Source organism: Haemaphysalis longicornis, unplaced genomic scaffold (assembly GCF_048455015.1).
Source record: "Haemaphysalis longicornis isolate Haplotype H1 unplaced genomic scaffold, Haemaphysalis longicornis Haplotype H1 scaffold_9, whole genome shotgun sequence".
In the NCBI taxonomy this organism is placed as follows: Eukaryota; Metazoa; Arthropoda; class Arachnida; order Ixodida; family Ixodidae; genus Haemaphysalis; species Haemaphysalis longicornis.
In genome coordinates, this window is record NW_027526460.1 from 90,690,703 (window position 1) to 90,762,547 (window position 71,845).

The window sequence follows — 71,845 nt, forward strand, 5'->3', positions numbered from 1 at the left end:
TGAAAAGAGCTACGCGGTGGCTTTGCGCAAGCGAATTTTTAAGTGTCGCTTAATAATTTGCAGTTGATCGCATCCTTGAGCTCCAGGAAAAAACAAGCAGTCGAGGCGCTATAGCAAACCAGAGAAAATACGTCTAAAGTACTTGTTGAAAATCCCTAAAACGATTTAAGGGCATCGCTGTATTGTTTATTAGGAATGGTAGTTGCACGAGAGAGAGAGAGAGAGAGAGAGAGAGAGAGAGAGAGAGAGAGAGAGAGAGAGAGAGAGAGAGAGAGAGAGAGAGAGAGAGAGAGAGAGAGAGAAAACATGTTACTGCACTCAAAAGTGGGAGTGGCCATCCATCCATCTGTTGCCCTAGCCGTTGTAGCCCGTGTCACCAGAAGGGTTTCTTTACGGGCACCAAGGACATGCGTGTTAAAAAAAAGAGTTCTTTCTAGGGAGCGGGAGCGTGGGTGATCTTAAAGTTGCATCATGGAAGACTCAGAGTTGCGGCAAATCTGTCCCAGTCGTTCACATGACCGGCACAAACCGAAATTAAAGTGACCACAGCGAGAATAAAAACCTAAAATCCTGCAACACTTTTTTCAATGTTTTTTGAAATCTTAAATGCTTGCAGAACGTAGTCACTCAACACAACCAGTACATAGATTAGGGGGTGGCAAAGTACCTCAGCCAGAAATTACTGCTCTATGCCCACCAGATAACTTAAAAACTCGTTGAAAATAGTTTTCTTTCTTTCCCAGTCTTGACGTTCTTTTAAGGCCCGAATAACGTGACTAAGCCATGTAGCGGCTATTGCCCGGTTTTTCTTTTTTTTCAGTTGCAGCAATGAACGCATTTCGATACCAACTTAAAAAAAACCACAAAAACAGAGCAGAAATGGAAGGCCTATCGTGCGCGATGAGCAGATCACGCAGTGCTGCTCCGTGCTGGCGATAATTATAGCGCTTTGCAGTGGTTCCAGACGCGAAGGAAAGAGTGAAAGCGCTTATCGAAAGGGTTTTATGCGGCTCTTTAGGAGCTGGCGTTCAGATCAGTGTTATTGAATTTTGTGACGAAACACATTGTAATACACAAAAATGGTATTTTTTGCTCATGGTTTTTTGAACCAGTGTTTGGTTGGGAATTTAAGCGAGCGCATTGGCCTCGTTCTTGCCTCGCTATGAGAGCGGAAATGACATCGAAAGCCAGTTCATGACTTACTGATCCACGCTCCAAAAGACATTGCAGCAACACAACAACTACTGATAGTTATAAGTGTCGAGAAGCTGAAAGCGTTTACAACTGCCGAAGCATCAAAGCGACGAAGAATTTTCTGGCCAGCTTCTCACTTTGCGGATCGCAAAAAGTGATAGTTGTCCCCTTCAGGTGTTGAAAGTGCAAGGCAGTTTAATCAGTAGCGAGCAGTGAAAGCGAGAGGCGGGAATCAGCCCAGTCTCTTCCAGGGGAACCGGATAGGGGATCGCTGCTCTTAGCACACGGACGCATAGAGATGATCCTAGCTCGATGCTTCCGACGCATACCCGAGTAGGGATTGAACGACCGAGGTCCGTTAATGTCCGAAGCTCTGCCAGCATGGGAGCGTTGGGACCATTTCTTTGAAGCAACAACAAAGTAACTAGGAACGAGACTTCGGCTTTTCGGAACGCAAGTCCTGGCTACAGAGTACTGCTCTTGCAGCTATGGATGAGAGCTGCGACTATGATGATGCCGATGCCAGCGGCAATGTGGGACCGATGATGAAACGCACTGCTTTGTATATTGTTTGCGGCATCCTTGATAGAGATGCAATAACAACCCATTTTTACCTTTTGATGGGCCATTACAATGCCGTATGGTACAGCTCTATCATAGTGCATTCGTCTCCGGGAATAGGTTATTTATTTCTTTGAGTTAGGTCAGCAAAGACGACCCTTCTTAAAGGCCAAATGCTACTACGAATATTTTGCAACGTATCGGTGAAATTATTACTGATAAATTCAAGAAGATGTCCAGCCCATATCTGAGAGTATGGGAACTCGGCAAAAGAATAAAGGGTTGTAAAATCGCAATCATATATGTAACCATACCTTTTTCAAGGGTTAGATATAATGATTATATAATACGTCTTTTAACAGGACAGCAAATGTACGGGCCACCAGGAGAGCGCATGGTCGATTTCGACCGAAGGTCAAGCGGCCGCAAACGAAGTCAATCAACAGGTTTTCAAAGGCCGCCTTTGCCTGGAATGCCTATACCGTATGGTAACATGCAGCCTGGAATGATACCCGGAATAATGCCCGGAATGATGCCAGGAGTGATGCCTGGTATGCCCATGATGCCTGGGATGTTTCCAGGTTGGTATGATTTGAAAATGAATCCAGAGATCTTGCTACCTGAGACAAAGGTTTATTCCTTCCGTTTTTCAAACACGTCATGTCAACGTCTCCTTTTCATGTGCAACTTTTTCGGAAGTAGCACGTATGAATTCGTTCACAGCCTCACTTGTGTATGCCGAAACGTTTCCCCGTCTACGTGCTCATGCATTATACGTCCGCGATTCGCTTGTGAGCATGAATATGTAAAAGTGCCTGGTAATGCTAGACTGTTTGCAGTTGCGGATTTGATAAAGCACTAAAGAAGGCATTTTTTCTACGCTATTATTCACAGCCAACCGGAATAAATTGAAGGACAGTCGAACCTCTTGGTGACGAACACTGATACAGCGAATTGTAGGATATCGCGAACTAAATTCTAACTTTAGTTGGTAGCGCTTTATTTCAGTGGCACCTATTCTTTTCATAACGTGACGAAAACCGCCAGAGCCGCGTGTGGTAACCCGCTATAACAAAGAAAAATTTCTTCACGCGAGGCTTTAAACTCTTTAGGTCGTTTTAAAAAGCACATGAAATATAGACGATAACAGTTTGTAAAACTTCAAAAGTAGAAAAGGCCCCTTCGTGTGTGGACACTGTGGAAAACTTTATACAGCAGTGTTGCGAACTGCCGCCAGGCGAAGACAACATCCTTTTTCAAATAAATTAGAACGCAGGCCTGTCAAACGTACTTCGGTCGGTTGCAATTTCGCGTTGCCATGTTCCTGTCCATTTAATTTGAAATGCCAAAAGGAAACAGCTAAGGATTACGTAGTGTATCGTGGTTTCGAAGCCTACAATAATGTGTTTATTATCTAGGATATTTGTTTGTGAATGATTGTGGATTTGTTCGAGCCGATTTGTACCTATACTGTTACAACGAATATCGGATATAACGAACTAATTTACTGCCCCAATAAACTTCGTTATAACTAGGTTTGACTGTATCTGCTTCTATTTGCAGAAACGTCAATCAATTTATTCTGTTACGCCTTGGCCTGTATGCACGCATGCACGAGTATACTGGTATAATCATGTGGCACAAATTGAGTCAAAACCAGGCTTTTTTGAGTATCCAAACACGATTAATTGCAAATATCTGCTTGTATTCGCAGACGCGTCATACAATTTTCTATATGTTACGTCTTGGCCTGTATGCACGCATGCAAGGACTATTACAATAATGTTTCACAAAGATTAAAAACCAAGCTTTTGGTTTTTATCTGATGATTGCTTCGGATGTAAGATCACACAGCTTTTAAAAGGGCACGTTTTACAGTGTCCACTTATATCAAATACATCTGCCTGCGTTTGAAATTATCAAAGAGTAGCATTTCCCAGGCATTTCAGAGTCACAATTTCGAACGTCGTTACAACGTGCGAGAAATTTGTGTGAGAGTGCTAGTACTTGTGCCAGACAAAAATTGATATGCTAGCTTATTAAAGACCTATGTCTGTTTATGGGGACCGAGCAAGAAAATCTGTAAATACTAAGCAGCTCCGCAAATAATGTCCCGCCATCTAACAAACACAAACTGACAAGCCATAGCCACCGGATGTTTCCGGTCATGTAAAAGAGGAACACCATTTCCCGCAGGTCCTCCTTTCGTTCATCCGATGATGGCTCCAGGGCCTTGTCAGCTCCCGTCACTGACAATGGTGCCGCCGACGAACTCTCAGACGTGCGTAGTGACGCTGCCTGGTGGTGGCGGATCACAGCCCGGCGTCGTTCCGATGATGCCGTTCCCAATGCCAACACCAGCTTTCATGCCGCCTCAAGTCTCTGGTAGCCAGGCACCCATCATTGTGGCTGGAACTGCTCAGCCTCAGCAAACGTATCCACCCTACCCGCCGTACGCCTATCCTCCGCAGCCGCAGCAGCCGGCTCAGAGCAACCCTTTAGTCGAGACTGCCGCCATGACAATGATGATGCAGATGATTCGCGCCATGCTCGGCACTCGGACCGGAGGCATCCGGAGGAGGAGGCCACGACCCTTGATGCCCATGTATCCTGGGGACTCCCCATCGCTGCACGTGGCCATATCCGAAGGGAGGCGGAGAAGCTCGGCCCTTAACCGAAGAAAAAGCAGTGCAGCGACGAAGGGAAGCGAAGACGCTGAAGGTAGCAAGGAAGAGGCCGATAAGAAGTCCGCCAAAGGTGGCGAGGAAAAGGATGCGCAAGGCAAAAAGGCGGAGATGAAGGGGGGTGGGCTAAAGGAACCTGATGGTGGCGCAGTGAGGTCGGGTTCGGGAGGTTCGGGTTCGGGAAACGCAGTGAGGTCGGGTTCGGGAGGAACGAGCGCGGGAAAAGGTCCGGACACAAATGCGCCCTCCCTCAGCCTCAACTTTCCCAGGTGAGTCGAGCATCCGAAGTGCGCAGACTTTGTTCAATCATTTACGATGGTCAGCGCAGAGGGAAAACGGGACAAGAAGAGTAAGGACGACACAAGCGCTGTCCTTACTCGTCTTGTCCGGTTTGTGGTCGGCGCTGACCATAATTAACGCGCTCCAAATCACCCAATTTGCCATCTTTTTTTTTGTTCAATCAAATCAACCGGAGGTGCCTTGCGAACTTTGGCATTCGATTACTCACAGGCAGATATACCTCCGTAATGTAAGTCAGACATGTACGAAATAATTGTAGTGAAGGCTATGCGCGTTCAGAAATTACTGGTATAAAGCACGTGTCGTTCGTAAACCCTTATTATACGTTTATGGGAGCAACGATCACGTAAGTGTGAGCAATTTTTATCTCAGCAGACCTAATAAAAGAGCCGTACATAAGCTGCTTACCCTATTAAAATGCGCGTGCGTTTTTGCCTTCGTCTGGAGGTCTAAACAAAGAGGCACGTAAATTGATGCAGTGTAGTAGGGAATCATAAGAAAAAGGTAGTTTATATCTAGGCCTTTCTAGCAGTTTGCTTCAGCGGCACTGAAAGTTGGTACTGCTGAACTTTCACTGCAAGTTATTTTCATTCAGACCTAGCTCTTCTAGTTATAGTTGCCGCTACCTAGTCCCCCTTCCGCCGGACTCAAAAAACCACCATATTTCCCCCCGCGCCTTCGACGTCTACACCACACTTGGCGAGAAGAATCAAGGGTACTATATTTCCACTCATCCGTACTTACAGGACCTCCCTTACATTTATACTCCAGTTTATTGTGACTGTTTATGCTCCCAAGTAGCAACGTGGTCACGAATGATGCGGCTGTGGAGTTAGAAAGGAGTTTAGCGCCCGAAATACCGTTACCACTAATGGAGCTTTGAGATGGGGAAAGCAAAGAAATGGGGAGGGCCACCTAGGGGTGCCTAACATTGGTTGAGAAGGGATAAGTATTTAGGACCTTTAGGCGAGTGCAAAGGCAGCGGCACTAACAGCTATTATTAGAAAACCGTCTGAAATAACGAAAGTAATCGCCACAATCAATGTAAAAAAATTACGTTTATAAGTTTTGTTAGAGTCACTTTCTAAAAATGTGGCCCTGCTAAAATTTTGAAACTCTCTCTGCCAGATTAAAATTGATTTCTCTGTCTTGTTACAAATACTTCACGTATGCTCGACTACATAAAATGGCGCCGAATATCCGCGCTAGTTAGGTTATGCTCGAGACATTTTATTTGGCAGTATGGGCCATGAAGACAAAAAACAACTTTTTTAAATTTAAAATAACTGGCATACTCTTCCTGAGTCAGCTGAATTTTAGCTCTGAAAGACGTATTTTTGATTATATTTCGCGCTACAATGACTTTAAAATGGGGAGGAGTGACATAATCTGAACAGCAATAAAATCGGGCCTGTCAATGTGTTTCCTGCATGTAAGCATTCGAGTTATAGAGTCAAACGGAAATGGAGACTCTATTAAAATGCTCAAGTCATATTTTGTGGTGGTGCTTTACGCCATCGGTCGCGAATCACACAAAAAAGATTTTTTGACGTCATAAGAAAATCCCCATAAGGTTACCTGGAGATTCGCCAAATGCTTCATATACTTTCCTTAATGTCTCTATCATGTGTTCGAAGTTTGCGATCAAACGTTTGTCACTGTTAGCGGGACAATGTAGCCTTTTTTAACGAACCAAACTTCTATTTTGTCGTCCCGGCTCCATTATCGGGCTGTGGCAGTTGTAGTCCTACATTGCTTAGTGCTATGTCGCATGGCGTCAATAGGGCTGTCAGTTTTCGGTATGCCACTCTCAGTATGTGCCAGATGAATGTGAGAACGTCTCTGCCTTTGTGAAGAGAGAATAGCGGCGCGTAGAGGTGATCCACCCTTTCCAGGGGCCAGAGAAGTGATATGCGTCTGCGGGAACGCCGTTCCCGTTATATTGATAACGAAATAACTTCGAAAATGATACATTGTTATGACGGGAGTTATTTATGGCTGGCAGATGCGGCGGTCCGAATGGGGCCGTTCTTCAGGAATGCATCGCTCATACCTCTTTCTTATTGCTGATAAATCGGATCATTGCCACTGGATCTGAATTGTGTTCGAGGTAGCAGGATCCGGAAATTTCGCTCAGAAGCAAGCTTATTCGGAACATCATGGATATTACCGTGATCCGGCTTTAGTCTGGTAGAACTGCTAAAAAAAAATGAAGAGCAGATAAAGAAGTGACTGCAAAACAAGAAAAGCCTTTCAAAAGTAGGAAAAGCAGGCAAAAGTATTAGCACAATAAAGGTCGCCAGGTTGAAAACAAAGCGATAAGTTTGGACTTACGGTACTCCGTAAGAAACAATAAAGTCAAGAAAAACAAGCATCGAGAGCCGTAAAGAGGTAATGCCAGCTAATGTTTATCCCTCAGTCACGCAAGTTTGAAGGCATTAGTTTAAGCTGCTCGTCTTCTTTGGCAAACATAACTACTTTATTACAATACCGCGTCGATTAGGTCTACCGATGAAATTCCTACTTTGTCAATTTATGATTTTGCAAAGATAGCTGGTTTAGCTTGTTGAACAAGCATTTATTCGTAAGAATTGCAGTAGACCTCTTTATTTACGGCCTTGATGCTCCCGACGCGGTTGCAAGGATATTTTTTGTGTTTGTCTGCCAAAGCGCGGGCGCCGGTTTTCTTCAGCCTGAATTTATTCTAGGGATCCACTGGTAGTTTAAGCTCAATAATGATTAAATAATAATGCAGCCAAGTGTTGACCTTCAGCTACGATTTTGATATGCCAGTATCAAAAACTCTCCTTTGAGTCAGAGGTTAGCGTATGTAAGGGGGCTAATATGTCCTAATATGTCCACTTCCTGGACATATTAGCTCGTCCAGAATAAGAAAAAAATTGTGGTTGATTCCTCTGTCATAGGAATCGGTAAAACATGAAAGTAGAATGGGCAGCGAATTCTGCAGCTGAGCATGCTTTTAAGGTCGTCGGCTGTCTTGTGGGTGTGCTTCGCGAGCGATGTCGTGCTGGCGGGTAGGTTGGGCAAAGTTGTACTGGCGCATTTCCGTGACGGATATGACATCAGTGAAATCTTGGTGTATCCCGTCGTAAAACACTTTCGTGTTAAAATATAAAACCACAAAACGAACACACCCAACTATAACGTACTCTTTGGTTCTAAAGGTTGCTTCCCCGCAAGAAGACCTGTGTGCAGGGAGGCACCCTTTGCAGGCCGCTTGCTTCGTTGTACTGGCGTCACGTCCGTGACGGATATGACGTCACTCAAATGTTTGTGTATCCCAGAATAAAACACTTTCGCGTTAAAAATTTGGAACACGAGCAGGTTGTTATTTGGAGCAAGTTTGTGCTCTTCGTAACCCTAAAGCTGGTTCTCGACATTGTTGTGGTGCTTCCTGCCGCCGTTTCCAGCACGACAGCTCTGGGCCGTCACATGCCGTCTTCTAGTGACTCCGACGACACGGAGTACCACTTCCCGTTCCGCTGCTGCTGCTGCTTCGTGCTGCTGGCAGCAGCCGCCTTGGCCTGCGTTATCCTCCTGGCAGTATACCCAAAACTGCTCAGTAGATTGCTCGGTACGCCTTTCAGATTTCTCCTTCCAGAGTGCACACACCTTTATGCTGTGCTAGCAGTATTACCCCGCTTTGCCACTGTAATAATGACATTAATAAGCACAACACGCGTAGCGGTATTTCTTATTTTCCATGTTAGGTCCCAATAGAGTTGCGCAGAATTCGAAACTCCCGCCTGCTGCCCACATTTGTGCTGCTGACAAAGAACTGGAACTGGGGCTTTATTTTATTGGAACTATACTGACACGAATGGCCAGAGGTAGTGGGGTCGAACGACTGCGTGCCCATGCCGCTGCGGTGAAAGGGCCACGATCCAACGCCAAATGCGCAAAATACCCATTCCTTCCGATTAGTGCGCTGAGCAGCGGTTGGACTCGTTGGGACGCTCGGTCCTTAGCTGGAGTAGAAGTTACTCTATCGGCAGAAGTCGTCGCGACCATACATTGGCAACCCTAGGCGCCCAAATCCTTCATGTCAATAAAAGCTATTTCTATCTCTCTATCCATGAAAATGGTAATTTCAAAAGGCGTAAAGGATGGTCATCAATCACAGCTTTATAGTAAATAGCTTACGGAAAGTCCACAAACAGGGCGCGCACTATTTAAACGCGTGGAAGTTCAACTCAATTCGATTTCCTTAGGGGTGCAGTTTTAACAGTTTTGCTCGCCTGTTTATATGCTTCTTGGGACGGCATCGTGAAATTTGTGTTTGCAGATTTATGCGGGCAGCATTTTGTAAGTAAAGCCGAAATAAATTTATCAAAAGGTTGAATAGTTGAGAATTACGTCCAAAGATGTACTTTGCCAAACACTGTTTCCTCTATAAGGTAACTGTTATGAAATAATATTGTGAAACAGTTTTCTGACATTTGTATGCATCACATATCACACCGAAAACCGGATAGATATCTCACAGGGGCTGCGGTAACAAGAAGGAATTGTGAAAAAAATTTGTTACCGCTTCTCACTCCCTCAAGGGCGTAATTTTTAAAATTTCAGCCCCATTGTGTTCCTACACCACAATAGGAATGTACTCCTGAAATTTAAATCCTATGGGTTCCGTCAGAGTTCACAAGGAAGTCAAAACTCTCAGAGGTGGTAGCATGTACGCAATCGGAAGGCAGTGAATTCCGTTTCGTCCAAAGTTTGTGCAAAAAAGAGTAATTAGATGAGTTATTTTTAAGGTCAAGAAGCGTAACAGTTTATGAATGATTAACCTTGATTAACCTTGCTGAGTAGGTGGCCCGATATAGCACTGTTTATTGATGAGTTACATATGCGGGCAATGACCAATTGAATGTATGAATCAGTGAAAACTAAATTGTAAAATCTTTAAAACACCCACATTCCTCCTACATGCGCATTCTCACCCTTTGTGTTCGTTAGGGCAAACCCGTAAAGCACTTTTTAGAGATTCTCACGGGCTACTTATATCAGAAGAAAACCTTTCGCTATGTGAATGGGCAAGCGACATAATCATGAAATTCAGAAAACACACTTTCCCCCATTTTCTCAGCCAGGGTCATAATTCCCGAAAATCCCGCTCAATCAATCAATCAATCAATCAATCAATCAATCAATCAATCAATCAATCAATCAATCAATCAATCAATCAATCAATCAATCAATCAATCAATCAATCAATCAATCAATCAATCAATCCCTTGATCCATCAGTTGTTCAGTAGAACAGTCGGTCGGTCGGTCAGTCGAGCACTTTATTCCATAGCTATAGAGGAACACGTGGGCACGCAGGCGCGTAAAAAGACAGAGTGGAGTGAAACTAAAGGATTTGATTATAGAATGGATGGATGGATGGATGGATGGATGGATGGATGGACGGATGAATGAATGAATGAATGAATGAATGAATGAATGAATGAATGAATGAATGAATGGATGGATGGATGGACGGATGAATGAATGAATGAATGAATGAATGAATGAATGAATGAATGAATGAATGAATGAATGAATGAATGAATGAATGGACGGACGGACGGATGGATGGATTAATGGATGGGATTAAGGTCTATTCCAAAAGCCTCTCGCATCTTCGCTGTCTGCGCGAGGAGGAATATCCGTAGCTGAAGTCAAGCACTTAAAAATTGACATTTATAACTGCGGGAGTAATTGTTAGGCAAGGTTGACGAAATATTCGCGTCACTCCGCAAAGTCTGAACAGCAAAGGTGCAGAGAACGACACTGCGGGGATAGGGTACGCAGAGCCTTCGGAACGCTGGCTACGTTTTCTTAGAGAGACACAAATGCGAAGCACTAGCTGGCGCTGCGTTAACGGCTCTTGCGAGTCATTCGATCACTTGGTCGCGTTTTAAATTATGTATGCACCAAAGGGCAGCAAAGAAAAAGGAAAGGGGAGGACGGCGACAAAATGCCCATACAAGTAGGAAGTGACCCAACGTTACCACTGAGACGGTTAGAGCACTGTTGGCACAGTGCACGAAGGATGAACAAAAAACTAAAGCACATCAACTCAACGTGAAAGCTGTCCGAAGTACACAGTGGTCAATCACCAGAGGGGCTGTGGCGCCGTTCTCCGCTCTTTGCTACCCTCCCCAACACGCTCTTTCCCTCGCTGTTTCCCTCCTCTCTTTATGAATCGAACCGATTTTTGTACAATTCAATTCAATTTTCCCGCCTTCGCAATGCTCGCGTGCCTTCTCCTGGGACAGCTCCATCCTTTTCTTTACCTCTTTTTATCTTGTTTTGCCTGGAACAGCACGAGAGGGAGTTCTGTTTTTTTTTGTGCATGCTTTCATGTCGCACGTGCTCGAGCAGGCCTGCGCCGTTATGAAAGCGTCGTTTTTTTCTTCGGCAGCCACTTTTCTCGCTTACTATCGTAAAAACCATCCGAATGAGCATTCCTAACTAAATTGACGCGAGTACTGTAGGATAATTAGTATACTTTGCCTCACATTTCCCTGCAGTTTTATTTCGCTAAATAATAGGAACATCTTTTGCCAGTATCAGCGGTTCGAGGAGTTTCCAATAGTTGTGGCTATATAAATACTGAAGCCACAGCAAGGGTGCGCGACGGGCCTATGCTGAAGTTGCGAGGAACACGGACTATTTGCTGGCGCATTCTTAAAGATCTCCAAACAGATATCGGAATTATATATTTTTTTATTTTGCACCACACACGGCGCTCAGGCGTTCTAATTTCGGTGTGCTTTATGTCAGAGAAAAAATTAAAAAAATGGGCCATCTCCACTAACGTGAATGCTGGGGAAGGGCGAAGCATGCAGGGTAAAAGTGTATTCTTGGTGCCTTGGGGTTTTTAGCAGCGGTAGAGTTATACAGCTCAGCTTTGCTGTAAAGGTGTGGTGTCTTTGAAGCACAAGGGGTTCTTGTGCGAGGCGTTGGAAAACGAGTGTGCCGGTGTTTTAGTGCCGTGACTACATAAACGCCGACGACGGCCAGAGACGCCGACAGCCCGAGCTCCTAAGGAACTGCGCCCATAAAGCGATATCACGCTTTATTTTGTTTGTATTTATTCTCGCATCAACAGCTAATGCTTTGGCTTGCGTACTCCTATACCTATTGAGAACTTCAGTACTTCGGGCTATTTTGTCATGTTTTCATTTTGCAGAACTGCTCGGCATTGCTAAGGCCGATGACAAGAAGGGGTCAGACGACGATCAAGGGAACAGCTCAAGCTTATTAAAAGATATTCACGGTCCCTTTGACTCCGATTTAGACATCGATCATGCTCCAACCTTCGGCCCTAAACTGGACATGGCGGAGACGTTCGCAGAAGTTGGTGTAGACGAGCTTTTACAGGACAGCCAATTATTGGGCCTGGTAACACCACCGCCGACCGCTGGCTTGGCTATGGATTGGCTGATCGGCGTCGGATTAGCACCCAAGGCCCAGCCGAAGATTGAGAAACGGCGTCCCGGTAGGCCACTTCGTTATTTTAACGAACGTCTGCTTATCAAACCTAACCGAACTGGCAGCCAAAATACCACACAGCACAACAAAACCTTCAAGAACGCGGATAACCAAGCTTTCGAGTTTCCCCTTCCGCTTCCGCCGGAGAAGTCGCTACGTGAAGAGACTGACAGCACTGAAGGCGTTCGTGCCAGAACTGGGCTCAAACCCGAACTCAATGTTCACGACTATAGTACAAACGCAATGCCAAGCTCAACTTCACCAAGTACAATGGGGACAGGGACGAGCTCGACAAATCGGTCACCGAGTCTGACGGAAGGGAATGTCTGGACAGCGGAACCAGTCAGCACCAAGTCGGCGATCCGGGAACTGATCGACAGCTTGCAGCTGAGGCGGCCCAAGCAAACAACGGCGCCGCCTACTGCGTGGCCCTTGCAGAATAAGCTTCCGCTATTTCCCGGGACCGTATATTTCGAGTGGTTTCCAACGGAGTACCCACCATCCACGACGGCCCGCCCGCGCAGGACCCGGAGGCACGGCAACCTCATCACTCTAAACTTTCAGTTGCCCGATGTTCCGACGCCCGACATCGGGAGGATGATCTTCTTCAAGGTGTTTAACGATATTGGTGGAGACAGTAGAAAGCGAAAATAGGAGTTTAAAAAACAAAAGGCTAAAAGTATTCCTCTTGAAACCACCTTCGTTTGGGGGGGGGGGGGGGGGATTCACGACGGCCAGTTCAAGAGTACTCGCTTGTCAGGGACATTGCCTAGTTTTTATACAACAATTTATTTGGCATAACTTGATGCAAACCCACCTGTTTTTGCTTTATTTTGCAAATAATACAGGTCGTATGCACGCTGCAGATTCGCAAGCATATTTTTTTTTATTCAAATCATTGGTGAAGTTCGAAAGAGGACTACTTGCGGGTTAACAATGCGGACGTTTAGGGTCTTCGCGAAACTCTATATTTTTTTCATATCCGGTTCGCATAAAGTGGCATTAGATGCAAGGGTTTGCCCAACTCGTCGTCATGCGGTATTGTTATAGAGCACCGTTAACTCTTCCTTAATTCCGCGCTTTTTGCGGTCCTACGCTCTGGCACTGCTAATGGCTCGAATGAGCCTCTTGTACGTTATTATTCGGCCGCACGGTGTACTGAAGGTGGGTTATCTTCGTGGTGATGCATGTTGGGGCCTCTTTCCGTTTTCTGCGGTCGAGGACGCTCTTTATAGGCCGTCAACGCGGCACGTGGTGGACAGGAGAGTGAAGATGGAGGTAACGAGGAAGCCAGCGCTCCGTAGAGGTGACGAACCATAGCCTCCTGCAAAAAAGAAGAAAAATCAAAAGCCAATTCTTCAATAAGGCATTGCATTGAAAAAATTAATAGCACTGATGTTCTCCAGTCTGTTGGCTTTTAACCATACCAATAGTATCCACGCAATAAACTCGTAGGTTAAAGGAGCCATGAAGAGAAAATACAACTTCGTTTAATTTCAAAGAACTGGGATTCAGTATCTCACTCAGCTCCATTACAGCCACAAAAGATTTTTTTTTCACGAAAAACAAAGCAAGAAGTATTTAAAAACTTTCAAATTTTGCGCCACAGTGACGTGTTATGAGCAAGAATGACGTCATACAAGCCAACCATAAAACAATTTCCAGTGCTTAAACTGCACATTAGCATTCAAGTGATGCGGTCAAATGGAACTAGAGGCACCATTACAGACGTCCAGTCATGTGTCGTCGCGACAGGTCAGTTAGGCGGCCGCCAATCGCACAAACAAGGTTCCGTGACGTCATAGAAAAGTTGCGGGAAATTGGCTAGGGGGTCACTACTGCTTCACACGTTTTCTTTATATCTCCGTTATTTGTTCGAAGATTGCGGTGATATTGGTATCATTGTTATCCGGACTAAGCAGTCTTTCTAATAAACCCAACTTGTATTTTGTCTTCGTGGCTCCTTTAAAAACACAACAGGCCGTATCGGTTTCGCGCTGAGATGTCTTACCTCGGTTCGAGAGGGGTTGTATTAAAACTTGTGCTGCTTACCTACAGGGAAATAGCCACTTATTACAGGCACGACAGGAGGACGCTACCAGCACCCCACGCAGCACTCACCAAGGAGCAGCAAACTATATACCGGCAAATCCAGACAGAGTCCTTCCCGCACCCCCGTCTACTCAACCGCATGTTCCCAAACCAATTCGAAGAAGCTTGCCCAATCTGTAAAAAACTAGGCACTCTCCAGCACATGATAGGAGAGTGTAAGTTTAGCCCGGAGCACCCGCCCCCCTTACCCGAGTCTCGCCCCACTAACCCCACTCTACCTTTTAACGAGAGATGGAGGATCTTGCTGACCAGCCCCGCCCTGGAGGATCAGCTACTACTGGTCACCAGGGGCCAGGCGGCGAGAGCAGCATATGGATTCCCGTGAACAGGGAACCACCTCCGTCCAGTGTGGAGTTCGCAACGAACGACTCTTAAATAAAGTTTCTTCTCTCTCTCTCTCCGTAGTTCCTTGGAGTACTACCGTACCAACACCAAAATACAGTTAAATAAAAACCACCCTTTCTCCTGGGATTTTCGCTGTGTTTCATGTTGTTGGAACTTGGTTGTTGGAGGAAAAAGAAGTGACATTGAATGGTGGCGCTGGGCCTGCACTGCATGCTTGGGGTATGAGCCCGGCTCGTGCACTCTGTCTTCGCTTCTTCATGTTCGGTCATGGACGCGGACTGAGGGTGGTCTGGGAGACGCTCAATAAATCCGCCTGTGTCTTTGAAGGGCGCCGTCTTCTTGTCACATGTGTTTCATTTTCATTCACTACTTGGTAAAATGCCTTGTATATTGCCGACGCTGCAAATACTGGTACGTGTGCCCGAAATAAGCACCATACCGGTATATGTACGAACTACGGCCAGCATACCGTACGACTGAGCCCGGTCTTTCTTTAAATGAGCACTGAAAAGTTTGCGAGACCGGCTTCGCGAAACAGTCACGAGAAGTTCTGCATTATACTTTTGCTATAAGGTTTGCTCCTGTTACTGATTTAGGGATACCGCTGCAGTACGCGATGCCGGGATACCGTTGAAGTAGAATACCGTTGCAGGCACCTTTCAAGAACGACATGCATATCGGTCCTTACGTCACAGGGTGGTATACGCAATAACACGCATGCCCCAGTATAGTCGGTAATGATGGTCCCTAGTTTACTAGAGCAGTATACGTCACGGGTCTGCTCGCAGTCCATAGGGCTCACTCAGGCACGTACGTTTTAGGGGTTTCGGACAGATCTAAATTCTGTACATGAGGACTGTACTTAGTGTGTTTGTTAGGGATACCATGTGCCACCTGGACAGAGAAGGGTGTCAGTATTACTGTACAAGCTGTCTTCATAATAGGAAACTACATTAGGCAAGAACAGATGTCATCAGGGATGCTCGAACACGTGGCCCACTTCAAGTTCTCAATCTGGCTCACCCAGTCATGTCTTCCCAGTGCTGTTGCGGGAGGTAAGGACAGAAAGGCCACAACGACCGCGAAATAACGAAACTGCTGACGTACCAAATGACCGACTGGAAGCCCCTGCGACCATTAGCTGAGCCAAGAGAACTATCACGACGGGATAAATGCAAAGTTCGTTTCGTCCGATATGTAAAGGCGACTCGTAAGGTGGATAAGGCGGAATAACGCTTGCGCATTGGGCAGATCCTCAAGTTCACAAGGGCCACGAATGACACGCTAGCGTATTCCTAAGGATCCACGAATAGATCGCCTATTCACATTTCCACAAGCTATACGCACCGCTTTGTTTATTGTGTGTTTCTCTGTCAGCGCAAGGTAGCTCCCAGCTGCCTTATCTAAGTTAGAACTCAACAGCCCGTTTCTGTCTCCGTCTTTTGTAACCACAAGTTCGCTTCAAAAAATGCATTCCTTGAAGGAACCTGGCGTCGTCTTTGGTTACGTGACAATATACTGATCACATATGACGTGAAGGTCCGATACATCACGCAGTAACAGCCTACGAGTGCGCTTCCACGCCTTCTCTTGCCCACTTCTTCCCTCTCATTCTCTCTTCCACTGTCTCACTTTTGGCTTTCCGACCTCCTACGTACACGAGGAAGGAACGTTTTAACTTGTTGGCCAGTCTCTCACTGACGCAGATGAACGGGATTGGTGAGGTAAATTGAGGATTTTAGGGCAACGGGGAGGTTCATAGCCTGATGGCAACAATATAAGCAGAGAAAAACCTGAGAAAAACTGCGCACGCGCAGTAGGCAAAAAATTGGACGCGTATCTGCTCCTTTTGTTGCAAACGTCGTGAAAAGACGATAGCCTTTGTAGACATTTGCCAACGAAATGCCCCCCTTTGTTTTCCCGCTCACCTCTCATGCTGTTCCTGTTCCATCGCACTCATCCCAAGGTAAACACGCTAATGGTTTGGTCAAGGCGATTTGAATTTACCGCGTTTCCCTGCTACAGGCAGGGTTCCTCGATATCAGCGCTGCAGTACGGCGGACACGCGCGTGAATCGAGTCAGCCGACTTCAAGGTTTATAGAACCGCGTTGCCGTGCTCCACGAGCGTTCCAAGCACAACGTCGAAATTAGCTAGGGGAACCTTTTATTGCTGTTTCCGCGTGATTTCTCATATGCTGCCAGGAGGTGGCGCGGGCACCAGCAGGCGGCGGTTTTCTGCAGTAGATGTAGAATATCATTTGCTATCGAAAAACCATGCATCCATGCATTTTTTAATAAAGGAGCACTGTAAATACCCCTTGTGTATTAATTTTCGGTCTTATCTTTGCGTAACGTCTTTTTGAAGTTCAACAAAGTTGGCAAGTATGAATATATAAACCGGGCGTAGACGCTCACATTTGGCTGTGAGTATATATGACTTTTGCGCCGTGTACATTTTACTTTGGATGGGTGGCTGAATCGTGTCACAGATAGACAGATGGACAGACAGACAGACATAAAGAGAGACCAAAATTTCTGGGTTTAAGTAGCCCAAGAAAGACTATCGTATTTAAAAAACAATGTGCGGGCCTCATTGGCGCTCCTCGACGTGTAGAGTTGTGGTCGGGAATGTGTACCTGCTACAGTCACGGATACCATGTTGCTCCCAGATGATCCGCAGCTGTTCCATGCCCTGCACTGGTATGCACCAGCATCATCTCCGTTCAGGTGGGCCCTGGTTAGAGGAACCACGCCGTTTTCGAGTTCGAACACCTGGCTCAGCCGTATGAGCCTCCCCTTCAAATGCCAGCTGACCTCCCGCGCCGGAGGGTTGGCGTCCACTTCGCACTCCAGAGAGAGGCCGTCTTGGTGATCGACTATGCTTGCATTAGCCGTGAGCCGAAGCACAGGTTTATCTGGAACGTGACAGACATAGCTTTGACGAGATGCTGCAATTGCTAAAGGTGCAAAAAGAAATACTTCCTACGTTTGTTTGAGATGGAAAGGATTTAGAATATGAACGGGTTGTGATAAATGAACATTATGTCTATGAGGTAGTCAAAAAAATTCGTACATTTGTCAATTACCTGTGGTTTTCTAATAAAAAGAACTGTGTGCAAAGGCTATGGGGAAATTCACTGCTATTAACGTAGAGGTTGAAGTTATAAATGAGAAGGGCCGTTTATGATGAGTTACGACTTGCCTTTTCGAAAAGCACTTCGGCTGCAACATTGCACACGATTTTGCTTAACATGTCTTCGGTGTATTCCCATTATTAATGTTCAGTAGGCCAATGCGCTTAGTCCTTTTGCACTCGAAACCTCTTGCGCGCCAAATCAAGCAGTCATTGTTTTATGTGTCCTAAAGTTACACACATCCATTGCTCGGCTTGTGTTCTTTGGGATGAAAGTAGGGAGAAAAGCATTAATTCCCTTTCAGACAAGTGGGGAACAAAAGGTGAAACTGGCTGATTTCACGAGAGGTCTAGCACGAACACCCAGGCATTCTTTTGTTTTTCTGGTGTCTCTGGAAGTCAGGTGGGTGATAGTGACTAGTGCGAAAGTTGACTCAGCTTTCGCAGAACGCGCGGACGTTGGGAGAACGCAACTCTTAAATGTCCGGTGTATGGCGTCCTGTTTCCGATATCTGCAGTTTTTGTGCAACATAACGGCTTTTTCAGGGCAAGATCTGAATTTTCCGTATAAACCTTCACTGGAAAGTACCACGAATATTTTGGGCCCTCCAAAAAATTATGAACATTAAAATTATAAAAATTCTGAAATACGTCCTGACCCTAAATTGCGGCGCTCATGTACACTGATTGTTGTGCCGATATTTATATGTGCGACAGTGACCAAAGACTAATTATTACGTATGGTCGCCATGTGTACTAAATACACAGGTGACGTATGTTACCTCTTCCACGGACTGACTAGTATGAAAAAAGAGGTCTGTTCAAAAAATTCAAGTAGAGAACAGAAACAGCACGCTCGTCTCGAGTTTTTTACAAGGATGCTGTTAGGAGTACATTGGTTCGAATTATTGATGTCGTCGCTTGCGTACCCAGTATAGGTTTTGCGGACGGGCCAGCTGCTGCACGGTTTCAATACAAAGTACAGACCTTGAATAATGTTACGCTGAGATTGCCAGCTAAGGCGACGAGATCATTGCCATGGTTTTTTTACTTACTTGTCATAACTAGTCAGTTTTCAGTGGAGCCGTATACGTTGCGGAATTCCCGTTATGCTGTCACAACAAGCGTTGTGACAGAGAATCCGTGACAGCAGCGTAGCACATAGCACAGAGATGTCGCGACGCAGCAGTTGAGCCACTAATATTAAACTTGAAAACAATTTATATAACATAACTTCGCACTAAAACGTCTTACTGGCCGAATTTTACCCCAAAGTGATGCACTTTTTTGTTTCCCCTATTTTATTTACGCTGTTTGTTTAAAAACATCAGGTTCATTTTTGAGCATTTTAATTTCTGTTGGAGGAATAATTTGAGGAATACTTTTGGAATACTTGTTTCGAAATACTGTTTCAACTTCACGTTTCACTAACAAGTTCGTTACTCTCGGTTGAAGATATTTGTGTAAATGGCGCCCAAGGGAGCAGCAGCCTAACTAAAACGTTCATGGTTTATACCAATTTGGGACTTTTTTCACAATTCTTTTGTTTGTTTTGTAGGAACCAAAATTTTGCTTGATGCTTAATAACGTTCTTTGACAGTTTTAAATTTCAAACAATTGTTGCACGCGGCATTCAACAACCTGTCTTGCACAAAGCCATCAAGTTGTAAAAAACTTTCCCGTGTAAGAATAGCCTTGTTCGCGCTTCATTAAAACTGTACACGCTTGGCGGGAAAGCCAGGTTCACTTTCGTGCTAACATTTTGCTTGGTAATACTACTCACAAAAGTACTGGTAAGATTCTAAAAACACCGCCAAAAGAAACTCCACCAGAAAAAAGTTTAACAGCAAATGCTTTTGTTATATTTAGGGAAATTCATTTGCCCAAGTTTTTTTTACTTCGAGAAAGGTTATTAAGTGCCCTGAATCCTCGTTATAAATGACGAAGGGAAATCGACGTCGTTATAAAAGAGACTTTGTTAAAAGCAGGGACAATTTGTTCTCCCGGCACTGCAGTTAAAACCGTAAAAGCGTCAAATCAGGCGAGAATTCGAAAACAGCTGTTTTCGTTATAACGGTGCTATCCTGTATTGCCAAGAACTACAAGTGTGGAGGATGCTCACCTAAAATTATTCTTCAAGAACATTGATAAACACACGATAAAAAACATGCACGCTAGTTTCCGACGTGCTGTCACGCGCATGCAGACACATTCCCACGGGCATGCGGAAACATACACCGGTGACTGTCTGCGTGCATTGAAAGAGTAGTCCGGGAACAGTTATCCGGCAGTCAGGTACCAAAATAGCCGGTTGGTGGTGCTGGTACTGCTAGAGTGGCAGAAACATCGTAAACGGTGTGGTTGTGCTCACAGTGAACGTCAATGACGAAGCTAGCGTTCAGCCGGACATCGGCCAGAGGGTGGGCTACGACGCAGGTGATCGCTTTGCCACGGTCTTTGCTGTGGACCGTAAGCGTCAGGACACTGGTGGCGACGTCGGCGTGCGCTTGCACGTGGGTAAATGTCGCATCCAGGGGACCCGCATCGCCCACGTACCACGTGACGAGGGGGGCGGGCCTCGATCCCACTACTTCGCACTCAACGCTGGCTGGAACGCCGTCCTTGAATGGTCGAGCACCGATCCGAACAGATGAGGCTGGCGCTGGCGAGAAAAATGAATTCCCGATCTGTGTTACCTACGACACCACCGCAACCCCCATCATCCCCTCACCAGACCCTCAACCGCTGCTACCCAGACCTTTACTCAAACCTTTGCACTATGTGCAACAGCAGAGCCAACCAACACCACATGATATGGTCCTGCATGCACTCCAAAAAAATAGGACCGCCTATAACAGCAAATCCGATGTACGTACACTTAAAACAAAACTAAGACTATTGAACAATGGGAGACTGTTCTGCTCAGCTCCACACCAGAGGCACAACTCACCACAGTCCGGATGGCCAAAGCCGCCGCAACGATCCAAGGAATCCTGGCTGTCGGCTGAGGGAGGGAGACCGTCCATGCTGCCTACCCTTCAGAACCCACCTCGGGCATCAAATAAGGTGATCTCTCTCTCTCTCTCTCTCTCTCTCTCTCTCTCTCTCTCTCTCTCTCTCTCTCTCTCTCTCTCTCTCTCTCTCTCTCTCTCTCTCTCTCTCTCTCTCTCTCTCTCTCTATCTATCTATCTATCTCTCTCTCTCTCTCTCTCTATCTATCTATCTATCTATCTATCTATCTATCTATCTATCTATCTATCTATCTATCTATCTATCTATCTATCTATCTATCTATCTATCTATCTATCTATCTATCTATCTATCTATCTATCTATCTATCTATCTATCTATCTATCTATCTATCTATCTATCTATCTATCTATCTGTCTGTCTGTCTGTCTGTCTGTCTGTCTGTCTGTCTGTCTGTCTCTCTCTCCTTCTCTCTCTCTCTCTCTCTCTCTCTCTCTCTCGCTCTCTGTGGAATTATTGCAATCTTTGCAATCATTATTAGGCAGTGAACAAATGCCGTCTTGCTACATTCACTCCACCAAAACGCTGTTAAAATTCCTAGAGTGATTACAGACGCGGCCTGTGGCTGCTCCAAAATCGCATACCTGCTGTCAGAATAGAAAATAATATATGCTGCCTACTCCTTGAATCCCTCTCATAAGCTAGCCACAACGCATTCGCGCACACATCCGTGATATCAACTAGCACTACGGAGGACGGAGCATTTTCTTCTGCTTTACAAAACCTCCACTGAGGAAAACAAGGCTGGACCGTTGACGTCATATAAATGTTTCTTTGTGGTAACACCGGCTGACAGTCCGGCTGAAACCGATCCAAGCACCCGGCTCTACAAGCACAGGTAAGCGGCACATGCGGTGACCAAGCCTGGCCAACCACAGACAAGCCTGGCCAGCGGACGGGCGCGCACGCGCCGTGCATTCGGTAACACCAATTACAAGCTCGCGCTCATAGCCCTACAAGCCTTTCTGACATTATATTACAAGATGCTAATAGTAGAAGTCCTAGCACTTTTAATATGAAATGTAAGGACCCATCGTCCGATTAGGGGTAATAGGGGAACAATAACAAAATATTGCCTCATAATTGCTCACGGTAAAAAAAATCCTGGCTTTGTCGCAGGGTCAACTAAAGATCAAGTTGTCGCAACTAAAGATCACAAACCCCCTTCCATTAAGCCTAAGTCGAAAATAAGTGCCAAACCTTCTAAATAACTTTTTAATTGCGCAGGAAAAAAAAAGAGATCCGACAACATTGATGATTTTTTCCAGATTCCGCAATATTTGGGCTTAGGTTTATTTACCTGTAGTTCGCTATCGCCACATCTTTAAGCATAGGTCGAAAATAAGTACCAACCCTTCTAAATAGCTTTTTAACTGCTCAAGCAGTCTGACAACGTTAATAATTTTTTTCCAGATTCCGGAATATTTAAGCTTAGGTTTATGTACCTGTAGTTCGCTATCGCCCTCAGTTTCGCGAATTACATCAAGTGCTGTTTGATAAACTTCGTTACGTTTACTCAGGACACTCAGTGTTGCTTTGCTTTTCTTATAGGACGTTAATCAAACAGCCAAAAATCCAGAATAACGAAAATAACTTATTGGAACTTCAGTTTCGCTGAACGAGATATATTAGCATTGGTTAGTTATCCTTGGACAGCACTAGAACCAGACACTGACGAGCAAAGCGATTCGTTACGTTTCTTCAAAGCGCATAAATTAAATTTAAGTTTCCGTTTGAACTTAAGTGTTGGATCTTCTGCAATGTTCTCTAGGCTCGCTGGATGGTTAAAGCTATTAATTTTGGTTTTGTTGAGGACTTAGCAAACAAAGCTGGAAGTCGTTCGGAACATTGATCACCGGATTCGCGGCGCCACAGTTCCAATAAAGACGCGAACGTTACCTTAAAGATGAGAGCAACCGTCCTCCAATGATATGGCGTATTTTCTTTTAGGTTTGCGGAGGATAGTACATATAATTTTGGTCTCGAGCTGTCTAGAACCTCTCCAGACCAACTGCTCGAATTCCTGCAAACATGCTAATAATCGACAAGAAAACTGACAGAAGTGGAAAATAAGGTCGCCACCCTTCCAATAATTTTGTGACTTGTAATAAAGCAGCTTCGCAAGGAACTGCTTCATGTTTCATTAAACTGGCCATATTCGCATAACATTACGACGTAAATTGCGGGTTAAGCTTAAGTCAGCAGCAACTATGACGAAAATTACTGTCATTAAATGTAAGCACGTGTATTTCAGCGACAAGACCTAAACAAAACAATGTCAGTTTGACAAAATAAATTTGACAAAATGTAAGCTAATTGTGGCAGAGGTTGTAATTGGTGATGCTTGGTCGGCATGTGTATCGGGAAACAGACGTTAAGTTGAATTGACACATAAAAAAAGAAGGAACATAAGTTCAGAAATGTTAAGGGTTCTCGATGAGTGCTTTGAAGTAAAGGTTTGGATGGCTACGTGAAAGAAAAATCCGCCGGCCAATTGTACGCAGAAAACTGCTCCGGCGAAACCCGATAACCATTCAGAGAAAAAAACACGTTGAAAAGAAGATAGAGGTAAGGGGAGAGAGATTGGCTGGATATATCTCCCTCACGGCGTAGCGCCCGCGCACTAAGCTACTGTGTGAAGCAACATATCAAGCGGTAACGGTAGGCAGGAGCGGTTGGCGTGGCGGGACGAGCAGCGCCAAAGAGCCTGTGGCAAACACCGGCAGCACTTTACTTCAAAAGGAGAAGGCCACATGCTATACGTACGTTACTTTTGAGGAGCACGCAGCTTAGAAAAAGCGACGGCGCGAGTAGAACCAGGAACGAAAGAAAATATGACCACGTAACATATAATGAAAGAGACTTTAGTGAATCATAAGGTATGATACACGAGTAAACACCGGCCATAGGTTAGAGCTTCGCTAGTGAACCATTTGTACGGAGTGCCTGGGTGCGTGTTTAGTGTGAAATCATTGCCACATCACTACATGTTTTACAGAAAATCGATGAAGCTTGTTACGCAACTTTTTAGGTGACAATCCTGCCTTTTCTCCTAAAGGTGTCTTTAATTTTGTATTAGATGTTAAATTTCTACACCTCATTTCGTAGCTGACTTGATCGAAGCCGGGCCCTTTACACCATCCATCCTCATTGTCTTTATTGACGTTACTTCTACTTTTGATGACCAACTTTAGTCGTCACCTATTCACCTCAGTTGTCTAAACACTTTCCTGACGCTCTTTTCCCTAGTTGGCTTTGCGCCATAAACACCAAAACATCATCATCAAGCCTGTTACGTGAAGATCTGTTCATGAAGACTCATTTGTTAGGGTCACTTGCGGGAAGATTGATACGCTAGAGAGCAAATAAATGACGAGGGTAGGCGACGACCAGCAACTATTCATAACATCACGCTTTGAGTTATAACGCCTCCCATCAGTATACACTTGATAAACCACTCATTTCACTTGCACTGAAGTTACGCAACCGCATCTTTTTTTTGTATAAGATAGGGGGTTCTGGTCACGGGTTATTCGGTAAAGGCACTTAATAGAAAAACATCGTGCTGTCAAAAGGCACAAAACGCCTGACATTTTCTGTTTGTAACCTCAGTGCCATCCTATTACAAATACGCATGTAGAGCTAAAAAGTTGTAACTTGGTCCTATAAAGTTCTAATATCAGCCCGAGCCAAGCAGTGACTTAATCCTTACTCCACCAATCGGGAGTAATTTAATGTTTTTAGGGCAATTATACGTGCAGGATGGTAGATAGCTATAAAGTAAAAAACACGTTGCAGTGAATAATTCGTTACACCGACCTAAAGGTTGCAGAGCAGAGTTTCATGCCCTGTAATCTTACATATAAGGCAGAAATAATATTGCGTGCGCATGTAAAACCCCCTCAGCATTCACGCTAAAATCTTTTCATATATAATCTGCATACGCATACAGATGGTTCACATGAGGAATACGTACATTCCTTGCAAGTGTAAACATTCCTAATATTGCACCCGTATATTTTTAATTCTACAAAAGTTGGAAAATGAAAGGCGCCCACGGGAAGCTTTCGGAGCAAACTAGAAAAACTGACGCAGCCTGAGGCGGCCACTTATATTTCTAACGCGCTGAAGTTCCTGTCGTCGGCCCATTACGGTAAGAAAAACGAGAGCAAACACGAAAGGGGAACTTACTCCAGAGGTCGAGCGTTACAGTCGTGTTCACAATGGCCCCTAGGGCATTGGTGGCGACGCAGGCGATCTGGGCACCCCGGTCCTTGCGCGATAAATTATGCCTCGTTAGCTTGGAGCGGGAGAGGACACTTTCAGACGGCTGTCCCCTGTGGTGAGGTCTGTCGATCGTCGGGGCCGAGTTCCAGTACCACGACAGCCGAAAGTCTGTAATGAAATCGGAACGGGTGAAATGACTTCAAGGGCGGAAGCCTAATGACTCGTCAACTTTAGAACTCGGCCGGGGCTATTGATCCACGCAGTTGGCGGTACAAGAAAGCTATGCTCATTCGCTGTGGTCGCATGAAATCGCCATGGTTATCGCATACTGAAGGACGTCTTTCCACAGAGGAATGAATAACGCGTGCTTCAAAACTAATGCTACCGAATAATGTGTGACAGGCGTTTTCTGGAATACAAAGCGAAATTAGGCAAACAGGATTTGCTTCTTTGTAATTGCAGCTACTTCTGGGATGTGATTGCATCACACTACTGACGGCTACGAGCGCCCGTTTTGCGGCAATGTCGCCCTACTTGCCTGTTTGATTGCAATTTGGGCGTAAAGACTGCTTCATCCAATGCGACAATGATAAGCCACAATAGAAATGTGACGCAGCGCACGACACTTTTCCCCACACCAGCTATTCTTTCCGTGTTGTGGTAATGCTTTGGGACTCGGGTATAAACGCCAGATGAATCCAAATGTGTTTATATTTATTTTTCTTTTCACAGAAGCAACCATTGTGGTACCATTTGTGTTGATGAACGATGGTCACTTCTCGCGTTCGATGAGGCATCTAAGTGTTTCGCCTAATGAACCTCATGCGTAATTTGATTCAGGGCGGGCAATTCTGATGGTTACCGGGAGGGCGTGTGGACAGTATCAATCATCATCATCGTCGTCGTCATCATCATCCTACTCGGGTTCACTGAAAGACGATGGCCTGTCCCATTTACCTCAACCACTCCTGTACGGCGCTGCTCGAGTCCACGGTACAAGCATTTTTAACTTCTTCGCCCTGGGAGCTGTCATTTTGTCAGTGAACTGTGCTAGCGGGCCTATAATTAGTGCAAGCGCAAAAAAGATGCAACTGCCATGCGCAACTCCGCCCAGAATACATCCTGATCTTATGAAAGATTAACGAATGGGAAGGTCTATATATACCATTTGTTATTAGGTGTCCACAGGAATACCTGTTGCGCCGTAAAGAATAACAAGGAAACATTTCCAAGTGTATACTCATACATGTAGACTGCAGAGACTAAAACACATCAACACTATACCGTCAACAATACACCACTGCCACAAGTATACCACAGGTCCGACAGAGCCGGTTAAAACGGGAGTCCTCTACACAGTCACCTACAGCTCTTGGCAAGCTATTCCATATACGAGTGAAGGGATATTAAGGCGAGTACTTCAAAAATTAGCACAGCTTGCACTAGTGGTGCACTGCTGGGGAAGCAGCAGAGCTGGCGGCCCCTATCTCTCCGTCGGAGACCCGGCTGTTCCATCCTCACCATCAGCAGCAGCCCACTAGGTCTATTGCAGGAGGAAGGCGTCTCCGATGGACTTACAACCGCTGCTGTCCCGCACCTATAGAGTCCATTCTTTCCTCTGAATTTCCTTATTTCTTCTTTCCATCGAGTAATTGGCCTTTCTTTTTCTCGACCTGTCTCTTGTTGTCTACTCCGTCACCCTGCTGGTACACCGATTGTCATTTTGCATAATGACGTGGCCAGCCCAAGTCCATTTCTTTTTTTAACCAGCGAAGTTGTTGAGCAAATCGTTTGTGTATGGTGTCCGCAGTTAAAAATAACAAGAAAATGCAGAGCGTTCGTGCAAGCGTACCTAGAGCGCACGTTTGTGAAGCTAAGCATACACACTTAAGGGGACTGGCCAATATTTGAAAAAATTACACCATCTTCCCGTAGGGGAACCCTGAGTAGTATGCGAAGCAGCCATGGGGTCGACTGAAGTTGCCATTAGTTTTCAGTTCGTTGTTTCCGTTGACGTTCAGCTTCGCGTTCCTTCGTTGTATCAGTAGCTTCTTGACGTAGTTTGAATGAGCGAGGGAGATAAGGCGCGTTCGTAGCACACGCTCCCGTCTCGGTTTTAGTGCAGTGGGAAGAGCGCCACGTACCTCCTGTTGCGGCGAGAGAGTCGTGGGATCGAAAGCGGGTGCCGCCTAACTATTTTTTTATAGTGGACTGCGCTGACGTTAGCCCAAACGCTGACAGGGATGAAGAGACGCGCATGCACAGTAGAGTGCGGATGGCGGACAACGACAACGAGGGAGGCAGGGACGCAACCCCGCGCATGAGATGCTTCGCATCTACAAAAAACTCTAGCGTTCGCCGCGTGCCTCGAAGGCACGTTCGTCAAGCCTAAATACTAATTTAGAATTATTGGCCAACATTGGCCACAAAAAGTAAAGAAACCTCACACCAGGCGTGAGACTTGGAGTTGCAGCCAAGCTGTCCGTGAACCGATGTGCAAAAGACCGAAACTTCAGTCCAAGACGGCACAGAGTAAACCTCCAGCAACGGCCAGGACGTCAGAGTCGGTTTGGCAGTCAGTCGTCTTACCCAGTCAGCCACGAACGTGATTAAATGCCCCAGAGTCAAACGGCTTACGCACTCGGCCGACACTGTGCGGAGAGTAATTACGCCCCCTGCTCGAGTTAGAACACATAATAGTGTACACGTTGCACCTGTTGGGCCTTGTTTAAGTGTGCGCGTCCCTTTCGTTCTTTCGTGGAGTAAGACCCCCTCTTTGTGTCTTCAACGATTGCAGCTGATTAGCTTCTTCTTCACCTCAATAGCAACAGAGATGGAGTAAAAGTCGTTCCGGCAGCGAAGAAGAAGCAAATAGGCTGCAATCATGAACTAGAACTGTCGTGATGGTTGTGAAGGTTGTGTTAAGCTTCTCTGCATTCAAGTCTTACGCGTTAGTGTGAGCTTCTGGCATTTTCTTTTAGGCCTGTGGCTTTTCTCTCTACGCCGGATGGATTCGTGCCGGCCTAGGCCACTGTGCTGTTTAAACATTCCTACGGCAGGATATTTCGCGAATTTTCTAGCTGTGGTCACATCGTCTCGATACAAAGTGTCGGGTAAACAAAATGATGGATGTCAGCATCAGCAGAAGCCTTGGTAAATATATACAATGAAGCAAATCAAATTTGATATGCTGCACTCGTAAACCTAGGGGTTCCACGTTAACAGGGGCGGATCCAGCCACTCATTTTAGGGGGGGGGGCGGTCACTTGAAGTACAAATGAAGAGGGGGAGGGTGGCTTTTGTTTTAAGTAGACTATTATCAAAGGAACCCCGTCAGAGCATAAATACTGTTAATTTTTGCTCACAGTGGTCTACTCATTTGTTCTAATCAGTTTTCTAATCTTAATGAATTTCAAGAAATACTACAAATATCCGGCTACCATACTTCAAATGTAGGCACATTTTGCTGTGCTAAGCCTTTGTTAGGAATCGGGTTGCGTGGCCGGTGCGAACACGGGTTGGTGTCGTGCCGGGCAGTCATCAGGACAAGTTGATGTGAGAAAGAACGCTGTCTTTATACAAGTATTTACATTATCCGGATCACAGTGAACAGGCACGGCGCTTTCCGGTGCACCGGAACCATATTAAATGAGCCGATTGACATCCAATCATTTTCCCTCTTTCGACGTGGTCACCAGAATTACACTAATTCTTGGATCTTTCCGGGGTCATAATGATGAGCACATACCTGCACTTCAAAAGTGAATGTCCCATTGATAACCAAGCATTACTGCAGATACAATGGGAGTTCATGTACGAGACTGCAGAAACAATGCCACAGAAATATGTGCAGCTAGAGCACCACGACGTCCGGTTGGTAGATTTGGGAACTTCTACTGAAAGTTCTAATGTGAGCAATCCAATGCTACAACACGAATTCCAACCTCCGTCGTCCACGATTTCCGTTGGCGAAGCGATCAATAACTTTTTCACAGTCAACAGGGATATGTCTGTGCGTATGTAGCAAGGCGAGGCCGGTCAGGCGTGTCTCACTCATCTGTGATCGCAGCCATGTCTTTAAGCGGCGGAGCGTATGGCGACGCTGACAAGGAGAGTGGCCAGTATTTGTAGTAGTGCTTTGATCGAAGGAAAGATGTCGATGTCGCACATGCAGAATGCTTCAACAGCAGTCGCAGGCAGTGATTTCCCTACACCCCCCTAGGGGGTGTGTAGACCCCCCCAAGTTTTTGTGGACACCCCCCCTTGAATCCCCAAATTTCACTCTTGTCAGTCCTTGTATGGACCTTTCAGTATCGATCTGCGCATGCGCAGGCTGCCCATCTGCTATTCTTGGCAGGAGCCTCGGACAAAATAAACAAAAGTGCGCCCCCGAGCTTGCTGTTAGCGTTGCACTTATTTATTTCCTTTTTTTCGACAGCTCGTGGCAAGTTCGTATGTGCACACAAAAAAGGTTTTCAAAGGAAAGGGGCAGAGTGGTTTGAGGCTGACCACGCTGCGAGCACATTGCTACCAGCCAGGGAGTAGCGAAAAGCGCTACGGAAGCTAATAAATCGGGAGCGTACAATCGGTGCCTGATTTATAAGTGCTGCATAATTCGTGTACTACCTAAACATTCTTTCAAGAACTCAAATTTCGTCACTGGCCCTGGTAACAAGTTCGAAAATGTCCTTATACGTTGAAAAATGGCGAGAAAGTAAAAAAAAAACTGAATACGGACCTTTCATGGTAAAATGGTAAAAAATGAATTTCTCTAAATTTGTTTTTTTCTTAGATTGAATAGAAAGCACTGCCTATCAGGTATATATATATATATATATATATATAGAAAATGAAAAACGTACGTCACGGGGATGAGCGTTTGGTTAACAGACGTCTATTATTTAACTAGTGGGATAAAAAAACAGCTTTTCTAGTTTATGAACCCCCCCCACCCGAGCCATTGAGACACCCCTCCTTGATTCGATGCCTGGGGAAACCCCTGGTCGCAGGGATGTCGGCTCCTTGTTCTCTTTCACGCTTCCACTTTTCCCGCCATAACCGCAGTTCTGCTGCAATAACACTAGCACTTATTGGGCCGTGCCTTATGAGCGATCCATACCGCTGGGCAATCTGGTTGACTACTTTTGCTTCGTCTTCTGATGCTATGGTATTCAGCAGCTGGGACGGCAAAAATAGGAAGAGGTCACAAACTCTAAAAGTATCATTATTGAATCTCCATTTCAGGTCTGCCAACACATTATCCAGTAGAGGAATATACACTGATGTCCTGAAGGAGCTCTCTGGATCAAGCGCTGGAGTGTTAGACCCGTAGGACTGTCTCTTCGTGCTGCGAGGGAGCCGCAGCTCTGTTTCAAGTTCGTCCGCGAGCGCGACGGCTTTCTCGTAGAGAGGTGTGAACGCCTCTTCACTGTCACGCCTTTGAGCAGTGAGGGCAGCTACAGTGTCTGTCAGCGTATTCCTTGCTGTATGCACATCAACGCACTCCTTCTGGTAGAGACGACTCAACGGAAGCGTGTGAGCCAAAAGGTCCGAGAGGCAAACTATCGCCATTATGAACTCACCATCGCCAACGGCGACGCGGAGCGTCCTTGCTTTTGCAGCGCTTTGAAGCTCCTTCCAGTTGGCGACGGCGTCAAGAGCTTTCGCCACGAAGACAAGAGAGTCCCAAAATTGGATGGCACTGTCATGTCGCTCCACCCATCTCGTCTCGCAAAGGCTTTTCAGCTGGTGGCCAAGTGTGTTCTTTAATACACTGTTTCGTTTTGGTGAGGCGGTGAAGAAGGAAATTACCTCCTTCATAACCCCCACCGCGTTCCTAACGGCTTGCACGCGCGATGACTTCGAGATCGACAAGTTGAGTGCGTGGTTAAAACACGGAGAGTGAACTGCTTTTGTGGCATACCACTTAATTTCTGACACGGCGCCACGCAGCTCTGACACCATGAGGCTGCATCCATGTGTAGCTATGCCGACGCAACTGCCCAAGTCGAATTGTAGGTCCTTCAGCATCTTCAGAACCCGCTCACCAAGTACTCTTCCTGTCAGGATAGGCTCAGTTATGTTGGCGTTGACAGCATGGCTGTCATTGCGAGGGCCAACAAATTGGAAAAAAATCCTCTCGTACAGCGTTCTCGTGTACATAGCGCACAGCAAGACTTAGCTGCGACGTGTGAGATACATCGGTTGTTTCGTCGAACATAATGCTGTAGACTCCCGACTCGTGCACCCACTGAATAAGGGTAGCAAGAACCTCTTCTCCACAGCACTTGATCAATTCGTTCTGGGTCGTCTTGCTATGTACGTGGCTCGAAATGATGTGCTGGCAAGGTGCTTCTGAAGTTCAGTGTCCCCGCTTGATACTCGAAAGCGCAGAAGCTCGCGGAAATTGCCCTAATTTGAAGTCATTGAGGCCTCATTTGACCGCTCAAGAAGTCTTCCGTTGTCTCGATGCCCACGAAATGGTATGTTTTGGCGCCCTAGAAAGATGATAGACGTTATAATTGGGACCAGGCGGTTTCGGTTCTCGTTCACTTGATGTAGACGCTGATTGCTGATTTGGTTGGCTACATCTTTTTCGGGTGCCTTCAGACGTGCGAGAAATTCCTCCCCAGCCTGGATTGCTTCATTGTGGTACTTGCTTGCTTCATGTACAGAAAGATCGCCGTCCTTTCCCAGCAGTTTCGCAAAGGATGTGAGCGGCTTGGTGACCAGGTTTTGGAGGGGGACATTTTTCTGGTAGCCTCCCATCGCACCTGTTACGAACAAAACGCAGTACTTGCAGTACATACCCCTGCTATAATCGGATAGGACAAGCCACTTGAACTTATTTAAATGCGACCGACTTACGTATCGCTTCTCATTTTTGCCGTTTTTTCGGTGAAGTGAGAATGGAAAACTGTAGTTATCCGGAGGGCACCAATGCGTTTCCAACAAACACCGTTTAGTGTAGTCATCGACTTTCCTACCGATGAACTTTCCTATGTTACTCGAGAATTCCACGGAGATGCTCGGAGATACCATGTGCAATCTTTCGCTTTCAAATTCGGTAGTCTGGTCGCATGGAGAAGAAAGGGTTGAACATTCGCCTTGCAGAGGTAGCGATGCGCTACATGCTGCCGACCGGGGAAGAATACAGGTGTTAGCGTATTTCTCGTCCAGTCGTAGCGTTGGCACAACTGCTGATGAGGTGGCCTGTTCCGTGCCTTCGACTGCAACATGTAGGGATTTCTTAGCAGGAAGGAAGAACTTGTCGATCTTCTGCGAACTTGTCCTCTTCATTCTTCAGAGAGAGCTTTTGGGTTGCAAACAGACGAAAGAAAATGTGATAGTCCAATGCTGTCGGTGTACATGACAAGCCGCAATTGCGAGCTTCATGTTTTAAGATGCTTCATGTATCAATATGCAGAATACAAAAAGTAATATTTGCTGACCTGACGACAGAACGAGAACTCATGACTTAAAGCCACATCCTAGAATCTGTACAAGAGTATATGAGCATTTAAATTACTAACAGGGGAGCTTACCCATGCAAAGAAAATTCTTCGAGCAATAAATGGATACACACAGGAGATTGCGCAAGCACTGCTCCACTTGCTCATCTTCAATCGTGCGTGGCATCGTTTTAACAAGTAAAACAGAGCGAGAGCAACTTCAACGTGCAGAAGCATCACAGACGACGAAAATTAGCAAACGGCGCAGTGCTTCGGCATATTTACGTAAACCTTATAGGGGACATTCAGCGGAACACTTTAAAAAGAACTGTTCATCGTGTAATCGAAAGAATGAATCACAAAGCGCGTAGCGACATGATGTCGTGCTAAGCTTGAGCAAGAGATGCTGTATCGGCTTGCGATAATCAAATCACTTGTACTTTAGCAAAATTATTTCAGTCTATGTGACATTGCTTCACTACCTTTGAAACTCCCCAGCATAAAATCGTGGGCAGTGTTCATTTCATCAATATGAAACAACACATGCTCGTATTCTTTGTAAACGCATGTTTAGAAAAACGTACCTTGAAGTTTTATCATATGAATAACCTATACTGCTGCAAAAAGTACTTAATTCAATCACTGATGCATATCGTCGTAGCGGGTTCTATAGGATTTTGGCACATTCCTCGTAGCTGCGTTAGAAGGGTCACTATAGTAACTACAACATCCAGGGTATTGTAACGGAGTATTTTGGTTAACACCTGCCGCTACTGTAGCATGAAGATTGCAGTGAAGAAGTCGAAACGTTGAAGAGGTTTTAAAGGTTAACTTGTTTAAGCTACTGATGACATTGGTGACATTTAGCCCATACGAACTTGAAACAATTACACTTATTACATAGATGAAAAAGACAGTCAAAAGATTAAGGGTACTTAGCGGGACACAGCTGGCGGGCGAAGGGCTCCCGGCGGGAGGGCACGACGACGGGCGGCAGAGTTTCTGAAGTGAGCTGGTGCAGGCCGCCCTCTCGCCCTCAATAGCCAGAGGGGCCGCGTTATATTTACTTGGAGTGGTCTGGTGGGGGACGTATTGGGGGAAAAAGCGCATCCTAGCGTGCGCGGACTGCGTGGAAAAAGGCTAAGGCACACCCGCAGCCAATCAGGAAGACGCTTCTTAGCTCCAATCAGACATGTCCCCGCCAAAGTGAAAAGGACCAAAAACACAGACACAAGGTTTCGACTCGAAAACGCGCACTCGGAGAACCACGCGTGTAAAGAAAGTAGTTTAGAAAAAACGCACTAAAGTAAACAGGGGAAAAGGGAAGGTCGTCGGAAGAACACAGCGGCTCGCGTAGGCGCGCAACGGGGGTCGGAGACGCCAGTGCGTGCGGTAACACAAGATGCGTGGATGGTCCCTCTCGAGAGCCGCGTCTCCCGGGTCGGCCGACGGGCCAACACACACTCGGCATGCGTTTCTTAGAAAAGCGGGGCCTCGGTGGCCGAAGAGGGATGCTAAAAAATATAAAAAGCAAACGGGACGGGGGCTTCGCGACAGTATGCTTGGCTGAATACTGGCGTGACTGGCATCTCGAATACTGCAGCTAGCAATGATAGGCACGTTTCAAGTCTTCTTGTACTCAAAAACGAAACAATTAAGAGGTGCGGGTATCAAATCTAAAGTTCTAAACGCAAGCTATATATTTGCGCGTGGCCAACGCTTACCTCGAGTTGTCAGGATGGTTCAAGTGGCTACTACAGTACCAGTCGTCAGATTCATGCGACTCGGCCGACGAAATCACGTGCTGGTCATGTAGTGAGCACGTGAGTGTTTCGTCACCTTCGACTACATGTCCCATCTCCTTCAACTTGGGCCGCAGTACTGAACCAACTGAACCACCGAACCTTCTTGCCTCGTCGGCTGACGAATGACAATAAATGCCTACACACCGATCGGTTGCTGGAACTCAAGTGTCTTTATCATGGAGGAAGAAAAAGTGTCTTTATTAAGCGAAGAGAAATGGTGACCCCCCCGCCCCCCCTTCCCCGGTCCCCGATGGCGCGGCAGCGCAGGCGTGGAACACGATATCTCACGTGTCATACATCCGGCGGGTCAGGTAACGCGAACCGCCCGAGCAAGCGTGAGAAAGGCACCTTCAGTGAGCCGTGAAGTGCGCGTCCACTACACTTCTGTTTATTTTGATATAAAAAAAACAGAGCGGTCAGAGCGGCTGTAGCAATCCCGTCTACGCAGCGGCGGCCGCGGCTTATTGCACCGTCTGAATAAATACAAAAATACACAAAAATGTGGGAGGTCACTGCTCTTTTTGTTTCAATCTCCTGAACGACAGCATGCGCGAAGAATGCGGGGGCAGAGAGAAAGCCCAAGCACGGCTGCTCCCCCCGCCACTCCGCGAAGCTGTCGATTAACTTGCGCCGGTTCACGGCTGGTGCACCTGCAGCTCCTCGGTTTGTGAGGGTAAACCGTGCTTGCCTAGCTCGGTTTGCGATAACCACGGTTAGGAGACTAACTTCGGTCATGCCTGCCGTGTAGCTACCTCTCAAGCCGTGAAGGCCGATCATAACGGCCGCTCTAGCCATTCGGCTTCCTCTGCGGTTAGGGCAGTCGTGTCGGGGCAACCTTACCAAGGAGGTGGCCACAGGCACTGAAGGGAGGGGGGAGAGGGGGGAGGATGTTGACACAGGCTTTGGGGGGGGGGGCGATCGCCCCTACCGCCCCCCCTCTGGATCCGCCACTGCACGTTAAGCTGTTTTTAGGCAATGTAGTATCATTGCGGAAATTGTAATTACCCGCAGCAAAGAAGGTGGCAAGAATTTGGAGATGCCCTAACATTTCGCATAAATGGGCAGATTCAGGGTCCCAAGAGGGTCCCATAGAAAAGGAACTCAAAATGCGCAACAAAACCACACAGGTCATCTACGTCACCCCCTCAGGCGATTACCTCAAAACAAATGAAAAATCTAGGCACAGAAAGAATAAAATAAGAACCCGGGTAATGCACTCGGGTCCTACTCTGATAGCCCCGTTGAAATTAAACACTAAGCAAATAATGTTTTTCTTTACATTTTTTTACAGCGCGCCCACTTTTGAACTGGGCAGCAACGACAACGCCGGTTTTTCGTAGAATGTGGAACTTAAGGCCTTCACCTTTAAAAAATTAGCGCACAAGACGTCCCAAAAGTACACGTAAAGTTTGTGAATGGGACAGGTGCAGCGATAAGTGCTTACTCTTTAGAAGACAATTCTCAGAATTTACGCGCAGCCTTTTTCCACGGAGAACTCCATCAAAAGCAGTGCCGGAATCTGTATTTTTCTTTCTTAATTTTTATCGTTCCTCTTAGTAATCCCGCCATTTTGTTGCCTTGCGACGTGCGCGGTATGGCCACACATAAAGTGCCCAGGTACGCTTCGTCTCCCTACAAACATCTTCTCGAGTGTCTCTTAAAAGTTTCTTTTAGTGTTTAGCCTGTTTTCTTTTTCGCGTTGTTATAGCAGTGTTTACGTCCTCTGGGGCGACGATGCTTCATGGAGCCTTAGCTGTGTCAACACTGCCAGTTACCTCAACGTCGCACTCATCGTTGATTACAAGCTTCTCTCGTGTGTCGTCGAGAAACCGGTATGGAGTTCTAGCTTTTGTTGTTTTCACCCAGTCACACTCAAATGGGAATCTGCGGATGTTACCCGAGCCAATCTGCGATGAGCCGATTTACTGACATTATAATTGTTGTTTCTGTTTAATTATTAACCGGTTTGTTTTGGAATGGCTGAGTGAGGAGTAGAAGGGTGTTGAAGAGTGAACACTTGCAAGTTCTATCTTCAAAATTGAGGGTAATCTGTCTGCCATTTTAGGTTCACTATCAGAAAAAACCAATTTCTAGCACCACTTCACACCCAAAAACATGTGTAAGGAAATAAAATATGCACGCAATTCATGTTTGCACACTTTTGAGAGAAAAATGATGGTAGGACACATTTATGATAATGATTTGATTTGAATGGCACACGGCTGACAAGAGGCTACTGCGCCAAATATATTGTTATTTGCGTACACTGGTGAGAGGAATATACTAAAACCCGTCAGTAAAAACAAAAGTGATACGAGCTCATAGACAACGAGGATGACTGGTGTATCGAGCCAGGAAAAACTATGGGCGGTATGTAAACCTTAAAAACGCGCTTAACAGAAAACATGGGATTGTCATCTATGAAATGAGATGGGTGTACTGAAATGTGTTGTCTGTGCAGTTCTGGCAGGTGTGTGCGTTGTGTTGTGTCGTAAGCTGTGCATTAAGTGAGGAAGTGAATTACGGGTTGGCCCTCTCCATACCTGCTACATAGGGGTCTTGGAGCTCCAGTGAACAGGTGGAGTGTGTTACATTTGTGGTGCCAGTCCGCAATCTTGATAAGGTAACTTCAGTGTCCCTGTTGTCGGAGTCAGTAGTGTATGTTGCCAAGACTGGTTTCATTACGTGTAGTTTGTTGTCTGTATGTTCACTCCAATGTGTTTGCCATGTTTTAAGAAGGCTTTGTCTGATGTGTGGCTTGAGGTCAGTGTAGGGTACTGTTATGCTGTTATGCCCAATGTATTTGTAGGTTCTGCAGCAGCGGCCGCGTGATATGCGGCGTTACTCCCGGCCGTCCTAGAATAGCCTGGAACCGAGCATAAGTGAATTTTGCGTTTGAAGGCTTATACAGACATAATAGTATTAATGAGATTTACTACGTGGCTTTTTTCAAGATTTTCGAGACGACAGTGTCCGCATAACACTCAGGGATTCAGCATAGATAATGAATTATGGAATTTGATTTTAAAATGTATGTTTCTTAACAAGGAGTATCCCATAAGACTCCGCCATGAAGACACTATAATTTCTATTCACAGTTTTGCAGACAATAAACAATGTCGGCATAACGCTCAGGGATTCAGCATAGATAATTATTTATGGGATTTGATTTTGGTGCATATGTTTCTTAACAAGGAGTATCCCATAAGCCTCCGCCATGAAGACATTATAATTTCTATTCAGAGTTTTGCAGACAATAAACCTGGGCCCATGCGCAGCACAGAACACAGTAGTGGCAGTCTTTGAAGCATTAGTACAAAATTCTGCTCACTTGTATTTGTGCTGCAAAGGTAAGGAATGCTGCAGAATCGCGCTTCTGGGCACTCGGATTTTCTCGACATTTGTGAAAGGCACATCACATGATATAGGGCGAAGATGCAAATGTGCAAGAAGATCGGTAATGGAAGTTTTGATGGTATCTAAAAATGAGACAACAAGTTCGGGTGCTTATTCTCTCAATCTGTATGAGAAGGGAGCAGTAATGGATGGATGATTAGCAGGAGTTTAGATATAGTTATCTCGAAACAGTGACTTAAAATTGGAGGCATTGATACCATTTTAAAGCATAAAACATATTCATGTATGTCCGCTTCCGTTCTAGGCTTCATTTGTTGCATTTTACTTAGAGGCTTTCCACCGGACTAGTATGAAATGCGCCACATGCAAGGCGAAGCCCCACTTGCAGCACTGTGTACGTCATTTTCAGGTATGTTTCAGACGCTGATCCATAGGACAAAGCCGTAGTGCAATCGTCAACCTATTAGGCTTATAAAACACGTGAGCTTATTAGGCTAGCTAGCAAAACACGCAAGAGAAGTTGTTCGTCTGCGCCATAACAAGTGTGTCAGATGACCTTCAGGATTGGCATTGTTTTTAAGCATTTACGTTCAAGTTGTTTGATATAAGGGATGAATTGGAGCTTTTTGTCACGGACTACACCTAAAAGCTTGTGTGATATTTTGACTGGAATCGATACACCATTGAGTTGGATGTCTGGATCCGGCCGAATACCGCGTCTTCTGGAGAACAAAAGACAAGTGCACATTCCTGTATTACATTTAAAACCATTACTATCACCCCAGCCATTTAATTTGTTACCGCCAGCTGGACGTGGCGCTGGCAAATAGAATGGGTGGAGGTTAGAAGGATACTTGTGCGTAGTCTATATAGATTGAACAGAAATTTGATGTTGGCAATGCCTTCCTAAGCGAATTCATCTTAACAATAAATAAAGTGCAGCCCAAACCTCCGCCTTGAGGTACGCCATTTTCCTACACATGAACTCTAGCTCGTGCGGTACCGACTCTCACACGGAAGCTTCTCCAAGACATGCAACTGGAAAGCGTGTTTAGTATGTTACCTGACATACCAAAACACTTCAGGTCCCCGAGGATGTCATGCCACCAAGCGGGGTCATTGGCTTTTTCAAGATTAAAGAATACAGTTATGCAGATTGATGTATGATTTTAATGCCGCAAGTTGGTCTTTTGTAGATCGGCCAGCCCGGAAGACTCCGGGGAGCTCTCGAAAAGGTCATTGTACTCTAGAAAGTACACAAGACTCCTGCTTATCACCTTCTCGAGAAGCTTGCACAGGTAGTTCGCAGAACGATGGGTCGTGGTCGGATACAAATGTCTGGGCAGCGGGTATTCAACGAAAGTATGCGATCCTTTTTAAGTTCACTCAAAGTAGAAAATGATTTATTTAAACACTTTATACTGGACAAAGCTTATTCGAGAAAAAGGAATGTGTATGCATGTCACGTACGCAATGTTGTCAGTTTGACGGTCGAGCACACATTCGAATGTATCGTCTGCGAGAAAAGCACAAAAACTTGAGTTGTTTTTGAAGTTCCCTCAACGTGCACAAAATATTTTTTGCACCACATGGAAATGTTTGGAGAATAGGAATGCGCATGCGTGCCACGTTCGCACTGCTGTCAGATAAAAGTGATGGTCGAGAATACATCTAAATGTTAATATTGCGCTAACACAAGCATTCTGGAGTCACCTTTATACATATAACGGCGCAAAAGTATTTATTTGCCTTACATGGAACTATTTGCGTCTAGCTGTCCCGAAAGAACTGCCTTGGGACGCTCCGCTGCGTCCTTTGGACAGTATAGCCGACGTGGCAGCCATATCATCAGGCTCTGTTCATTTGTGCTTGCAGAAGCAAACACAAACCGGGGCAGGAGGAGCCTTATTTCCAGCGAGACCTTGAGGTACTCTGACCGAGGCATAATGTAATTCAACGCATGCTTCAACGTATGAATCGATAGCTCCTCCGCCCCCTCCCCCGGAACATAACCCCAGTGATGGAGCGATGAAATTTTAATATACTGATTACGTCAGCCTGACCCACTGTTTGATTTTCTACTTCTGGTGGACGCACATGATCTCAAGTCCACACACCGATCAGTAAAGATAATAAAATAAGATGAATCCGAGCACACGCACTTACACGGGAATCAACCTGTCTTATAGGATTAGAGAAAGCTGCACGGTAGGCATCAACGGTGCATGCCAAAACAGTGCATCTCTGCGGCAGAGCAAACTCGGATGAGTCCCTCATCAATGCAGTCAAGCGTAAACGAAATGCTAAATCAGCGGCTACGTTGTGAAGTCACTCAGATCCACCAGTCGCGACAGTGACATGCGGGCAAAAAAAAAAATATAACGGATGATTCACCTGCAGGGAATAATTATTTAATAAAAGTATGTATTAAGTAGTTCACATGCATATATTGCTCGGGCGGGTGTAAACATCAATGGAACTTCCAGAAACCTCAAAAGAACTTCCACAATACATCACCCTGCAGGCTAACAAAACGTATTCGGCAAGCACCGCAGCTTCCGTGTATCTCGGACTTCGGCCGTTGCTTTTTGGCGGCTGAACAGAGAATGGCCCTCATGAAAAGAAAAATCTGCAGAAATTTAGAGAGTTGTCTACTGATGCGTATCACTCTTATGCCGCTCGTGTAGAGTGTGAGTTCTTTAGAATCAAATATGGCCATGAGTAGCGAAAGACGTTAGAATGTTTTAGTCTTTTTAGGTTCTCTTTTGTTTCTGTTGACCTAAATATAAATGATGTAAATGTATACCACTACAGTGATGGAGCGCTGTTACTTCGCAAATTATATCTTTTTTTCTTGAAGAAGCAAGGTGTACTGCAAAGTTGGTCGGTTTACGCTATCGTTTATTCTTATTCTGAACGTTTTCTTGTGGGCTTTTTCATTTATGTTTCGGTTTTGGGGGAGATGTATGAAATGCGGATTTTTCATTTTGTGAGATCTTTTTTTCTGAACATTTCATTTTTCCTGTCTTTCTTAGTGTTGGGGTTTTCAAAATTCTGTCCAACCACTTATCTCAATTTACGCTGTTATGATGATTGAAAGTTTGCCTTCCAACAAATCTGCATTTTTTGTGGAAATGCAGGGCGTTACGTGGTCCTCACTGTGGGGGTACTCGGCAAAGAATGCTGCGCATAAAATAAACAATACGTCACTAAAAATGCGGCGGCGGACGTTGTAAATACCGCGGCCATTAATAACAAAAAAAAAAAAACCACTCGTGTCCGGTGGCTTTCGCTGCGTACTTCTTGGGGCGCTGTGCTCTGGTCCGCAAAGCGTGGGAACAAGTGCGTTTTAAGGAGACTGAATAGAGGCGATCCCCGGACGAGAGGCTACAGAAATTGCAGAAGCAACCGCTGGGAGCTCTTTAGGCACGCTGGGACACGAAACACATGAAGTGCGGGCGTTGCTACCCGTATTCTTGACAATTGTGAACTGAAAAGCTATACAATGTATGGATAGGTAATTCATGAATATATTTTTGGTGATTACTTATTGTATCAAACAGCGCTTTCGTGAATGCATTTTGTTGCGTTCCCGGCACATTGAAAGCTTGGGTCCACAGAATGTGAGGTCACAGAAAACGGGTCCACGATCCTCGCCATCATTCTTCCTTCACCGGCAGTAGATCTGAGCGCACTACGTCCCTCTAGGCCGGCGGTAAGACAAGCGAATGGCGTGTGCAATCAGCTGAGTAAATAAAACTCAATCACCTACTTCGGACACCTAGTTATAAAAACATGCTCATAGAATAAAAGTAACCCTGTTAAATTTGGCCACTAAAGGTGTCTTAAGATAGTTCAAAGCTCCATTCTCGAGATGTTTCCTTTAACGCAATTATTTTGTATTCATAAGCACTTACGCTAGGCGAACGTACGCGTGCACCATACATGTGCTCGTATACACGTACAGTCGGCAAAAGGCTTGTTTGTAACGCTCGAGCGACGGCCTCCAGACTCCGCGGGAGACACCTAGTTATAGCGCCTGGTTCGAGACCACCAGAGTGTGTGCGTGCGCGATCCGTATCAGCGTTATGTCGGTGTCACTGATCGTTGTGCCCGTCGCCTTGGCTTCAGCCCCATCTTTCTCCGTGAGAAGCGCTGCCTGCGGCGCAGGGCGGGAAAAGCAAATCAAAGATCACTTCCTTCAGCGCGCGCCACGCGAGCTTCCCGTCTGCATTAGCTTCGGTGCACAGTTGCGCATTGCGTCATCGTTCTGCCGATACGTTGTGTGGGTATCGCATTAACCATTATCCACTTACTCCGCTCGGCCTTGCGCGTCCCCTCTCCCCCGCCCCCCGACGGGGCCAACGCGAAATAAATCAAGGCAGTGTGCAAGCTGTCATCGAGCGATGTCTAGACACTCAAGAACACCGTCGGCGATGCGTTTTCGGTGATTTTTGTTAGTTTCTCACATTTAGAGAACTGAAATGAACCATCAGAGCATTTTGCATTTAGTTATTTATTCAGAACGAAACCAACTCCCGGAATATGGTAGCATAAAGAACATTCAAATATAATGTAAGCTCGCACAAAGCAAAATACCGGATGACTTCGCCCTGTGGGTTTTAGTTGGTAGACGGCACACTTTTAGCACATCCCACAAGGCTGATAAAATGAAACATAGGTGGAAGCTTTACACTTCGATGGAAAAACTAAATGCAACCTCAATATGTCTGCAAGGATCTTGAGCTGACGCCGGCGTTCTGAGGAAGTGGTGGGAGTCGACTGGTGGATATCTGCGATGACGTGAGTTACAGTCCGCGCACCCACTTAAGATGCAAGTGTTCAGGACGTCGCACTGGCATGGCGGTGATACTAGACACCCAGTACCTGGTTTGTGCTCCACGAGTCCGCTTTACGCCCTGAATCCTTCCGGATAGCGTCACTAAATAAGCTACGCTTAAGAGTACCGCCACTTCGTGCACCCAGAAGCGTCTGGGGGTCATTTTGTGTCTGGCTTGCAGTGTTGCCATCTCTCCCAACGAAACCACCGCCGGTTGTTACGGGCAGAGTGTGACCGGCCGCTCTAGCACCCGGCAGCAGAGAGAGAGAGAGAGAGAGAGAGAGAGAGAGAGAGAGAGAGAGAGAGAGAGAGAGAGAGAGAGAGAGGTGAGGCGCCCAGAAACAAAATTGATGCGCCCGTATGTAAACAAATATCACGTGGTGCTGACCCACCAATGAACATCCTGGCGGCACATAACAATGAGATAGAAGAGTGCCGATACTCTAAAAGCCTTTATTTAGTGACGCTACTTCCGGAAATAGAGTTGTAGAGCGCGTCCGCGACACTCCGATCAGTGCGGAGATGCCCCCCCCCCCCTCTCTCTCTCTCACTGGCGATCCACAGCTCGTCGAAGTCTGAGGTCGATAGGCCAGGTTGTTCAGACAAATTGGTTTTCATTAACCCCGTCCCGTCTTCTATTATATTCAAATCCGGGCTTCTGGCCGGCAAGGTTGTTATTCCGAGGCTGTCGGAGAGATCTTGAATAACTTTGGTGGTGTGAACTGGGGCGCCATCTTGTTGGAAATTGTACAGCCCGTCCTGGAACGGGTCATCCAGCACGTATGACACAAAGACAGTTGAATTATGTCGGTGTAGGCTGCTGCCGTCATACGTCTAGTGAAGCAGTCCTAGGCATTGGTGGCCGATGGCACCCCACACGGTGACTGTTGTCAGCCTGCTGGAGCGCACCTCCCAGACGTATTGTCGTCATACCTGGGTGGTGGTGGTAAGAAGCCTATTATACCAGCAAGAACTGCGACACAGGTCTAACATTTAAACGTTAAGTTCAGGAAAGTGCGATCATATATCATTAGAAGCGAGAACGTCTGTGTCTTTGAGATTTCAGCGCACGTTAAAGATGCCCTTTAAGGTGGACAAAATTAATCCTTCACTGCGGCGCGCCTCATCACCTTAGAAGCTTCGGTGAGTTAAACCTCCTCAACGGTCACTTATACCTGCCGGCAAAATTTATTCTTACCTGGATTTATCAGGACGCCACACCCGCTTTTGTTGGTCCCAGCGGGTGCTAAATACTGCCTCGTCGCTGAAGACCACAGCCCTCCAGTTATCCGCGGTCTGGTCTTCTACAACAGAAGCAAAATTCATCCGCTGGTTCCGATGCTTTGCTTCCAGCTGGATCTTTTTTGCAGCCGTCCATCCCTTCATGTCGGCTTCGTGAAGCCTCGACCGGATGAGTTGGGCTGAAACGTTCAACCCTAGCACGTCTCCAATTTCAGGAGCGCTGATGAAAGGGTTGTCTACTGCCATTGCCACTATCACTCTATCCTCCTCATCGGTTGTCGCTCTAGGTGGCCTAAAAAAGGGAGCATCGGCATGTCCTCCTTCTTTAGGGAAAGCCTGAACAATTCTATTGACAGTTGGCAATGGTCGCCCTGTTGCCGCAGATATGGCTCTTCGGGACATCGTCCGTCCTGTCAGAGCGATGGCTTTTCTTACTGGAAGAGTTTAGCGCTCCGCCATGGTCGGGACACTTACTGCAGCGCAGGTTCAATTGTGTGCTGTATTTACAGGATTCGCTGGATGCGCCTTGAACATCTACGCATCGCTGAACTAGCCAGCGACAAGCGCGGTTACCATGATCGGTGACCGCCAGCGCCAGATTATCTGCCCCGCGCGAAGTGCGGCAGAGTTCCGGATCAACTCTGAACTTGGACGCAGTCAGCCGACACATACTCCCTGTTTTCCAGGTTATTCAAACCATTGCCTGCACAAATATTTTTTTAAACGACCGTACTTGTTCCGAAAAAACTTTTAGCGCCCCGTTGTGGAAATATTTGTTCTGCACACGCTTGCCCCGACTGTGTTGTTCCATTCACTAAATCGGTAGTTGCTCGTAGTTCCATCGGTTATTTCGCTACTATTTAAGTGTGCAATATTGCATTTTATGCCTAGAAGGGAAGTAAATAATGTTTTTAAAATAATTGCTGTCCTCACTATAGTGTTGAAGACATATCGCTCCTCCTGATTCACAACAACCTGGGGATGTCTCTGCGATATTGATAAGGAACAATATCTTGATTGAAATGAATAAATATTGATATATATATATATATATATATATATATATATATATATATATATATATATTACTATTAGTATTAGTATTATTAAATCTCGAAACGGCAAACCTTTAATTTTCCTACTGGATATTGTGCAGAAGGGTTTTATAATTTCCGATAAGATGACATCAGCATCGCATCAATTTACATAGCAGGCCCGTGATTCCTCTTCTACAAGTCCTTCGTCAATGTGGGGAGGAGGCTTCAATCCTCATGCTCCCTAAAAACTCGTACCGCTTCACAATTTTCCGGGCACAGGTTTCATCAGTTTTATTGGCGCTCCTAATCACGGGGGAGAGCAGTGTTTCAACTCCTTTCTCGCTAACGCGGGGAGGAAAACTGCTTGAGCAGCCGCATGGTAACTCTCAGCAACGGGAGTAGGAACGAAACCTGTCCTCTTCTGAGGAATAGGCTGTAGTACACAAACAGTTCATCTGTAAATTTTGGTGCCAGTTTCTCCTCTAATTATAAAAAAAATCATTCAATACTTTGTGTTGTGTCCTACATTATTTTATCGCATTTAATTTACAATCGCGTTAGGGGAGTTGTAAAACGCAATTTATACAGGAGATTATTTTTTTCTATGCGAGAAAACAAGCAAAAATCGCCGAAAACGTATCGCTGACGGTGTTTTTCAGTGTCTAGACATCGGTTGATGACAGCTTGCCCACTGCCTTGAGGTATTTGGCGTTGGCCCGTTGGGGGTGACGCGCAAAGCCGAGCGCAGAAACCCGATAATGGTTCACGCGATATCCACGCAGCGATATCCACGCAGCGATACCTCACGCGATATCTCCTCTGCCGAGCCGCCCAGCCCAGCGGCAATGCCACAAGACTCTTGTTCCATTGAGCGATAGAGTAGGCACAGAGGAGGACATAAGAAAAGGGCTCCAGAACAGCCTTCCCCCTGTGGGAGCCTTGCGAACGTGGTTGGTTCGCCAACCTGGATTTCAGTTAACGTTCGCATACAAACTTCCGGTGTCCGGAGACCGTGAAAAGCAGGTGTTGCAAGTACCCGTGTATAGTGGAAAGCTTCATTGGTGATCCATGAGCACCTTGTGCGGGACAGTTGATCGAGGACGTTAGTACGCATCGGCCGCAGAGCTGGGGGTCGGGGTGGGACCCGGCCGTCGCCACTAAATAGGGTACTTCCTGTCTCCGACAGTTGGGGCCCAGTTATCGGACCCTATGGGTGAGCGGTAACCCGTGGCAGGGACCGCATATTTGGCAATCGGCACTGTCTGATGCCCTCGCTGAGCAATCAGTCTTGGAAGAGAGTCAGACAAAAGGATTGGAGCAAAATTGCTTCCGTCATTCCCACCCTTTTTCCCATAACCCATCCCGATGTCCAAGTTCCCGTTCCCAGCAACCCACCCTATCCGGCTTTTTCCTAGGGGGGACAAGAGGGGTCCCCCCGGGCTCGTCCCCCTGGCGGTGGGTCGCAAGAAAGTCTTTCCCATTAATTTCTCTCCCTCTTCGTGTGGACAAAATTCTCTTTGCCGGTTGGCCTGTTTTTGTACTGTTGCAATTGGGTATAACCGGTTGTACTTCGTGTGGTACCGGGGAGCTATTGAAAGCTCCATTTACTCGATGTACTCGTGCATGCGCAGTGCGAGCAAGTTACGAGAGTTTGTGTCCAACGTTGATATGTTACCACCGTCGTTCGGCGTGTGAGCGTTTGGGTTTGTCTTCCCACCGCGTTTGGCACCCGCTCACGAAAGCGTTATCTAACTTTGATGCTGCGATGAGTGAAAACGGCGCATGTAGCTATATTCCTTTATTTTTATTTCGGGCGGAGCGCCCCACAGACGATAGAAATACGATGGTCTTTCCATATCAAGATTGGTCACAAACTCTCGTAACTTGTTCGTACTGCGCATACGCGGCCCGCCGCCACGATTCGCGTCATGTACTGAAAGCCACGCACCCCGTCGTTCGTATTTCAATTTATCACGATAGTACGTATATAAGCAGACGAGGGGAAGTTGGCTTTTGTTAATCACAACAAAAGGTCCCGGTGGTTTTTAAGTAACTCAAACCATCAGGTTTGTGCACCGTTTAGTAGGAACTCTTCATCCTGTCTAGTTTGTCTTTTTACGTGGCCCATTGGCAGGCTTGAAAGAAAAGAGAGTGTATGTTGTACTTCAATGCAAAAGTTTAGGTAAAGAACGTTCATCGCTGCCAGGCGTTTGTGACAATCTGTCATACCTTGCCTTCGTAGAAGCACGTTTTGTTTATTTTTTTCGTCAGCTACAAATTTCGTGGCGGCACATTACGCGCTCAGTCATACGTCATTCAATTGCAGCATAACCAAGGTCAGGTACGATCACGCACTGCTTGCAGTTTCGCCGGGCACAGCAACCACACCACCGCGAAGATTTCGGCTTCCTCGTAGCTCTTAGACGTGTTAATGCATAGTGAAAAAAGCAAATCTCAAAAACTGCTTAATTAAGGACCCCACTGTCATGCCAAGCCCAAACAAAAGCGATTGCCTTACCATGAACCCCCCCCCCCCCCCCCCGACGACATGTTTAGGAGGCGCAGTTCCCTCTATAGTATACTTACTAAGAAACTCTACGGCTCCGGTAACGCCGCTAGCGCCAGAGCGGGCCACGCATGCGCAATGGCATTCCCGTTTGCTACCGGAGCGGAGAGGACTGTCAGAAACGGTCAGCTAAAACTCCAATCTAGTAGCTCGACCGTGCGCGTCGCAATGGGCGTTTCCCCTCCTTTCTTTCTGTGTGGTTTGTGCGCGCTGTGGCAAGATGCATAACCGATCACTTCGAACTTTCTACGCCTTCGGCGCGTAAGTGAGGTTTTCGAGCCTCAAGACGAGCGCGCCCTGCCTCTGATGTACCATTCGGTCTTTGCGAATAATGCAAATCTCCTTGGTTTTTTGTCGACCGCTCGTTCTGGGAGTGAAAATTTTCTGCTTCTAGGTGAGCTGTTTTCTGAGACGGTCTCGCAACATCCATGTTTTTTTTTTATCTCTGCTGCTCGCTATTGTCAGGGACGCAGTGGGGCTGCCTCTTGACTATTCGGCGGTTTCGCGTTTATGCATTGCACGACTAGACGGTAAGAGCGGGCTTCAACGTGTACCCTTTAGTCCGGAAATCATTTGGTTTACAAGAAACAACAAGAGAGTGAGGGATTGCTGCACGTTTCAAGAGGAAGGCCATACATATCTCGTTATGAGAAAATGTGGTGATGTCGTACGCGTTTATGAAAGTAGAATATCAAGCAGACTCCTCGCGTCAGAAATAAAACACACAAAATAATTGGTTGCCATTCTGCCCTGCGAAAGCGCATGCCCAGCAAAGCCGTTGTCAACCACTATAAATGGTGATGTAGGAGGAAATGAAATGTTTCTCGGCGTCTTGGCGGGCTTGTCGCTCGCTGTCAGCTAGTGTCCCTAGATAAGGGTACAGAGTATCGGCGCTATTTTCTCCTATTGTTCCGTGCCGCCGCAACGATCATTGGTCAAGTCGCATTACGTGACATTTGTTTGCACTGCGAATGTTCATGGGCGCCGCCATTTTCGTTGTTTATGTGTTTTCGTCGGTCCAATCTGGTAGGCTTAGCTTGTCCTGCCTGCTCAGTGGCTGCGTGCGACTGACGTCGTTCCGAATGAGAATAAAAGATAACGCGTGTAACAGCATTTCACCACCAGAAGTGTGTCCAAAGATGCGGCAAATGCTGGGTACTGCCTAGCCTTACGCATGCGCTCGGCGTCTTGGGCAAGAACTGCTCTTTTAGTAACACTAGTCCTGCCTATCCTTCAAAGATAATCTGCAACATAATCTTTACCAGGAATACATAGTGTGGGGGGGTCCCATTGTTCACATTCGCCTTATCATCCCTCATGTGGTTTCGATGCTTGTTTTGCGGTTTCCTTAAACGAATACTGAGGTCTATGTTGTATGCCTGATTAGTCTGATGCATGCGCCCGGCGCCTTAGGCCTTGCTTCTATTATTTGTTGCCCACGGAGATAAAACCGTTAAGGGGTTGAGGCATACTAGCAGCTTCGCTGCAAAAAGAAACGCGCACGTGTCCTTGGCTTGGCGACAATTGGGCATGCAGAAAACCATGTGCAGGCGCTCTCGGCGGCGCAAGCAGCCGGTCTAAAGAGCGGTGGTTGGCTGCCTCTCTCCTCGATAACACCATTGTACCGGTTAGGTTGGCTTAAAATATAAAACATCTACAGCGCTACATGTGTTACTTTCAAAGTGCCCAGGTATGTTCGCCACACCTTAGTCGCAATTTTGGGTAATGCTCACTGTGCAAGGATTACACGTGGAAACGTTACGCAAAAAGCGTTTCACTCTCGGCACTACACGGCTTCCACATTACTACAGGAGGCGGTTATACGTGTTCCTGTCGAATGTTTTCCTGCGCGCTTGTGTTGCGGAGAACTGAGACGCTTACGCCATGTCTGTCAAGCGATATTACGCTCCCAGAGCGATGCAAGCCCGGTACCTCGGGTTCGATGCAGGGCGTTATATATTGTGTTCATATGCCGCGCACCGCCCCTAAACCGAATAAAACAGATTTGGAACCACCCTTGTTTTTGAAAAAAGTTCGTAGAATTCAGTTACAAAAACATTTTACAGCAAAAAAAAAACACAAATCAGGCGTTCGAATACATTTAGCATTGCGGGGCTTGAATACATGCCGTTCACTGAAAACCCCGCGATTCTACACGTATGCTACTCAGGCCGAACAGCGGAGTTATTTTCGCACTTGCCCAGAAAAATAAAAGGATTGTTTCCAGCAAACAAGTTGGTGCCGCAGTGTGCGTAAAGGAAGTGCCAGACTTGTATCTATCTGGGCACGAAATGGCTATTCGGTCAAAGTAACCGAAGCAAGCTCATCGTTAAAAAAATATTGAGTAGGTGGTTACCTTTACGGGCTTCGCAGGTAAGGGTCATCGAGTCGCCTTCCATATACGGTCCCGCCAGCTGGCCAAGCTCTCTGCCCTTCTCATCAAAAATGGAGGGCTGATTGGTTGTACCTGTAATCACAACAAAGAAAGGGTGCGTTATTTCTTGCGTATTTTTCGTCATACAACACTAATTTTATAAGATACCCCATAAACCCTTTTATAAACAAATGTGGTGGGGGAAAAATTCGCTGAATGAGTAAGAAATAGTTTTAACTGCACATCTGGTAGACCGGGACGTTGTGCTTCAGAAAGTTCATTCTTCTTCTTGTCTTTAAGCACAAAATACAGAAAACTCAACAAAATGACCTACGGTTTGGCTGCTCCAATAGCGGCACATCGTGGGTACGCAGCAAGCATTCCTGCTTACCAAGCATTGTCCAATACCCCACAGAGGGTTTGTGCTACTGCACGGGTATGTAACACTTTAGTAGACTGAAGAGTATGCGCACAGGATTAGTGCACCTACACAAATTTCTAGCAGTTGACCCTTCAAATGCCTGTTCTCGGATTGATTGATTGATTGATTGATTGATTGATTGATTGATTGATTTATTTATTGATTGATTGATTGATTGGTTGCTTGGTTGATAAATATAGCTGATTGATTGATTGATTGATTGATTGATTGACTGATTGACTGATTGACTGATTGATTGATTGATTGATTGATTGATTGATTGATTGATTGATTGATTGATTGATTGATTGATTGATTCATGCATGTCGCAGCATGCCCCAATGTCATGGAGTAAAGAATTGGTCCGTTTGGTACAGATTCACAGCACTGCAACTGCGGGAAAAAACGGGACACGGCAAGAAAACAACAGCACGATCGCTTGAAGAAGCAATAACGTTCAAGAGAGTCGGTAATTGGGCCAGTGCGGTAATTGGGCCAGGTAATTGGACCAGTACCCGTTTCATCTCCAGTGATTACAGCCACCATTCCAGCTTAACAATTATGAAGCTTGATCTTTCCCTCCAGCCTCTAGTTCTTCACCGCGATATCGCCCTTTTATCATTGCTCCACAAATATGTTTATAACTGCACTCGTTCCACATTACCTATGCAAATCGCATCAAACACGTCCCGAAGATTAAATAACCAATTACGTTTTTCCCGTATGTGTGGTTCCACATATGCGTTTAACTTTTCTGCGCTTCCTGTGGCCATTCGCTTATGGAATAGACTTCCTGATAGCATTACTTTTGAAAATAATCAGGAAAAATTTCGTCCTCTTCTACACGAGCACTTGCAGAGCAGCACATATAATTAGGCATCATCTCGTTTCCTTCACTGGGCAAGGTGTTTGAAGTGATGCGGTTTTTTCAATCTAATCTATTTTTTCTCTTGCCTTCAGCTTTTTTCTGTGCGTGTCATGTGCACGCAATCTGTCGCAAATATGTTAATTATTTTTTCGCATTTTCTATCGTCAAATGTTATTGCGAGATCTGTACCTTTCATTTGATGTGGTTTGTGTACTCTGAACATTGTTGTAATTTTTGCGTTATTTCCCTGCAATGTACTTATCCGTTTTTTTTTTTCTTGTTTTTCTCAGATTTCGCCTTTTGTGTACTGAAGTTTTACCTGTAATCACAACAAAGAAAGGATGCGTTATTTCTTGCGTATTTTTCGTCATACCTTTACAATCTTTTCTGCCGAGTGTTGGCTGCTTGCAGCTTCTGTAATTTTCATGTAACCCCCCTTACTAAATGCCCCCGGGCCTGTAAGACATTTTAAATAAATAAATAAATAAATTGATAGGGGTGCGAGCGTCGCCATAGTGGTACGAGAGGGATTCTCGACTCCCTTAAACTCCAGCACTGTTGTCGTTTCCTTTCTGTTGTCTGCTTCTTCGCGCGGTTGCATCACTACCAATCTGATAGAGTTGTTTGCAAGATTGTTTATAATAACGACAGTTAGGCGTAATCCTAAGGACGGCATTGCTCCGTACAAAAGCACAGTGACTGGGTAGACTGTATTGTTTAGACAAAAAGAAGATACAGCGGCTTTGTGAGTATCGTTACACAAAAACTAAAGTTTCTCTATGAATCTGCCTCCTACCGCCGCGGTCGCTCAGTCGTTAAGGCGCTGTGCTGCTGAGCATGAGGTCGCGGGTTCGATTCCCGGCCGCGGCGGCCGCTTTTCTGATGGAGGCGTAAAGCAAAAACGCCCGTGTGTACGAGATTTTGGCGCACGTTAAAGATCCCCAGGTGGTCAAAATTAATCCGGAGCTATCCACTAAGGCGCGCCTCATCGCCTGCATCGCGGCGGTGCGTTAAACCCTACAATCAATCAATCAATCAATCTGCCTCCTTATTACCCGGCCTCGCAGCGGCATTACGTTCTAGAGGGGCAGATTTTGCGTTAATGAACTGTTTTAATCATACCTTGTTCCGCAATAATTAATACAAGTCCTGCTCACCGACGATGAGCAACGAAGTGGCCAGCGTGCGGGCAGCACCGTCCCCGAACGCAATCTTGCAGGTGTACGTGCCCTGGTCACGTCTCGTGAGCTTCGTCACCGTGAGGGCAGGGCTGTCCTCGTGGCCTCCACGAAAAAACGCCCTGCCCAGCCAGTCCGGCCTGGGACGGTGGTGGTGGGGCAACTTCTGATGGACGTTCTGCGGACACGCGGTAGCCAGCCATGATTCCTCGTTGCACGAAGCATAAATTAAACGGGCAATTAAAGGTGGTTTTGCGCACTGTGATGCACAGGTTGAGAGAAGAAAATTAGACAGGGCGTTGACTACGTGAAAACTAGCCGTAGCTTTTTTACTCTGAAATCCACCAGGCGTGTAGGGTTCCCTTTCGGAGCACGTGGGCTCGTATGTGCCAGAAAAACGGCAGCAGATAGGAAAATTGGGTTAACAAAGGGGGAGGTCGCATTGTTGGCGGCGCGCTGTCTGGTGGGCAGCTCAATCTGCTTCAGCTTCTTTTCAAAATTGCTCCCCGTTTCGGTCGGGGATAACTGGCACACCTCTCATGCGCAGCTTTCTCGCTCATGGTAGTACTTTCAACAGTGATTACTCTGTAGCTATTCAGAGAAAGGGAAAATGTTTTCGCGCAGCTAATATTGGGGTGAAAACTTGCATTGTGCGCAGTTTCAAGTCTAGCACGTTGTGCGACGAAGCTCCAGAGCCATGGAAACTATCTCATAAAAATGCATGGGGAGTAAAATTTGACAGCGAATAACACTAAAAATATTCAGAATCCTGGGAGGTTATTTTAGAGTGTTCATCTCCACGTTGACGTCTTGCTTTGTGCCACATATTACTTTACTGGAGTGGTTTTGCGAGGTTCCTGAGAGGTCGGAATTTTGAGTGAGAAAGCTTTGGATGTGCTGGCAGTGCGGTAGGCTTTTGTTTTGGTATGTTCATTGCTTTTATTGCGCTAGCCGTGGATTGGCGCTTTGCTTTTACCAGAGCGTTTTTGTCAACCACTTTTTGTGGAGCCACCCTTTTGTGGCTGGACCACTTTTTGACCCTTTTACGATTTTAGCCCAAGTTTCAGCGTCTCCAGCACATTCACCTTCACAGTCACTTCCCCACATTCGGCTTCACCTGTCTCTTCTGTTTAGCTATTGCACCGTTCATTTTATTTTGTTCATTACTTTTTTCTCACTTTTCTCGCCCTCAATTCTGCTGATTTTCTTTCCTATACATTCCTATTTTTGTTGTTACTTTCATTCATTTTCTCCCTTCTTTTTTTTTTGTTTCTTCTAAAACTCATCTTATGAATCACTAAATTATTTTTTTCTCTTTAGTGTGGTGCTTTCGTTTTTGGTGTGTCTTGAACTCCGGCTATGACTTTTGCTCTCCTGTGCAGTATATCTGAACAACGATTTCGGGCACTTCGGTGCCCGTCCAGGGGTAATTAAGGAGCACATTATCTCAGAACAACTGCAGAATACGCAAGTTTAGTCCCGCCCCCCTCCCCCCCCCCCTGGTCGTATGCTCCACCCTGCTTTGTCTCAGTATCTAGTGAATTTTGGATGACACTGCCTTCAGCTTTTGTTATATCTTTGAGCGCTGTTTGGGTTTCTTTACTTTCTTTATTTTCTGTTTCCCATGCAGTGGAGCCAACTGAGGGCTCTACCACGCCGCTCTTGGGGAACCACGCCTACCCTGGTTATACAACCACTGTCTATGTGAAGGCGCTATCGGCTCCAACACACCGGCCTGTTTCAACGCGAGCGAATTCTCAGAGAAAAGAGCGCTCTCTTTATCCGTATGAATTCCACTGACAGACTTCTTTATTAAACGGGCTCATGAACTGAAACCCTTCCCGTACCACCGAGGTATAACGGGTCCACTGACAGACTGGAAAATAAGTTGCAAGGCGCCCAGGGAAGGTACAACAGATAACACTGACCTCTCTGTACCACAATAAATGGGTCACCCGGGGAAGTGACTTCTGGTGGAACGCGAGGAAAGTCCCAGTTCATGCGTGTACCACGTTCTCTGATTTTCAAGCTTGCGACGTCTTCACCACGGAAATCGACACATTGAACTCTTCTCTTTATGCCCCACATTTACAGATGCACGCGCCACTGTTATTCGTGTCTGACTACTATAACCATGGGAAGACTGTGAAGAAAGAAAGATATAATGTAGGCAACCCTCACCTCAAGCCATGTCCCTTCAGTGTGCGGGGCCACCTGGTATTCATAGATTGGCTTATGGTCGCCTTCCTTGAACCATTGGATCAGCATCACGTTCTTGCTTTTCGCAGAGGGACAGTGCAGGGTGGCTCTTTGTCCTTCCGATACAATTATTTTTGTCGTGCCTGCGAGTTGATGCAGAAGTAAAAACGAATGCTTGGAATGGGGTGCGAGAGAGACCAAGCGCACAAACCAGCAACAACTGGGGAGCGCGGTAGTCGACAGGAATGCCGATTCTAGAGCATCTATGTGCACACTCAAGGCTCAAAAGCACAGTACCTTTGGGATACAAAAGTGGTTCTTCATTAGTCTCCTTCATAGACGTATCTAGACGTATTACAGACGTATTATAGACGTATTATAGACGTATCTAGGGCCGGGAGTGTACCAATGAGTCTAGGAACATTCGAGCGTGGCTTCGAGAATGAGCTGATGGCACGCAGTATGGACTCAGCAATGTCAGCTTTAAAGGCGGTTGGGTAATGATCGCACACCATCCTGGTCACCCTTGCACTTTTCCTGCGACTTGCTACTGCCATTGATTGGCGTTATATTCATACGACGTGCGGTACATCCCCATCAGCCACTATTGAAAAAGTATTACAGACCAGTCGCTTTTGACGCCGATTATATTCAGCCAAAACAAATTGTAGGCTTTTACTTCTGATACATTTTCAACTTTGATTTCTGCCTCCCCATTTAGCCAACCAACCAATATTTTCCAAAAACACAAATACAGGACAAATGCAATTGAAGAAATCGGTCTCAATGTTCTACAGTAGTGAACTATCATGAAAGTAATTAGGACAGAATATAAAATTTAACTATGGTAGAGGACAGCGGCAAAAATACGCAATAAAGCAGTTCTTTACATGTGTCCGTGTTTCGCGGCAAAACAAATGCTTGGAAGCATCTACCTTAACATCTTAAACGTTTTGACAGAAATATAAAATTGCGTGGCTGAGTATTTTTATATTCGTGACATCACAAAAAACAATGGTAGTTCATTTATTGAGAGCATTAAGATCAATTTGAATACAGCAAACAGTTAACGACACTTCTTTTTTTTTCTGAGCTGAAAGATATTCCCGAAATTAGGTTAAACTTCGAAAGTAAGTCTCCAGAATGTCACAGTGATTAAGCTTGACTATGTCCGAATTCGAGCATGAAACCTTACCTTCCTTTTCGGCTAACTGCCAGCTAGCAGCCACCAAGGGTGCGCTACAAGGGCCAAGGCACGATATGAAAAGAACCACCAGCAGTCCCGCCATCAGGCCGCTGTAAACCACTCACAAGCAACGCAGAACATTCAACTGTTCCTGCTCGCGAATGTAACGCCGCAATCAAGGAGAACTGGCTGCACACGTGACGTATCACGTGACCCCTCTGTGGTGCAAGCAGTACATAAATGCAAACCTCTACACATGTAACTTTAATATGAACGGGAAAAGCCCCAGGGCGCACGCATTTCGTTAAAAGTTATCAAACTTCCGCCGGTTGTTGGGAACGCCTACATCTCCCAGTACTTCGCATTCGAGCTTTTTTTTAAAAAAAGAAGGATAGAAGAACGAGAAAGTGCAGAGAAGAAGGTTATGAATGCGACGGAACTGGAAGAGGATGCTCGATTTTGCGCGAAGAACAGACTCTCTGCAATCGGACACGCCCAGGCATAATCGACCACAGGTGCATCGAGAATTGCCCAACCTTTTGTGGCACCCCTGCCTTCGGGTCATTATGATCGTGCCGTGAAGCTGAGCTCCCTCGTCGAGTTGTCGGTTGTTGCCGCTTAATTTCTCCTTTACTTTTGGATCCTCGACATTGCTTTGAACGAAACCGGTCGAAGTGACGACCGGAGGCGTAGCTTTCATAAACCTGTACCTGTTATAAGTTCCTCGGGGCTTCTTGCGTTCTCGTGATTGTCCCATGACCCACTTCGGATTTGAACTGTGTGTTTACTTTATTCATAAATGGGTGTTTTACTATAGGGAGGGAAGTTGACCATGGGCCGAAAGCGACCACCATTTCTGGGGAGATATTATTTCGCAGAGAAAATGTAATTTTGGGTGTTTCCCGTGCCGACACTAGACGTCCACTGCGAGGATCGCGGTAGCGGGGTACTCTGAATTAATTTTGAACATATAGAGATATGTTAGGAGCGCCGAAATGTCGGCATATGGGATTTTCTCTTTTCGCTAGTGCGGAAAGTCTGGTGCCGTGTGTCGGAATCGAACCCTCGTTAGCTTGAGCTGAAGAACGACAGCGAGGATAACATTCAGATCGTTGTGAGTGAATGAGAAGTCTTACGTAATCCTGATTACGATTCCAAAAAAAGGTAACCACTAAGCAGCAGTCTCTGAAAGAAATGAGACTTTGGCAAAGTCGTCCGCTTTGTACCTTTCTTGCCCTTCGTGCAGCCGTACCTTCGAAGCCACGTCCTCTCCAACGTCCCCCTTCGTACGCTTCCTGTTTACGATTTGTAAAAAAAAAATCAAACTGAGCACTTTAACTGTGGGCCGTGCTGCGAACGCGATGTAGAAATTTTCATTAAACGTAGCTCTACGTGCACGTTAGTTTGAACTAGTGCTAACGCGCTTAAAAACGGCGGCAGAATCGGTCTTTCGCTTAAAGGAGCCATGAAGACAAAATACAAGTTGGGTTTATTAGAACGACTGCTAAGTCCCGATAACAATTATACCAATATTGTCGCAATCTTCGAACAAATTACGGAGATATTAACGAAAACGTGTGAAGCAGTCGCGACCCCCTAGCCAATTTCCCGCAAGTTTTCTATGACGTCACGGAACCCTGTTTGTGCGATTGGCGGCCGCTTAACTGACCTGTCGCGACGACACATGACTGGACGTCTGTAATGGGGCCTCTAGTTCCATTTGACCACATCACTTGAATGCTAATGTGCAGTTAACGCACTGGAAATTATATTTTATTGTTGGCCCGTATGACGTCATTCTTGCTCATAACACGTCACTGTGGCGCAAAATTTGAAAGTTTTTAAATACTTCTTGCTTTTTTTTTCGTTAAAAAAACATCTTTTGTGGCTGTAATGGAGCTGAGTGGGATACTGAATTCTAGTTCTTTCAAATTAAACGAAGTTCTATTTTCTCTTCATGGCTCTTTTAAGCGCCCGCTCTGAAGTTCGTCCATGCGGATACTACCCGGAGGAGGCTTTATTTCGTTTGTTTCAGCTTCCCGTATGACAACACGGGGATGTAGAGGGGAGCGTTATTGTCTAAATTGGCTGCAAAGATAGCGCCCGGCGAATCATGAAAAAAAAAAAACAGACGAAAAAGCGCGAAGACCACAGTGGTGCTAACAGTGTGTTACAAATAAAATGAAAAAGTACAGCAAATTTTTAGCTAAAGTGGACATGGCCAGAAAAAAGATTTACCATGTTTTACTAAAGAAAGTTGAGAGAAGCACGAAAGCTAAAAGTGTGTCCAACCTTTGCTCAAAGTGCATCCAATTGATCGTCAAAACTTAAAAAACCTGAATCGCAAACATGTACGAACCCATGAGAGGATTTTTTACGCACTGAGTAAACGCATCTAGGAACGTTCTAAATGTATCGGCCCAGCGACACGTGGTTTATGAGATTAAGGTATACTATTTTGCTCCTTCTTCATTATCTATGCGTGTATTGTCTTGTAGCAGCATCCGCAACAGCACCATCGTCATCGGTAGGCTGTTGTGTGGGCAGAAAAAGAAGAGAACGAAGTTTGCTTCCAGGCTCGAACGCCAGCACTGCGCCTGCGTCTCCTTTCTCCGCGGCCCTGGCCCGTCGGCCACAGGCGTCGTGCATAATTTGTCGGCGCGGCCGGCCCGCCTCCTTACGCGACGGCCAGCCCAGCCTACAAAAGTGGTGACCCGGAGACACCAGACTCAACCCAACCATGCATTCACCGCTAGGGTATCAGCAAGGCTTCAACAGCGAGCCGCCACTTCACCATTCCCTCCCATGCCACCGTTCAGCCCCAAGGACCCCGAGCTGTGGTTCGCGCTCATGGAGAGCCACTTTTTCATCCGCGGCTTCTTCAGCCAAGCCACAAGGTACAGCATCACATGCCGCGCTGTCCCGAGCGAAGTTTTTACCACGGTCCACACGGTATCATCGAGCGCACAACCCTACAGCGAACTAAAGAGTACGGTGCTGGACTATTTCGCATACCGGTGGTTTGTCTTCAGCCGCTCGCAACCCAACCGAGCGCATCCACTTCGAAGGCACAACCGCCAGCACCTATGCTGAAAACCGAGCCTCCTACCGATTCCCCCGATCTCAATGACACAGGCGTGCATACGGAGACGTCGTCACCAGCCCCTTTGTCCTTCCTGTCGCTTCCAGTCACCGTCACTTGTCGCAAAGATGTCGAGGCCCATTCTATCCACGCCGAAACAAAGACGCCAAATCCCCCGCACGGGAGTGACACTTCAACAAGCGCCTCCTTGACACAACCCTGCATCATTGATTGCGCGCTCACCCATCTTCAGCGGCAAGCTTCTGCCCCTGAAATGATAGAGCCGTTGTCCACTCCTGAGGTGAGCTCCACAGAGCCTCCGACAGCTCTCGGAATCGTTGCTCCACCAAACGAACCAACAGTTACCTTGCTCACCTCTAGTTACCTTACCCGATGCACTGCCATGTGCCTCCGTCGATCCTGACCACAATTCCTCTTCAACTGCTAGAGGCCAGAGTAGAACTCGCGCCATTGGTTTTCGAATCGGCAACCGTGGTCTCCAATGCTCAGCGTATCAGCCAAATGTTGCTCATACGAGGTTCGCCCCAGTCCCTGAGCCTCGTGGCGCGAAGAAAGCATTCGGTTTGGCGGCGAGGCAGATGGCACGGCGTACCAAGCGCCGTGCCTGGCATCGACGCCGTGGTCGACCACCGCGCCGTCACTCCATCCCCATATCCAGGTCTGCTTCTAAACGCATCCACGTTCGACATCGGCACCATCCCAGACCCAGGCTTCTCCTTCCACCTGCCGACTCTCGAGCGCGTACCCGCATCATCATGCTCTCTCCAACTCATGCGAGAGTGCCTGTTCCCAGACTTACGCTCTACGGCCTGCGCAATTTGTGTAACAGCATCATCCGTCACGCCACCCGACCGCTGCCGCACTCCCAGCCCAGACCTCCGGAACTCGCTGTGCTACCGGTGCTGCAAGGACCCCGACTGGGCATGAACACTGAACCTACCGATCTCGATTGACAAGGACATCGTTTGTACATATCTGTCCAGATTTATAGCGCTTTCTTCTGGCATATCTTGCACATAGCGTATATATGCAGTTCCGTCTTAGCTCATGTCCATTCTCAGCACTCTTCATCGCTCACTTCAACCTGTTCGCTAGGGGGGAGGCCATCTGTAGCAGCTTCCGCAACAGCACCATCGTCATCGGTAGGCTGTTGTGTGGGCTGAAAAAGAAGAGAACGAAGTTTTCTTCCAGGCTCGAACGCCAGCACTGCGTCTGCGTCTCCTTTCTCCGCGGCCCGGCCCGTCGGCCACAGGCGCCGTGCATAATTTGTGGGCGCGGGCGGCCGGCCTCCTTACGCGACGGCCAGCCCAGCCTACAGTCTCAACTAGAACCGTTGTTTTTCGCGATTTATCGAGTAACCGTTTTGACACAATAGAAGCCCGGTTTCACGCATGCGCCGTGAGTCCAACGATCTGACCAAAGATTCATCATTAAAAAGATTTCGCTTTATTATTGTCCAAAACAAGTAGAACAAAACAAGTACTGTTAGCAAGCATCGAATATAGGCACAACGTTACAAGAGCACCCTATCTCATTCCTTCCTATGTGTACGTCTAAACAAACTCACGGCAATAGCTGTCAAGGTATGTACGCAAATGAGTGTTATCTATTCTGTTTTCTCCAGCGTCAACAACGAAAATTAGGATGAATGGGCGTCCGGTTACGGCTGTGGCCGGACAACAAGGGGCTTCGCTTCCGCGGCCATTGCTTTTGTTGCATGCACCGTCCGGCATGCATGTCGCAACCTGAGACTTCCCGTGTCTACGCGTGTTTTGTGTTTTCGGTGAGTGCGCTGGTTGCATGCGGGAACAATTTTTTTTTCATTTCATCTTCTTTTTCCCGGCGAAAACATAGGTCACATTGTTCTTGAAGAAGTTGTTTCCTGCTCTTTCTACTCGTGTTATTTAATTTTATGACCTTTTATGCTGTTCTGTTACGTTATTTTATGTTATATTATGTTATATTATTTTATCTTTTTGTGGAATTTTATGATTTTATGTTATGTTATGCTCTTTATACTAACGTTATGTTATGTATATTATGTTATTTACTCTGTCCAATGAAGCGAAACTGAAACTGAAACTGCTTTGCATGCGTTCTCGCTGTACTTATTCAAGATATGTAAGTACGACGGAAGCTTACGTAAGCACAAAGAGAAACCCACATCGTTGCGCTTGTGCAGAGTGAGCGGCGTCGAGCATTTTAGCCTTAATCTTGCTTGGTTAACGTCTCTGCGCAAAACGTTTTCGCCGCGAGGCTTTGCTGTCTTATGTCAGACAGCAAAGACAGCCGGAAAACAAAAAAGCTCCGGCCCATCAGATTTTCTCTCCTCCCCCCTCCCCAACAAAAAAAGAACGGAAATAACACCACCCATCTTTTTTTCCCCCCCAAAAAAAAATTGTACGAAAAACCAACCCGAAGGCCTCACCTGAAAATATTTCTCTTCGTCTCCAATATACTTGGTAAAAATTCGATTATGCTTGCCTGGAATTAAACCAAAAGTTTTGTTTGTTGCGGGCCGTATTATGCGAGATATGCCTGTGTGTTATCCACAGGAGTTTCAGAACCTTGAAAAATCACTTTAATCGTGCTATTTATTCCGGCGTGTTGGGTGCTGTAGTGAACGTAACCGAAAACCAACAGTTTGCCGTTCTGCATTTGACAGGATGGTTAGGAGCAGTAAACCTAGTGGAATGTGTGGGCGCCGGGTCTGTTATTTGTGGAATTAATTTCTAATGCCGTTTATGACTGTTGGTTAGTATTTCGGAGGGGGGGGGGGGGGGGGGGGCGCGGGGGGTTCAAGAGCGCAATGAGGTGCGCTGTAGTGGAGGGCTCCAGATTCATTTAGGCAACCTGAGGTTTGACACAGCGGTGATTTTCTGCTGGCCGCAACTTCGCCGTTGCAGCAAAAACTACCAAGAAAATGGCGATCTCTCGTCAGTGTGTGCCTCGCGGCGACCTCCAATCTTCACTAAAGTGAAACCTGGGGACGGGCGAAGCATGCAGTGTATAAGTGTATTCTTAGCGCCTTGGCGTTTTCTCAGACGCATATGTAACCGTTGTTGGGTAGGGTTACACCGCTTCGCTGTAAAAGTCTCTGTTCTTTGAAGCACGAAGCTCTCTAACGACAGGCGTAAACGAGTGTCCCGGTGTTTTTTTAGTATTCGTTATGTTCTAGCGCGAGGCGTAAACGAGTTTCCAGATGTTTAGTACCGTGACTACATGAGACGACGATTACGACGACGACAGCAAACGCCAATAGTCCCGGCCCCTAAGGGGCTTCGCTCCTAAAAGAAGTAATCCAGTGCTGCCGCCGAGCGCTACCGCGCATGTAAAATAAAAACTCCAGCGCTAATACTAAATAATGGAAAGAGACCCCGCTTGGGAGAGGTCACCGTGGCCGCCACATTCTTTAGAAACCATTATGGATAATTGGAGGCGTGGCCACAAGTGTGACACTTCTTTCCGAGACGACTTGAAGATCCCGCCACCGGTGCCTCGAGTGGATGACGAAGATTTGGTGGAAGTTTACAATGCTGAGGATGTCTTCGCGTCCAACAATCGCCGCGAACAAGACGACCTCCTCGATGCATATAACGACGACTACTAACACCGCAACTATGCAATTAAACACTGATCGTTAGATTTACCTATGTTTCCGGAAATGCTCGCTTACAACAGCTTCGCCATTTACGTGTTGCGCGTGAGTGTAAGCTTCTGTGAATTTCTTTTTACATGCAGAGAGAATCTCAACACATCGGTGTTATTGTTCTTGGCTTCCATCTGAAAATGGCCACCTCAGCGGTGAGCAAACCTGCGTATTTAGGGACAGCCACAGAGATCCTTAGAACCACCACGGCCGGTGACTGTTGGTGATATGCGGGTGCAGGTTAACAACAAAAATAGTTCATGCACTGTATCACTCCACTGAAAAAAAGTCCCCAGACGTCACCACGGGTGCGCGTTTGGAAAGGAGATTGCGCTTAATGCGTGAAATCTCCTGCCTTTTCTCGCGTAATTTGTTTGTTGCCGCTGCAGTAATTTACAAGCAACTTAAGGGTAATAATTCACTGAAATGGCACCCCTAATGACCAAAATATTTGCTGTAAGGTGAGCTTTGAGCGGCGCGTAGCAACAGCCGGCTGTGATGATGAGCCGCAGTGGAAACTTCGTGGCGTTCTTAAGTTATACCTCAGTATAAATTCGGCTGCGAATACCCGTTTCATTAGAGGTTCAGTTGAACGAGCTTGCCTTGTAGATCCCTTCAAGTAGAAAAGCTTTTTTGTAACTCCCTACCTTCAGCGTTCCTGTACAACGTCTCCGTTTCACTGAAATTCCTCTTTATAAACAATTCTGTTTACTTGAAATCCTGCTTGATACCATATTTCTGTTCCTTTCAGGCGATGGCACCTTTTTGCCCATCTTATTTCTTGCAGCCGATGATGAATTCCACAAAGGACAAATATTCGCTTTGTCGGGCGGCAAGTCCACATATTTTTAACGTTACAAAGTTCCAGGGGAAACTTACCAAATGCTCCGTCCAGGGCCTCAAAAGATAATCTAGCCACCAGGAGGCTTTGAGCTGGGTTTCGCCGCGGTTTCGAGGCTACGGCAAGCCACCCACCCACGCACACGCACGCACACACACACACACACACACACACACACACATACGCACGCACGCACGCACGCACGCACACGCACACACACACACACACACACACACACACACACACACACACACACACGCACGCACGCACGCACGCACGCGCACACGCACGCACGCACGCACGCACACACACAAAAATACATATAGCGGGCATTACACTCACGCATGCGTTTTTGAAGCCAACTTTGCACCGCTTATTTAAAACTTGACTGTGAGTAAACATTACCAAACGAATTTAACATTGGAATGTAACCAGGCGTGATTGCCTGAGCCAAGTCGGCGTTGTTTTGTTCCTTGAAAAAGCCGCTGAAATACGTGGGCAGAAAATTTACTCCGTGTAGCCTGTTGTGTTTATGGCTGCTATCGTTTTATCGCTTCAGGGTTATTTTGGGAACATGTCAAGGCTATGAAACGCCACCGCAGGGCTACCCTCTTCTATCCCCCTTATTTCTGCTTTTCTGATGCACGTGGCGTTTGGTTGAAGCATTCATAAATAATAACACGTGAAATTGATGCCGACATTCTATGCGATAGAAATGCAATCAGCGCCGATCAGATGGGCGTGGATTGTCATGGACCAATGCCTTATAAAGAGAAAAAATCTCCCACCTCCCCTCGCGGGAACCCCTGTGTAGATGCGACGCATAGGGGGTTCACGTTGCAGCGTTGGACAGCGGAGGAACGGCGCTGGAACGATGGAGCGGAGCGGCGCAAGCACCGCGTTTTATAGCGCGCATAACGGTGAGGGGACGCGCCGGCGCCAGTGCATCTGCCGCGACTATGACGCAACACAATTCAACACAATCTACTTTAATCCAATCCAATCGAAATCCATTCCAAGCCAAGCCAAGCCAAGCAAATTCATTCGAATCCAATCCAATGCCCCTCGTGAGAAGCGAGACAGTGTTCGCTATCGGAGAGAAGAGGGGGTGAGAGGCGGAGAGCGCAGCTCACGCGGCGAGGAGAATGGGGGAGGGGCGGACGCCGACAAGAACGCCGACGCCGGAGGCAGGGACAAGGCGAGTGAATGAGATGCAGTCGCATCTAAAAAGAATGAACGCAAACAAGCACTACTGTTTAGTAACGAGGATCAAAAATTGAGACCATCACCGAAATATGTCAGGTTGCGAAAGCGGCAAATTTTAAACAGCTCGTAATTTCTGTCCCAAGCCTAGGCGCCACCAAGACTGCCATGCGTGAAGTACATCCCTTGATAATGGTGTCTCAGACTCAGGCTGCCAGCTGAATGAAGATCAAGGGATCTTCATGGGTGGTGCCGGTTGCTGCCTGGCAAGCCTCACTTGCGCCTTCTGGGAGACAGAAACGGTTTGCCCACAAGCAGGAGACACATCAAAGCTCCCAGAGTTTGATAAGGGAGAAAGGGACAGTGTCGGGAATTCCGCTGAGTGTGAATGCTTGCCGTGTACCGAACAAGCTAATGTCCAACAAATAAGGTGGGGACTTCGCGTAGTTACCAGGGGAAAGCCTTAGACGGCCCAACAAGAGAGAGAGAGAGAGAGAGAGAGAGAGAGAGAGAGAGAGAGAGAGAGAGAGAGAGAGAAATAACTTTATTATGTTTGTTGGGTAGTTGGACGTGGTAGGTACCCCTAGTCCAGGGCTCCAGTCTCCAGGGTGCCGGTGGCTGCTCTGGCGATCGTTCGGCACTGCTCGTCGTAGTCGACGCTGGACAGTGGCTCACTCCAGTGCTCCTCTGTTAGAGGGTGTTTGTGAATTTTGTGGCAACCTGCGGCCGTATGGTAGAGGGTGGCTACTTGGTTGCACTTGGGGCACAGCTTCGGGTATTCGTTTGGGTACAGTTTGTGTACACGGGAAAGGTGAGGGAAGGTGTTCGTTTGGATTGAGCGGAGTGCTGTTTGATCCTGCCTTTGCAACTTGGGATGAGGATGTGGTAATTTAATTCAGGTTGTTTTGTAGTAGCTTACAATTTCAGAATATATGGGCATAACAGGAACAGGAAACTCTGCTTGGGGGATTTCATATCGGGGAAGGGAGGCGTGAGCACAGGCGTGAGCCGATGCCCTCTAGAGTTTCATGGCCAGGGGCCCATATGATTTTTATTGGATTGTTTGATTTGTAGCCGATTGCTAATCTGTGAGCTGTTTTGCCGATGCGCCCTCTCGCCCACTGCCTGCAGGCGTTTTGGGAATCAGAAACAATGTTCATTCGTGCATCCTGTTGACCTGAAATGATAGCTAGAGCGATTGCCGCTTCTTCTGCTTCAATAGACGATGTCCGCACGCTAGCAGTTATGGTACGTTGCTCAATTGGGTTGTGCGCGCAGGTGGCGGCTATGCCACCGGTGCGTGTAATGGCACCATCTGTGTACCACGTGTACGACGAATTCCCGTATATTCTTTCCATATTACGGCATCTGCCCTAGCTTCTGCTGTAGTAGAGTGTAGGGTTCATGTTTTTATTTATGGGTGGTACTTTCAGGGCCCTGAATATGCAATCAGGAATCTCGGGGGTGGTTGCGTGCATGGTGTCATGTATATGGTAGCCCAGTCGCTTTGCGGTTTCCCTGCCAGTGTGGCTGGTTTTTAACCTCTCAAACCGGCATATTTTATGTGCCTCGAGTATTTCTTCAACTGTATTGCTGATTCCGAATTCGTTTAATTTCTGTGTCAACGTCCATTGGGGTAATCCTAAAGGTATTTTGATTGTCTTTCTTAAGTGCTACGTTGAGTGTTTTGATGTTATGGCAGTTAAACATAAGAATGGGGCTGAGTATGCTACTCGTGAATTTATAAGAGCGTTGACAATTTTTAGAATGTCCCCGTCTCTCAACCCGTTTCTTCTGTTGGTTACTCGGTTAATCATTCGTAGTGTTAGTTCTATCTGTTTCATTAAATGGTTTAGGGTTGTTTCGCAGCCATTGCCCTGCTGTAGGGTCAGCCCCAGCACTTTTAGTTTCTTTACTTTTGCGATAGGTTTACCGTCTAAGTTGATTGCCATCGGAGTGGATGGTACGTATGTTTTTCACGGTGTCCTTTTTAGGATTTGGAGTAACTCTGATTTTTCCACCGAGCGTTGTAGTCCGCACTGGGAGGCATGCTTTTGCACGCCCGTTGCTGCTGTTTGTAGGGCTTCTTGCTTTTCTCCGTCTGACCTAGTGGTTGTCCATATGTTTATATCATCGGCGTATATAGCGTGTCAGATATTGGGATTTTGTTTAAGGTTTCTGGAAGCTTGTGCATTGCTACGATAAAGAGCATTGGAGATATCACCGAGCCCTGCGGTGTGCCTTTATCCGATGCTTTGTGTGTGTCTGCGTATATCCCCAATTCCTATCGTGGTCGTCCGGTCCTCTAAGAAAGAACGCATATAGTCAAATATTCTAACTCCGCAGTTTAGGGCGTTAAGGTTTGATAAAACTGTTCGGTGGGCGATATTGTCGAATGCGCCTTTTAAATCAAGGGCCATGATGACCGTTTGATTTACGCAAGAAGCTGCATCTAAAACTTGTTCCTTTATTTGGAGTAAAATATCCTGGGTTGACAACTTTCGCCTAAAACCGTATGTTGTGGTAGGGAAGAGATGGTTAGTCTCTATGTAGTCCTGCAGTCTATCCAGGACTACATGTTACATTATCTTACCTACACAGGACGTTAACGATACTGGCCTCATGTTGCCTATTGACAATGTTTTGCCCGGTTTGGGGACAAGAATCATTTCTGCGTGCTTTGATTCCGGTGGCAATGTGCCTTCCTCCCAGTGGCTATTGTAGTAGTTTGCGAGAGCTCCTATAGATCTGTCTTCTAGGTTTTTCAAGTATTTGTAAGTTATTCTGTCTTTTCCGGGTGTGGTGCTCTTTGTTATCTTAATAAGGGCCCTTCTGATATCTGCTTCCGTAATTGGCCTGTCTAGGGTTGGGTTGGCGTCGCCGCTGTACGTGTAGGTTTGCGGCCCAGTGCGTGTGGGATTTCGGAGATATTTGTCCACGTGTGCTGTTTTTAGTTGTTCCTCTGTTCCCGGGAAATTGCATATAATCTTGTTTACATCGTGGTTTTGCTGCTGGCTGCTTTGTACTGGGTCTGCTAGTTTATGCAGTGCCCAGTTTCGAGACAAGTGCAGCGTACCTTGTAGGTTGTTACACATGTTGGCCTAGTTTTGGTCGTTTAGTTGTCTTGCGTAATCATTTGCTTCCGCTGTTATCTTCGCTATTTTAATTTTGAGCTTCCTGTTGTGTCTTTGCCTTTTCCATCTTTTCTTCAGGCTCCTGCATGCATCCCACAGGTGGAATAGTCGCTTGTCAACTGCTGGGATGTCTTCTGTACCCACGATCTCTCTCGTGTGCTTTTTTACATCCGAGATCAGTTGCATTTTCCACTCCTGTATGTCCCTTATGTCTTCACCTTCAGTATCAGTGGATCTATTCTTACGGACAGCGTCCCAGTTTTTGATTTTGTTAGTTCAGATCTTTCGTTTAGGTGCTGTTTTCTTTATGCTAGGGCTTAGTATGTGATGGTCGCTACTGAGGTTTTCTCCAGTGTTTTCCCAGCTGACCTGAGTTACGTTTTTAGTGAAGGTAAAATCCGGATACGTATCCCTGGTTATACTCGTTCCCATTCAAATTGGGTATTTGGGATCGGTATGCAGTGTCAGATTCAGTTGACTGGCTGCTTTATATGTCTTCCTTCCCATACTGCATTGTTTGGAATATCCCCAGCGAGGGTATGTGGCATTGAAGTCCCCTAATACAATTAGGGGGTGTTTATTTGCTATTTTGGTCGTAGCCGTCAGTAACTGATGTGATTTGTAGTTTTTATCCTTGGGGGAGGGGGCTATAAAGGTTAATTATCCACGTCCTGGATTGGCCTTTGTTTCCGGAAAGAATTTCGATTAGTGAGTGGGCGATACCTGCTGAGTCGATATTGCGCTCAATTGCTGTCTGCGTTTTCTATACGAGAGTAATGACTTTGGTGGGATCTGTCTTTGGAAAAGACTGGAATCCAATTATCGTCACTTCGGCATTGTTTTCCTGTAAGGAGATTATGTCGGGGGGTTTACCGTTTGTTTGGGCATAAAGCGAGAAGACGCTTAGTTTTTGCCTGATGCCCCTTTAATTCCACTGCCATATGTGGAACATGTTTATTTGCTTTCTTTTTTTAATGTTTGCCCATCATGTTAATTCGTTTCTGTTTCCATGGTGTTTCCGTTCGGGGATTTGAGTTGCTTTCTTTTTTGGTCATCGGTCTCATTCAGTTTGTCCATGATGCGTTTATACAGGACGAACAACTGTTGGATTTGCTCTGTGAACTCTTGGAAACTCTGTGCTACAAAGATAGGGTCGAGAACAGCTGGAGTTTGAGGTTGGGGATTGAGTGGCATTTCCATGTGTTATGATTGTGTGGATGAGGATGGCATGGCTGGTGTGTGAGTTTGAGCAACGAGAGGGATTTCCAGGGATTGATTTTGTTCGGACGAAGGGGGAAGGCTGGTGTGACGGGTTGTGGTTGGTGATGGTTCGGTTTAGCCATAAGCTGTGCCCTAAGTTGCTCGTTTTCTTTTAGTAATTGCTTGTTAAAGTCTGGTTTGCTGCAGTTCGCTTTTGAGTAGTTTGATTTCTGCTAGAATTTAACTTAAAGTTGGGTAGCTTTGTTGGCATCATTTTTGGGAGCAGTGGAGATGAGGCGGTCTGCCCAGCGTACCGATGATGATCGCTGCCCTTGGTTCGCCTTCGGGCCCTGCCTGGTTCCTGACGGGGATCTTGGTCTGGATCCGGCCCGCCGTCTGTTGTCTCTATCCTGGGCCGTCCCTGGTGGTGCTGTGGTGGTTGATGGGTTGGCTGGTTATCTTGTTTTAGATGCGACTGCATCTCATTCACTCGCCTTGTCCCTGCATCCGGCGTCGGCGTTGTTGTCGGCGTCCGCCCGTCCCCCATTCTTCTCGCCGCGTGAGCTGCGCTCTCCGCCGCTCACCCCCCCCTCCTCTCCGATAGCGAACACTCTCTCGCTAGGGGCATTGGATTGGATTCGAATGGATTGGCTTGGCTTGGCTTGGCTTGTATTGGATCTGGATTGGATTAGATTAAAGTGGATTGTGTTGGATTGTGTTGCGTCATAGCCGCGGCAGACGCACTGGCGCCGGCGCGTCCCCTCACCGTTATGCGAGCTATAAATCGCGGTGCCTGCGCCGGTCCGCTCCATCGTTCCAGCGCCGTTCCTCCGCTGTCCAAAGCTGCAACGTGAACCCCCTATGCGTCGCATCTACACAGGGGTTCCCGCGAGGGGAGGTGGGAGATTTTTTAGACCTGGACCGGTGTCGTTGTCCAGTTGCTGTCTCCAGTCCTGTTTTCCGGGTGCCGGTGGTTGAAGTCTGGCTGTCAGTGGTTTGTTTCGGTTTACAGGCGGTCTGTATTCCTGGTTGCAAGCCCTGGACCCCCTGTAATCCATGACAGATGGCGAATTCAGGAGTGCACATCTGTTGTGGGTTGTGTTTTTCTCCGCAGTCACCGCATTCCCCCTCTGGGGAGTTCGGGCAGTCGTCCGCCCGTTGTCGCATCTTCCTGCACACTCGACATACAGGAGTGGATATTCTGTAAGGGTAGCATCGCACGTATGCACCCCATTAGCACATGTGGTGGGGCAGAGGTTTGCCCTCGAATGTGATCACTGCTGAAGTGGAGTGTCGGAGCATTCTCGCTTGGATGACGTTATATCCGTCCGCCCTTATCTCGTTTCGGAGCTCTTCCTCTGTGGTCCGTTGTTGAATTTGGTGAATAACTCCTTTAATTGAGTTGTCTGGAGCCGCCAAATAGGCGGTTACTTCACACATTTGCCCATTGACGTCGACAGCTCGGAGGTTTTTCAGGTATAAGGCCGCTTGAGCGGGTGGTGTGCTTACAATGCCGATGTTTTGGTTTGGCTCGATGATGACTGTCCAGGCGCTTGAAATTTCTTTCGGTGGTTGCACCGTTTTGCTGAGCGGCCTCGCTAGTGCTACCGTTCCGACGGCATTTAGTTGTAGGCCGTTGCGTGGTCGTTTGATGACTTTGTGTTCGTCTCGCGTAGCAGTGGCTGCCGGCTAGACCTCATAACGGCTCCCGCGTTGGACGTGTTGAGCTTGCTGACCGGGATGTGCCGTTCGTATAACGGGTTTTTTAGCGTTTCCGGAGGCGTTACGGCTTCGTCGGGAGGTTTCCTTTGGTCCATTTCCCCGTCCCCGGGATCTGGTGGTTGCAACATCCTCGCTTGGTTTCCGGTTTGTGGCTAGGACTTATGTTAGGTCTAGCAGGAGCGCCACCGTTGGGAGTTTTCGGTGCTCGCGGAATTCCAAAAAAGGTGGCTCACCGAGCTGAATGTGGTGTCAGCAGGTTCCGTAGTTAGAGTTCTCTCTGTTGGCGTGGATCGTTCCCGGCTTTTGAGCGAAATTCGTTGCTGTGATGTCCTGAAGCAGAGCCGACGTGGAGCGCCTTCGCCTTCCTTGGCCCCCTGGTGGTCGATCCCCACCCAGAGAAGATGTGATGGCGTAAAACTAAGTAATCATGCACGTGCCTCTCATAAGAAATACACGGAGCACGCTCCTTTATGGCAGCAAGCTCCTGGGCACGCGCATAGCCATGTGAGGAAACGACAAGTTCCTACCTGTCGCCGAGGCAGCTAGGCCCTGCCGGGCTAGCGCCGACCAGGAATACGCGTGAATGTTATGAACATTGGACGTTGAAATGTTTTTGACTAATCCTCTTACCCGTATTAAAGTTTTGGCCGGTATTGTGAGCGTCCAATCTTCCTCGAGCCAAGAATTGGCTGCATTTAGAACCTGCCGGAAGTGCAGCGGCGCGCTATAAGGCGCTTTGCTTCACTGCGACTGCGGTGCCAATTGATGAGGCCGATGTGTATAGTTGTGTGAGGAGTGGCCGTAAGAGCCGGCGCCGGACTCACGGTGGAGGCGGTGAGGTGGCGCTCGCCCCAGTGTGCAGGCGCAGTGTGCATTGAAGCCACGTGACCATTTTATCTGATGTAAAAGCGTTCGTTTTCCCCATTAGACGTATGTATGTATAGCCTGTGCAGCCGGCCGCTGCCACTAACATCGCCCCAGTGACACACAGGTCTCTCACCTTCTCCTGGGGTCTCTGAGCTGCTGAGGCGTTCCCAAGCAACAGAGGAGTTTTTAAAGTGAAGCTTTCTGTACGTAAACGATGGCATCGTGCGTCCAAGCCAATCGCAGTGCAGAAAAGCCTACTTTTAGCAAACCGTAGGAAAGCGATGATGATGATGATGATGATGATGAAATGCATTCTGTAAGCACGGTTCCACTTCGGCTTCCGACTTTGGTGGTGTGAGGTTTGAAGTTGACTTTGGACATTGGTTGAGTTGAAGTGGACTTTGGCAAGGGGAGAGTGGATTTGGGACTTTGGCTATAACTCCGTTAGCATGGGAGAAAGCTCCGTGTTTTAGCCATCTTTCTCTTGGGCTATAACTCAGGTAACATGGGAGA

The 71,845-nt window shown here is 46.6% G+C and overlaps 2 protein-coding genes across 2 annotated transcripts; one reads left to right on the forward strand and one right to left on the reverse strand.

Annotated features, from left to right (window-relative positions):
• The first annotated feature begins 3,971 nt into the window (after positions 1 to 3,971).
• On the forward strand, positions 3,972 to 12,684 carry LOC144153304 (uncharacterized). The gene is made up of 3 exons (XM_077684956.1): positions 3,972 to 4,708; positions 8,171 to 8,303; positions 12,475 to 12,684. The coding sequence occupies exons 1-3, from the start codon at positions 3,972 to 3,974 to the stop codon at positions 12,682 to 12,684; spliced, it is 1,080 nt and encodes a 359-aa protein (XP_077541082.1).
• Positions 12,685 to 13,050: 366 nt separating this feature from the next.
• Positions 13,051 to 54,561, reverse strand: LOC144151435 (protein turtle homolog B-like). The gene is made up of 7 exons (XM_077682487.1): positions 54,410 to 54,561; positions 52,208 to 52,406; positions 49,744 to 49,854; positions 25,054 to 25,257; positions 20,204 to 20,494; positions 17,336 to 17,614; positions 13,051 to 13,565 (listed from the first exon to the last, which is right to left on the reverse strand). The coding sequence occupies exons 1-7, from the start codon at positions 54,494 to 54,496 to the stop codon at positions 13,471 to 13,473; spliced, it is 1,266 nt and encodes a 421-aa protein (XP_077538613.1). The 5' UTR covers positions 54,497 to 54,561; the 3' UTR covers positions 13,051 to 13,470.
• Between the last annotated feature and the right edge of the window lie 17,284 nt (positions 54,562 to 71,845).

Excerpts from the sequence above, each read along its gene's own strand:
- LOC144153304 (XM_077684956.1), top strand. The coding sequence starts at position 3,972 with ATGATGGCTCCAGGGCCTTGTCAGCTCCCGTCACTGACAATGGTGCCG. Across the intron at positions 4,709-8,170 it reads CTCAGCCTCAACTTTCCCAG|CACGACAGCTCTGGGCCGTC; the intron begins GTGAGTCGAGCA and ends CGCCGTTTCCAG. Across the intron at positions 8,304-12,474 it reads CCTGCGTTATCCTCCTGGCA|TACAAACGCAATGCCAAGCT; the intron begins GTATACCCAAAA and ends TCACGACTATAG.
- LOC144151435 (XM_077682487.1), bottom strand. The coding sequence starts at position 54,496 with ATGCTGATCCAATGGTTCAAGGAAGGCGACCATAAGCCAATCTATGAA. Across the intron at positions 49,855-52,207 it reads CACTTCGTTGCTCATCGTCG|GTACAACCAATCAGCCCTCC; the intron begins GTGAGCAGGACT and ends TTGTGATTACAG. Across the intron at positions 13,566-17,335 it reads GGTATCCGTGACTGTAGCAG|GAGGCTATGGTTCGTCACCT; the intron begins GTACACATTCCC and ends TCTTTTTTGCAG.